The sequence below is a fragment of the Ochotona curzoniae genome, unplaced genomic scaffold (genome assembly GCF_017591425.1).
Source record: "Ochotona curzoniae isolate NIBS_2020 unplaced genomic scaffold, NIBS_Ocur_1.0 contig_2318, whole genome shotgun sequence".
NCBI lineage: Eukaryota > Metazoa > Chordata > Mammalia > Lagomorpha > Ochotonidae > Ochotona > Ochotona curzoniae.
Genome location: NW_024465419.1, coordinates 15,542,931 through 15,603,878, shown reverse-complemented (window position 1 = coordinate 15,603,878; position 60,948 = coordinate 15,542,931). Strand labels below are relative to the sequence as shown.

The window sequence follows — 60,948 nt, the reverse complement described above, 5'->3', positions numbered from 1 at the left end:
TCTGGCTGTTCACTCTGGGGCTCTGTGGCCTCATCCCCTAGGCCCAGGTTCTTGTTTACCCAGCACCCCAAAACCTAGCTGCTTCCACAGCCGCTTGCAGCATCCCCCGCCAGCACTTCTTGATTTCTCACTCCACTTCCGCCCTATGTCCTCTGATGAACTTTGCCATTGCCTTGCCCTTCTAGAAAGTCCTCCCAGTGAGGGCGGGAGCCCCTTCCTGGGGGACACGCTGCTGCATCCCTCTCTAGCTCCTGGGCCTGGCCGACAGCAGTCCCTTAAACCATTTCATCAATGAAGAAAGCAAATGAAATCCACTTGTATTTGCCTTTGAGCGATTAAGGAACAAATGTCCATGCCTCTCCAAACTTCGCATTCAAACTCAAGCTCAAGGCCACAGAATTGAAGAGGTGGGGACTCTGGGAGGGGACGAGATCACAGGAGCGCCACCTCCTGGACAGCATGACTGACTGCGGAAAGACCAGAAAGGCAGAGTAACAGAGGGGTCCATCTCCCACAGCAGCGTGGGCTACTTCAGACCAAAGTTGGGAACCTGGAACTCCATCCTGGTCTCCCATGAATGTGGGGGCAGAGGCCCAAGTGTTTGGTCCATCTTCTGCTGCTTTCTCAGGCATTTAACAGGAGCCGGATTGGAAGTGGAGCAGCTGGGACTCCGTTACTCATATGTGATGCCATGTTGCAGGTGATAGTTTTTTGTTTGTTTTGTTTTTAAGATTTATTTTTATTGGAAAGTCAGATATACAGAGAGGAAGATCTTCTGTCCGATGATTCACTCCCCACTGCAACGGCCAGTGCTGCACTGATCCAAAGCCAGGAGCCTGTATCTTCCTCTAGGTCTCCCAAGTAGGTGCAGGGTCCCGAGGCTTTGGGCCGTCCTTGACGGCTTTCCCAGGCCACAAGCAGAGAGCTGGATGGGAAAGTGGGGTTGCCAGTATATGAATCGGTGCCCATATGGGATCCTGGCATGTTGAAGGTAAGAACTTTAGCTGCTAGGCCACCACACCAGATCCGCAGGTGGAAATTTAACCCAATGAACCACCACACCAGTCACAGAATGTCTAGTTTCATGATTTGAAGGCACTTTTTAAAAAGTTTATTTTTAATGTACAATTTTTAGGGCCACAAGGGAACTTTTCAACACACATATATATACATAGCTTCCACTGACCAAGCAACTTTTGAACATATATGCATGGCTTCAACTGACCAGGCAACTTTCAACACATATGCATGGCTTCAACTGACCAAACCATTGGTCTTTCCAGTTCCTCATGTTTTCTGTGAAGGGACCATCCTTGAAGCAGGGTGAGCTCTTTGCAAACATCCTCGTAGACTTCCCAGCCTCCAAAACACTGAGATGAAACGTCTTATTCAGTTACCTATGTCGAAGTATTTTGCCGTGGTGGCCCAGAACACCTCCGACAGCTGGAAATGCCTCAGCTCCTCCCTCCTAGCCGGAGGACAGTTGAGGCGGACAGAGCTCTCTCGCTGTCCCTGCTCCGGCCCTCCACACCTGGCTACAGCGACTCCCGCCTCCTGAACCTGTGACGCTCTTGGGAGGACACGGTCCTCTCGGCTGACGTAACGTGCTGGCGGTGTCTCAGGTGACGGAACATTCTTTACTGTCATAGCAGAGAAGTGGCACCGTGAGGCCTGTCATTCCGAGGTCAAAGGATAAGGAACGGATTATTTTGAATGTAGAAATCAGGTCTTCAAAAGTTAAAATGTGAGCACTTTCTAGAAATGAAAGGCCACTGAAACATCCTGCTTTCTCAGGAACTACACATCAGTCGCTATCAACAACCCAAGCACGGAGCTGCTGCTCCTAGTTGCACGTGGAAGATTCCCGAGGAGCCCTGTTCCACCTGCAGCTGTGAGCAGTCCGTGGCTTGCTCTGACGTCATGAGCCGCTGCCGCCGCGTGCTCCACAGGCTTCCCGAGCCCCGCGGGGGCCTGGCTTTCCTCCTCACCCAAGGAGCTGTCTTTGGTGACCTATGTGACTCGGGCCCATCTCACCTAAGGTTTGTGCCGCGCAGTATTTTTTGTTTCTTGAACTACTCTTTTTTTTTCCCCCTATTTTAGTTTTTTTCTATTGTTTTGCTTTTTGTTTTGCAGATTTTTGCTTTACCCCCTTTGTGTCAAACAGCTGTCAGATTTATCATTGTTAGTGCGATTATATAGCCTTTTCTGTGGTTTTTAAGTGTCCAGTTTTAAGTGCCACTTGTTTAGAGAAGTAGCTAGAGTTGTGCACTGGTCACGGTGGCAGCTTGTGCCCTGGCTGTCTTATTATGTATCATAATAGTTGCTTAGCTGGAAGTTATGGAGGGAGCCGTTGAAAGAGTAATCAGAAAGCCTGCATCAGGAAGCGAATACTCCAGATGGGTACTACTTCCTTTCTGTTTTGGACCACAGCAGCTTCAAGCTGGTGGACCTTTCCTGGTCCCTGGTGCCTGGGAAGTGAGTGGCTGGGAAATTGATCCTGAGAAACCACTGCAATCCTCCAGTGAATGACAGGTGAAGTGGGAAGTGGCCTGCTCAAGAGCCTGCGTCACGAGAACATCATCCGGTTTCTATTCCTCGTTATGGAATTGGCATGCAAGGGCGCTCTCGGGGACCGCATGCCCCAGCAGGCAGCCTGTAGGGGCAGGCCAGGCCCTCAGCTAGTTAGACGCTGTCTGCAGTACATTACTGCTATGCGAATGCTAAGCTGGTGACCTACTGCTGGACTCCCGCATGACCACCACATTGACCAACTTGACTCAGCTGCTAGCTAGTGAAGGGAAAACGGGGAAGGTTTCCAGGAACCCCAGAATTCTGTGCCACAGAGGACTGTGACACCCTCAAAACTGACATACAGAGCCTGGCGGTGACCCTGTCCATCACAATGGCAGCATTACTGCCTTTCTGTGGGAGAAATCTAGAGGGGTGTGGGCCTATGTCTCACATGGCTGCTACTGCTGCCGGGTCCTGGTAATCCAGCTCAAAGGGTCGAGTGTGCTACATGCTAGACCTGGAGGCCTGGGATGGGCCCAGACCCACCGGTGGTTCAGTACCCGCCAAGAAGAAGCTAAGGAGAACGAGGTCACCCTTGTGGAGCCCCTGGCTTCTCCCCAGAATCCAGAACACAGGAGCGCAGGGCAGGCCTGGGCTTCCTGCTGGCCTGGAGCAACACCACAGTCAAGTCCTTGCTGCCCTGTGTCCCTGTAGCCAGGCTCACCGAACTCTGAACAGAACCACCAGCAGGAGAAGCATGCAACCTGGGTCTCAGCCCTTGGCACAGCCTCGCTGTTCTGTGGAGTGCACCTGTCCACACAGACTGGAGGAAAACCCGGCAGGAAGCTGCCCACCCCACCTCCCATCACTGCAGCCCCGGGACAACCAGGAGCCATAACCAGCAGCCTCCGATGGGAGTCCCCATGCTGGATTCTCTTCCACATGGCCAACTGTAGGAGGGGAGGAGTCCAGGTTCAGCCCAGCAGCCAGGCCAGGCCAAGTGGTTTCCATCATCGCAGCATCAGGGGTAGCAGGGACCACACAGGGCCAGCAGCTGTCCCAGTGGTTGCACCTGAGGAGGCTGGCACCTCAGCCAGCAACCCTGAGGAGAGCCAGGGCTGGCAAGGGGTGGCAGGGGGATGCTGGGCAGCTGCCTATGGGCATGCTGTATCCTACTGCCCTTGGCATCTGCCACAGGAAGGTATCTCCGCCTAGCTCAGGGCAAGGCAAGAGGAGGGGTCTGCAAGGAGCTTTCTGAGGTCCTCATTTTCTTGAGCCTTGTGATTGCTTCTCATGAATAAAAACCGTAGCTGCCTGCGTGGATTGGATCCGTCGGTGCCCTTGGCCAAGTCCAGTTGAGTTGACAAGCACGTGGATCACCTCAAAACGACCAGTGCTGTCCAGTGTCACTGCTGCGGGCGTTCCAGAAAGGTGGGCCTAGAGGAACAGAGAATGGGGTGATGTTTCCCCAGGGCTGGGGGGGAGGGAGAGGCTCCAGGGCGCATGCTGCCCCACACCAGGGAGCAGCTGCTGAGATCACTGGCCCAGCACACAGGTCCCGTGTGCAGCAATGTGGATGGCAGCAGAGTGGAGTGTCCCCTCCTCACGACCTGGCAGTGGAGGTCATGGCCTGCTCCTGCCATGCAAGGGCCCTGGACGCTGGCATCCCAGTGTGTGGGATCACCAGCTGTGGGCCTAAGCAGTTGCAGGTGGGTTCTGGGAAGGAAGTCCACGCTGTGTGCCCAGTATACCAGTCTGAGGCCTGGGGGCAGCAGAGGACAGGAGCAGGCCAAGTTCCTGGGGATTCTGAGCCAGGTCTTCAGGTCACTCTGGCACCTGGCAGCTCCCCAACCTCCCAAAGTCTCAGGGGTGCAAAGCACAAGTAAGCTAAAAAGAGGGCTCACGGAGAGAAGAGAGAGGGGAGGGGAAGAGCAGAGATAAGAGAGGAAGGACGGAGGGGAAAGGAAAGGAGAGAAGAGATCTTCCATCCACTGGTTTATTCCCCAAATGGCAACAGCTAGCACCGAGGTATTCAGCCAGAACCAAGTGTTTGCTGAGTGATGCGGGCCCGCCCCCAGGTAGCAGTGCTAAACGAATGCCCACTACCACCACCTATGGGTTCACCCACTCCTGATGGCTCCCAGGAAGGAATCACCCTTTTACCTCTGGCTTCTGTCACACGGTGTAACGCTCTCAAGGCTCTCCCATGCAGGGCACAGTTCGCACTCCGGCTTCTCTTCCTGACCGAGTACTCTCCCACGGCTCCAAGGGTCCATGTTTGGTTTTCGCGTTCATTCCTTAACAGAGAAACACTCGGTTGTTTCCTTTCCACTTTCTGACCGCGGTGAGCGGTTCCCGCACCAGTCTCTGGTGGCTGCGCGGCTACAGTTCACGTACACACCTAGGAGTGAAACTGTCGGCCACGTCATCCTGGGAGGCCCTGGACGTGGCTGTAAAGGGGGAACTTATTTCAACTCGCTCAAGATTCCCAATGCAGGAACTAAACAGGAACTAAAGTCAACTCAATAATAAGCCAGCAGTGGGTCCCGCCCTCTGCACAGGCACCTGTCTGCATCCGACTCACACACCGAGTTACATCCCGATGTTTGTTGGCACCCTGCAGGCCTCCATGGTCACCCCACTTCTGTGGAGGAAGAGAGGGTTCAGGTCCGGGTATGGAGGCCACCCGGGCACTCAGAGAGGGGCGGCCAGGCTGGGCCGGGCAGGGAGAAGACAGCCACGGTCCCGGGGCTTCAGGCCAGAGAGCTGAGGCCTGACTCCGCTTCCTGGTGCCACACGCGAAAACGCCCATCGGGACAAGAGGACAAGGGGACCAGAGCTTCCTAGCAGAGGCCTGGGCTGAGCAGAGGAAGAGCGGGGCTGGGAAACCGGGAGACAGGCCGGCTGGATGCGGTTATCCTTCGGGCAAGACCTGAAGAGCGGGTGCCCGGTGCGAGGCGGCCGTTTGCGGCCGTTGGGGAAGGCATGCGGTGCAATGAGGCGCGAGGAGCTGCGCGTGGGGGCGACAGGGCAAGTGGCCCTCGCCTCCTCCCGGGCAGCCGACCCACGGCCCAGAGCCCCCAGGACAGAGAGCCACGCAGGGCGCGGCCAGCCGTGGAGCTGCAGGCCCGGCCTCTTCCACGGGAGGTTCAGTCAGGACACCGTGTCCCTCGGGGCCGTCCGCGGTCCAGCAGGCGCAGAGCCTGGGAGGCGGCAGGGTGGCGCCTGGATCGAGTTCTGGGGTCAGGAACCTCCATCGCAGGCTTTGAACCGCCATCCATCCACCCATCCCTCCCTCCCTCCCTCCCTCCCTCCATCCATCCATCCATCCCTTCCTCCGTCACACTGGCAGCGACCACCGCCCGGGGTCGGGGCCACCGGCCTGGGTAGCTCTGACGTGCAGGGTCCGTCACCCCCGGAATTCCTCGTGGACAGTCTCCACACCACGTGTGGGGTAGATCTGGAGAAACACGGGGCCCTGTTCCTCACCCCCTGACTTCTCCGGGCCGACATGCTTAGGGCGCTGTCTTCTAGACTCCGGCTTTCAGACAATCCCCTCTCTAACGCGGACTTTGCAAGTCGATGCTGTGCCAGGCAAGGCACCACTAGTCACCAGTCCTAGAGCCCCAGTGAGGCCTGCACTGTGTCCTGCCCGCTCAGTGTCGTGTCCCCAGGGCCTGGGGTGCAGGGTGTGCTCGGGGCCCACCCGCGCTGCCCGCCAATCTCCTTGTGTTTCTGACCACTCAGAACGGGCACCATCTGCTGGAGTTTAGTTATACGTGCGTGCACACACACACACCCGCAGACTTGGTTACACTGCAACGTGAACATGAGCCCTCTGACATTTCCGCCACGAACTCTGCTTTAATTAATATTTGCAGCGAAATATTCCGGGGCTGGACGCTGCTGGGTGGGTCTGCGGGCGCCGAGGGCGTCCTGGGGGAGCTGGGAGAGCGCGTGGGCTCTGCGGCGGCACCACGGTGCCCTCTGGTGGCCAAGCGCAGCACCTGCAAATCACTGTTTAAGGAAAGGGACGCTTGGCTCTCTAACGGAGCCGGAGACCTGCACCACCTGGATCTGTACTGCTCCGTCTCAGCACCAGCCTACCCAGATAAACACTGAGCTGCGTCGGTGCAAAAGACAACTTCTTGTCACAAACCTGCCCAGGAGGGTCCCTGACACCCAGGAAATGGCAAAATAGCTGAAAGCTGAATGGATATCCTGGATAGTTCTTCTGGCAACACACATACATTCACACTTATACATATGTAATTTCAAGTTCCACACAGTACTGCACACAGTCTATCCCTTTGCTTATGAAACACTCACAAACCATCACCATCAGGGTTGATCACAGATGCCATGTGAGCAGTGCCAAACTGGCCCCAGGAAGGTTTCCAAATTCTAGTCCCTGGGCCAAATGTCTGAGGGCCTGAGGCCCACCACAGCACTGACCTCACCCTCCCCATGGTCGTGGAGGGAGCTGCGAGGAGGCGGAAGGCAGGTCAGGACCAGGTTGCAGCTGCAACCCCACTGAGGCCTGCGGCCTGCAGCTGCCCCAGCCTCCACCTTGCTGCTTGCAGGCCCACGCCTGGTCCCGGGGTACCCTTCTCACTTCTCCTGCAAAGCCCAGCAAGCTCACAAGTTACCATCACCAAGTCCTGGTCCCTTTTCTCTTTTAGTTCCTGAGCCTGGATATCAAAATATCACAAGGGCGATTTCTCTGGTGACGTAAATGGGCCCCCTAAGCCACATGCGTTCATGCCTGAAATCAGGTGGGCGCTGCCCAGGGCTGGGCACCTGAAGCAGCGAGCATGGAGGTGAGTGTTCCCTGTAGCTCCACTGGAACCTAAGGGCAGTGCAGCCCTCCCAGGGCAAACAGCGGGTGCCCAGCAATGACCAAGCCCAGAACACAGGTTCTAGAGGCAGGCAAGTCTCCCTTTAGAAACTGTCTTGCCAGTGTGGTTTTTACTGTGTCCATGTATGACTTCGAGTTCTTTAAAGGAAATGGCAGCTGAGAATGAAGGAGAAAAACCTTAAAGCTCTATCGGCTTCTGATATTTTATTTGCAACATTCTTTGTCTTAAAGTGAGGACAAATAAAAGGTCACATTTGCTTTGTACAAAGCATCACTTTAAAGGTACCATTGATAATGTGCTCACCCACCCAGCCACTAGGACTGTTCTAGAATTTCCTGCTTCAGCATGTGGGGTTTCCTTTACTGAGTACAGAAAAACACAGACAAGCTGGTGAGATGAGCACACAGGCAGCAGACACAACAGCACCCCACCCTGCAGTGGGCATTCACTATCTGGCCGCCCATACCAGTGCCCTTCCCACATCACTGTCTACCTCAGTCAGCTCAGCTCACACAGCACCTAACGGAGGGGACAGGGTTTGCTATAAAGAATTCAGCAGTCAGAGTTCTAAGATTCTATCTGGGTTCTTACTCAAACTATTAGCTTACAAAAAAAAAAAAAAAAAAAAAAAACCAAAAAACCAAAACAACCCAGGAGGCTGGTGTGATGGCTCAATTAGTTAATCCTCCTTCTTGCAGTGCCAGCATTCCATATACATGCCGGTTCATGTTCTGGCTGCTGCACTTCCCATCCAGCTCCCTGCTTGTGGCCTGGGAAAGCAGTGGAGGACGGCCCAAAGCCTTAGGACCCTGCACCCACTTCTGCCTCCTGGCTTCAATTTTGGATGGGCTCAGCTCCAGCTGCGGAGGCCATTTGGCGAGTGAACCAGCAGACGGATCTTTCTCACTGTCTCCTCTCTGCAAATCTTTTCCAATATAAATAAATTTTAAACACACACACATACAAAACAAACAAACCACAAATATCTAAATTAGAGTAAGAGAACAAAAAAGGGAGGGGAGAAGTCCCTGTAATGGTGGCAGTGATGGCCTGGGTCAGGCTGGGGCTGGGAACAAGGAACTCAACCCAGGTCTCTCACAGGGGTAGAAGGAATCAGTCACGTGGTCTATCATGGCTGCCTCCCAGCGTGTGTGTTAGCAGGAGCTAGAGTCAGGACCTTGAGCCCAGGTATGCTGATTTGAGATATGATCACCTTAACACGAAGCTGAATGCCAACCTCAAAACTGGTGACTTTCAGCAAAGGACTTACTTAACTCTCTGGATCTTGAGTCTCCACAAATGCAACTTTGGGATGGCCAGGGCTGCCATCACACACTGCACAGGAAGTTTTGAGGCAGCAGATATCACTAAGTATTTCATGACCCCTTCTTTTTACTTTTATTTTAAACTTAGAATTTTATGGTACAATTCGGTAGAGTCTGGGACTCTTGGGTTATCTGAGTTCTATCCTGGAGCAGAAGGCAAAGCGGCAGCCACAGAAACACCTGCGCCATAGCTCGGTGGCCACATAAGCTGACATCTGCACACACGTCTCACCTGTGGACTCTGATGCTGAGGTATCCATGAGTTCCTGAGCTAAGCACAGCAAGGAAAGTCATGCGGACTCCCCAGGGACACTGAGTCACACCCGCAGGGCCTGGGCTGTAGGGGGTCTCATGTACACATCACAGCGACCCCGTGTGGTGGGATCGAATCCTGTTGCTTCTACAGAGAGACTAGGGACCTGCATTCAGGTCACAGGGCTCCTGGGAGCAGAGCTGGGGCTGGTCCCAACCTGCCTGATGGCACCCCAATAGGAGCTTCAGTGAGAATCCCATGTTCTCAAGCAGATGCTGGGCTTTTAAGCCTGGCACAAATCTTACCTGCTCTCAGCACAACAGAATCAGCAACTAAGTGAAAGCTTGAATGTCACTGGGCATGCAGGTGACACCTCAGTGGCAGAGACTGACTCCATGTGGCAGACACCAACACTCAGAGAGAGAACATTTGCAAAAGACGACAAGAAGCCCAGAATGTTCAGCCATCAAAATGAACAATTTTCACAGCATTCTCTTATCCAAAGGAATACCTGGAATAAAGCCACACTGTACAAGTCTGAGATGCACAATTCTGGCAGGTAACTTGGCAGGGTGTGGTGCAAGTCTAACTTACAGAACAAGTCCACTTCTGCGCCTCCCTTGCAGAAATCCCAACAACAGGAAATGGGGCTCTGCCCAGCAGGGCTTCAGGGCAAACCCTGCCAATAACGAGGCCACCCCGACAGCTGGCAGACCATGGCGTGACACATCAGAGCAGCTGAGACACTCACCCCTCAGAAGACAGGCAAGTGATGGAACGTATGCGGTATGAACCTCGCTTTATTAAAAACACACTCTTCAGCCATGTGTTAGAGAGGGGAAGGCAGAACAGGGAAACCTCCTCTGGGGGTCAGGCTGCAGGGAGGGCCCCCACCTGTCCTACCTTGCATTTGTTAGGCTAACAATTACTTCAGACATAACAATACAAAATTTCAACATAAAAAGCATGGAGGCCACAAACTCATTCACAAATGCCCTTAAAGTAATACATAAACTTCATTCGTCCAAGCTCTTTCAGGACATGAAGTCATTCACATCAAAGGTTAAAGGCTAGCAATGTCTCTACACTGTCAGGCCACGTCACATATGACATGTCACAACCACGGCTTTTGTTATTAGAGGACAATAAAAGAAAACAATAAATGCTGACAAAAGAAATGGCTAACACTACACAGCTTTACTAACTTTATTCAAAATTAGTCCTACTTCTAAGAAGTCCAGTGTTCAAATGTAAATACCCATCATATGTTGAAAAATAATCTTTAAATTTGTGATCTGACCCAAATTTGGCACACATAGATCACATGCCAGTCACACTTCGGCACGCAGCAACCCTGGAAGCAGCATAGCAAGGGAGCTGTGACGTCACTGATGACGTTCTGAGGCTGACTTGCGATCTTCTGAAGTTACACACACAATGCACCTTTGCACAGGTAATTTTATTCTTTCCTGTGGGTGTCAACAGTGCTGACAGATTGGAATTGGAAACATTCAGAAAACACATACCTGAACATGGTCACATTTCTTCACATCACGATTGAATAACTATTAACACTGTGAACAAAATGGTACAAATGTTCACCATTCCCTTGTAAACAAGGCTTCTGTGCACAGTAGGAACAAATGGAATTAATGCATACCATGATATCAGTGATCTTTTTAAATAAACTCCTGCACTTATAAATAAACTCTGATTTTTTCAGTACACATTTACAAACCTGATCCATAAAAAGAAAACAGTATATATATATATATTTTTTTTTTCTTTGAAAAGAAACTCTTGAGATGTGGACCACTAGAGGAGAGTTCACCTAGGCAGGGGCTGAGGCGAGCAGGGCTGGCAGGATTCAAGCACTATGGTCACAGCCTGGCTCTGTGGGCACACACCGGCACGAGGACAGGGTGGCTAGGCTGGAGCTCGGCTTTACTTGAATTCCAGCAGGTTGCAATCAATCTTGTAGTACACATAGGGGTAGTATTCTTGTTGACTCAGGTTTAAGCCTGGAATATCCATTGGAGCCTACGAAAAAAAACCAGAGAAATACTCAGTTCCCCACTTGGAGGACTTGGTTTATCGAGCGTCTACTCTGGGCTAACTTACGGTCCCACACTGATGGGATCCGAACGGGGCAGGGTTACTTCCATGCTGCAACCGAGAGGTTCCCTCACCCAGGACACATGGACAGAGCACGGTGGCCAGATTCCTATCGTAATCACGCTAATCTTCAAGTTTCCTGTGGAAAGTTACTTTTCAGATGTCAGGTCTGGGTACTGAGTGGAATGGATATGAAGCTTACAAAATGCTTCATGAAAGTAAACCAAGTGTACTTCTAAGGATGGCACTTTCTGAGGATACTTCAAATGTTAGTGGAGGCATCGGTGTATGGAACAGGTTAGTCACCTGGCACGCCTGCTTCCTGTGTAAGAACGCCGGCTTCTCTGCTTCCGACCCAGATTCCTGTTCATGCATCTGAGAGCCAGCAGGTGATGGTCCAAGTACTTAGGTCCCACCCACGTGGGAGACCTGGGTGGAGTTCCTGCTCCTGGCTTCAGCCTAGTCCCCACTCTGTTTGGGGCATTTGCAGAGTAAATTACAAGATAGAAGATCTTTCTCTCTCTTTCCTCTCCTTCCGCCCATCCTTTTGTCTTTCAAATACATAAATATTTAATTTTTCCCCTCAGAACAGGCTTTAAAACAGAAAAATGGAATTAAACGACTTTGAAACAATTTTGGTACAAAAAAAAAAAATCCTGAAATCCAAAAATAGTTTTTGCACTAAGAGATTTTTGGGGGAGAAGGGTGACAACAATGCTTTAATTGGCCGATCCTCCACCTGTCAAGTATGAGAATCTTATATTGGTGCCAGTTCTAGTCCCAGCTATTCCACTTCCCATCTAGTTCCCTGCCTGTGGCCTGGGAAATCAACAGAGGATGGGACCCTGAACCTGCATGGGAGACCCAGAAGCAGCTCCTGGCTCCTGGTTTTGGATCAGCTCAGCTCCGGCCATGGAGCTGGTTCACTCACTATTTAGAGAGTGAACCAGTGAATGGAAGATCTTTCTGTCCTTCTCTTTATAAATCTGCCTTTCAAACACATATAAATAAATATTTACAAATTTTTTTTTTCTTTTAGCTTTTCATTTGCAAAGCAGAGTTACAAACAGAAAGAGAGAGATCTTTCAACTACTGGTTCAGTTCCTGAATGGCCAAAACAGTCAATTCTGAACCGATCTTAGGGCATGAAGCCAGGAGCTTCCTCCCAGTCTCCCTCAAGGGCACAGTGCCCTAAGTACTTGAGCCATCTTTTGCTGGCTTACCAGGCTATAAGAAGGGAGCTAGATGAGAAGTGGAACAGCCAGGACTCAAATCAGCACCCATATGGGATGCCAACACCATAGGCAAAAGCTTAGTCTATTATGCCATGGTACCCAGCCCACCATGCATGATTCCTTAAAGTCTAAATATTTTAAAAATTCATTTAAATGAAAGAAAAGAGTCAGGAGAGATAGAGAGGAAAGACAGAGAAAGAAGGAGAAAAAAAAAAAATCTTCCATCTGCTGGTTCACTCCCCAGGTGGCCACACTAGCTAAGGATGAACCATGAAGGGCATAGGAAGCCAAACACTTGGGCCATCTTCCACTGCTTTCCCCAGGTGCATCAACAGGCAGCTGGGTCATGAACTGGCGCCACGTATGAGATGCCAGCCTCACAGGCGGCAGCTTTACCCACTCTACCACAACACTGGCCCCACCATGCATGATTTTTCCATAATACGCATTTCCATGAAGTTTCTGAAGATCCTTACTCTTATCCATGAATTTCAAAATTCTTTTGTGCCAAAATAAACATAGCTTTAAATTCCATTTTCATGAACTTGCTGCAATACCCTCACATACATATTATAATAATTTGGTAGGAAAGTATGTATCATAAAATTATACCTCATTATATAGTCTGCAAACTCATGAAAATGTAGCAAGTCATTTCCTGCATGTTCTTTTGTCAAGAACTATCTGTCTATGGTTCTGACAGTCACATGTGATATTACCATGTTGGAAAGGAATAAAATCAGTAAGACAGCTGAAATAATTTATAGCAGCAATAAAAACTACACACATTCTGCTCACGCCATATTTTACTTTGCATGTCATACCTCTTTAGAAAAATGAGAGTTCCCCTTAAAATGCCCATCCAGATTCCATTAATGTCACTAAAGAGAATTTAAATTAGGTGCTTGCTTTGCAACTTTTAATTTTTGTAAGCAACTAGTGCCCATGGGCAGACAATGTTAATTCGTTGCTTCATTTTCCTAACAGTTAAATAGGAACCTTAAAATACTAATTTAAATAAAAAATGGCTAAGTAGTATGATATATACAATATATATCCCACTCCAATGTCCACTGCCCGGAGAGCCAATCAGTACTCACATCAATGATTGCTGCTGCACTACTGTCCAGATGTTTGTACAGCTCGTGCAGGACTTCCCGTAGTTTCTTCATCGTCTTCTTATTGGGCTGCAGGAGCATTGCCTGGAAGTTCACTGGCAAGCCATACCTTACAAGGAAGCAGACACACAGTAGGCAACACTAATATTCGCCTGCTGCTCTTTAATCATAGTTAATGAAGAGTGTCTCATTTTAATGTTCCCTTTACAAGCCCTACCACCGTGTGTACAGAAACACTGACCGACACACTCAGAGAAACGAACCTCCTCTGGTCCTCACTGCCCACTACAAATTTGTCTTTCAGTTGAGCCAAGTGCTAGGAATTACTTCAAATACTCTACGTGACTACCTCCAGGAATAATATTTATCATACTTTTATGATAATAATCACTGTGAGATCACCCCACAGGCACTCTGAAAATTTGAAGAGAGCATTTTTAGACCCTTTCCTGGGATGAGCAGAATGTACAGAGGATCCCAAGATGACAGATTTTTGCAGTCCTGGAATTTTTCAGGCTACTATGAAATGATTTTAGTAAATCAACCATACACTGTGTACATGAGTAAACTATATTGAAATATCTTCCTTTTAGAAAGCAGCTATGCTCACCACTATACCACCAACACCAACAAAATATCTTCCTTTTGAACAAACACTGGCCAACACTGTGCACCCCACCTGTAACTTACTTAACTACATTAGAAAAGAGCAAGTGACCACAGTGGCCTAGATCCTTCTAGGCTGGCATCAAATGACAAGATCGAGACGCATGTCCCAAGCCATGGCCTTAGTGCTCTCTCCCTCAGACTGACCCTTCGGCTTTTCCAAGTCAGCCTCCTGCTGGCAGCCTGTGCTAGCAGCCAAAAGGTCCAGGGTGCAGAGATCTAATAACGCTGCAGTTCTAAGCTGCTCCATTAACTTTCTTTACCTCAAAACAGACTCGACAAAAACCCTTAGTGCTTTCACATGAATCCACGCAATAAATGCTTCACTGAAATTCACTTTCAGCCACCGCACAAGTGGTCCCTGCAAGAAGACAAAGAAGTAACTCAAATTTGGTCTTGAAAATGACAATTAGATAAACCAAATATTCTAAGAGTCACTATCTATAAGGAATTTAGAACTAAGTCACAGAATTCACTTTAAAAATATTACCAGTATTATTTGCATTATCTTGGAAACTTTCTAAATTGGATTAAAGAGTTATCCACTGGGGCCTGCACTGTGGTGTGGCACATTAATCCTCCACCCACAGTGCTGGCATACCATATGGGTACCAGCTTGAATCCTGGTTGATTCCCTTCCAACTCAGCTTCCTGCTTTTGATCTAAGAAGGCAGCAGAGAATGAGCCAAAGTACTTGGGCCGCTATACCCACATGGGACACCCAGAAGCTCCTGGTTCCTGATTTAGGACCAGCCCAGTCCCAGCTGTTGTGGCCATTTGAGGAATGAATTGATAGATGGAAGGTGTCTCTCTCTCCTTGACTGTGCCTTTCAAATATAAATAAATTAATAATAATAAAGGGTTATCTACTACTCAGTAACCTCAATACACACTAAGATGAATTGAAATGGGCCAGCTCTGTGCCACAGCAGTTTAAGCTACCACTTGCGATGCTGGCATCCCAAACACGCACAGGTTCAACAGCCTGCTAATGTGCTTGGTAAAGGAGCAGAAGCTGGCCCAAGTGTTTGGGTCCCCTCATCACATGTAGGATACCCAGAAGGAGCTCCAGGCTCCTAGTTTCAAACTGGCACAGACCTGGATGTTGTAGCCATTTGAGGAGTGAACCATGGATGCAAGATCTTTCTGTCTTTCTCTCCCTGTAACTCTGCCTCTCAAATAAATAAATCTTTAAAATAGAACTGCATTGACCCAGCCATCCCATTCCTAGGGATTTCCAAAAGAAATTTAACTACATGTGAGAAAGGGATCTGTAATCCTATATTTACAGGGGCACAATCTACAATAGCAAAGACATAGAAACAACCCAGATGCCCATCCAGAGGAGTGGTTAAAGAAATTGTGGTACGTCTACTCCATGGAGTATTATTCAGCCATTAAAAAGAATGAAATTATACAATTTGCAACTTGATGGTCCCAACTAGAGACCATCATGCTCAGTGAAATAAGTCAATCATAAAAAGAGAAATAGCATATATTTTCTCTAATATATGGAATCTATCATGCAAATTGAAAGGTATAATGGTGGAGTAATAAAGACTACCATATCTAGAAGTGAAAACAATGCAACATGCATCTCTGCTTCCAAACAAAAGACGGTATGGTCTGGGGCAGAGTTAATATATTTTTAGGTGTAAGATAACTGTTCATAGATCTAAGCCTGATTAGAAAAAATTCATTGTGATCATTCAAAAGAAAAAAATGATTGAGATGTCTTAAAAAAAGAAGTTCAAAAAAGTTTTCTTTTAAATCAAGGCAAAAATCAAAGCAAAGAAATACTACCTTTTCTTCTGCTAAACACCGGTAAGTTTGAATACTAAAAACACATACACAGTTGGCAATGTGACGTAGCAGGCAGAGCAACCAGCTTCGACACTGGTTTGGGTCTTGGCTGATTCACTTCCAGTCCAGCTCACTGCCAATGGCCTGGCAAAGAAGTGGAAGATGGCCAAGTCCCTGCACCCACAGCAGAGCAATGGATTAAGCTTCTGGCTCCTGGATTTGTCCTGAATCAACCCCAGGCATTGTGGCCATCAGGGAGTGAACCAGGAGATGGGAGGTCTCTGTCTCTCTCTTTAACCCTTTCAGAATAAGAAAATACATCTTGAACATATATCTTACAAATTGCTTTTTCTTGTCAGTAGAAAGCCGGTTCATTTCTTCTTTATCTGCCTTCATCTCCTCTTCATTATACTGAAAGTCACGAACAATGAATCTAAATTGGGGGGGAAAACCCACAATATTATTCATACTGTAAACAGCTGACCTAACAAATTAAACAATAATAACACCAACAGTAGCCTTACTTGTTTTCCCTGGCTTTGTGTCTGAAGTCGTCAACTGCCTTCCGAAACAAGGTGACATTACAAAGGTAGCTGTCCTGGTCCTCTGACAGAACACTGTGGAGAAAAAGAACCAGTCACTGCCAGCTTTGTACTGACTGCTTTCACACTGACGTGGGAGGAAGAGGGGCCAGAGGGGTGACAGCCCTGTTCCAACCAGTTCAGTGCTGTTCATCTCTACTGCCTCAAACCCTGAGGACCCTGAGGGCTTGTCATGATGCTTTCTGACTCTGATGGCTTCACACCTCTTATTAGATGTCCTTCTTACTAAATCACAAAACTAACACTAACTCAAAGACAAGAATCCAACTCTAAGAATTATATCAGTTTCAGTCTTCTCTGTTTCTGGTGTCACCTTGCTAAGCATTGTTTTTTTCCCCAAGTCTAACTAATTCTGGACTCCTCACTCCATTCTTGTAGGCCCCACAGAAGCCTGGCTTGCACTGCCACCAACTTGTCATTGTACACTGACAAACAGGCTGCCTCTAACCAGCCTCTGAATGACATCTGCATCGCTGTGCATCTCGGGATCCACCGCAGGCTCCGGCAGAGCCCAGGGAGGTGGGGACATCTATTCAGACACTGCTTCAGGGACAGCACCACAAAGTCCTTTCCAGAGACAAGTGCCCAGAGAGCCTAACCATCAGGTACATCTGCAGTGCCAATGGCTTGGAAAGAGGAAAACTATAAAGTTCATGTATACCGTGGCCTTTTGGATTTCAAAAATAACCCACAGTTCTGTGTGCACACATGAGAGTACTTCAGAGTTCACAGAAAATGTAGTTCGAAGTTTTTGATACAAAGAAAACTGAAATCCATGCAAGCAAGGGATCTTCCACAAAGCTCCTGGAAACCGCATCTTATGGCAACACTACGCACGGGTGTCAAAACTGCACCAAAACAAATTTACCTGTTAACTGCATTTTATCCTCTAGACACAGACAGGTGATCCTGGGGTAAAGGAATAACACCAAGGGATGATGGTAGGGGCCTTCCCTTAACAATGGGCCGTTCCGGGCCCGGCGCGGTGGCATAGTGGCTAAAGGTCCTCACCTTGCACGCCCGGGATCCCATATGGGCACCGGTTCTAATCCCAGCGGCCCTGCTTCCCTTCCAGCTCCCTGCCTGTGGCCCGGGAAAGCAGTCGAGGACGGCCCAAAGCTTTGGGACCCTGCACCCGCGTGGGAGACCCAGAAGAGGCTCCTGGATTCGGATCGGCATAGCACCGGCCGTTGCGCTCACTTGGGGAGTGAATCATCGGACGGAAGATCTTCCTCTCTGTCTCTCCTCTCTGTATATCTGCCTTTCCAATAAAGAAATAATAAAAATAAATCTTTAAAAAACAAACAAACTAACTAACGAAAAAAACAATGGGCCGTTCCAGGTTAACTCAGCAAAGCATAGTTGTCCTACATAAACTACTTATCTCTTTATGGTGCTGGCTGGGTTGCTACTGCTTTCTTTGACTCATTTTAAACAGCTTGGGTTTTGACTTCAAATGTACAGATGTTTTCATAGAGTGAGGTAGGGCTAGGAACCGAGGCAGTCAGTATGAACATACAGGCCATTCAGAAGACAAGCACTGCTTTGTATTCAATTTCCTGCCTGGTGTTTTCCCCTTAAACTACTGTGTGAGTCTCCACAGATCAAAGTCTCCACAGTGATACTTTTAAGTCCTTCTATCACAGTACATCTGGGCCAACTGAACCAGCCTGGCCATCTGGTATGGGCTCTGCCCACTTTTGGGGGATACTGTGTGGTGGTCCCCCTGTCAGACACAAAATCAAGCCTCCAGTGTTCTACAGGTAAGAAGGTGTGATCTCTCAGGATGCACCCACAGTCTGCAGCTTACCATGTTTGGAGCTGATCTCAAAGGAAGGTACCCCCAAATGGGAAAAACAATTTCATGATGGACAGATTTCTACTTTAATTCTTAACGATGAATATTTATGAAACTCTAATAATATGACCTGGTTTATTGTTTACTCCATCAAGCCTAACGTTAAACTTGGAAACACATGCAGGGAAAGTTGATACACTCATTTCACAAAGACAATCAGAGTTAACCCAGGTCACACTGCAGACTGGTGGCAGAACCAGCCAACAGGACTCAGATCCCCGGGACCAGGACTCCTTCCATTATTCTAAGCTGCCTCTTACATGACAAATGAAATCACTTCATGGGCCTGGCTTTACTAATCCCACCTCTCTCCTCTCTCCTGTGCCTTTGTCCCACAAGGCTGCCTTGTCCTGATACATACACAAAACAGGACCAGCCAGAGCAGGACAAGTATGCTGCATTTGATATTTTTGCAAAGAATGTCTCATGTGGTAACGACAGCATACAAGACATGAAATCATGTTCAAAACGACACAGAACAGTACTAAAAGTGTACAGAATCTAGAGTTAGAAGATTAGAGTCCAGCCCTATCTTTGCCATAGTTATGCAATTATGCATTCTCACTTCCTTATCTTAACCTCCAACTGTTTCACATTGTTATAAAATTAGACAAATGTATGTTAAATCCACGAAAGAAGTTTTTAATAAAAAGTGCTTTTGTTCATTAAGGAACATATAGGCTAGGCAAAATCTGCTCCAAGTGACATCATCCACTGGAGATCAACTGGGTATACCAGGAGCCATTCTGGCCTGCTCCCTTCACATAGTTAAACAAGGAGTCACAAAGTAGAAGAGAAAGCACCACATCAGAGATGCAGGTTCTAGTTCTGATCCTGCCACTGTGAGATGTGAGATTCTGGGCAAACTCTCTCACCTTGCCGGTCTCCACTGTATGTCTAAAAACATAAATGGGCCAAACACACTGGGCCAAGTTCTTTCCAGATCTAAAATGATGACTAGAGTTCATAAAACTCACTTTAAAGCTGAAAGTAATGGTTCTAAAACTGCAAATTGATCACAAAGGAAAGACAGCAACTACAGTTCCTAATCCAACACCCAAACTATGGGATTCTAGGAAATAAATGATTTTACAAAGATCACTACTTACTTGCTAGACCTTGGAACTACCATTTCGGCTAGTGTTTCATACTGCTTAATCCAATCGTTGTGGTTTAACCTGCAGAAAGAGTATGGTAAGCATTGGAAAAGAAAAACATGTCTTAGTCCTGTCATAACCAGGAAGAGAAAAAAATACGTAAGCTAGGACATTGGGTACCATAAGTACCCCCCAGGTTCATATAATTTAAAAAAAATGCAACTAACCCACTAAGAATGAGTTTCAAACCTAATGAGTGCAGCAGAAATACATATCACCAGTTTGGTATTTCCTGTAACTATTGCTAAGGAGACACATCCTAGAAGTTCAGAAAGGAAGTAAAGTACAGCAGAGACTCTAAATTATTTTCAAACTATGTGGCTGGTATATAATAGCATCTTTTTTTTTTTTTTAAGAAAGTACCACTGAAATTACTATAATTTCTATTCAGTGCCCATTATGAAGGGTTGACTAAAACTGTATTTACAGAAAGCAAAAAGCACCAGCAAGATATGAGTAAATGAAGTAACAGTAAATTGTTGCCACAGAACATTGTGTAACAACCTTCTCTAGAGGCCACCAGCTCTGAGGGGTGAAAGGAGACAACTGTGTCTGAGATGTGTCCATTTCACGGTAAAGGACTTTACTCCTATATTTCTAGCCAGTCTGTCTGTGTCTTTTACTTATCTGAGAGGCAGAGTGTATACATCTCCCTATCCCATCTGCTAGTTCACTCTTCAAATTCCTGCAATAGCTGGGACTGGACAAGCAGAAGCCAAGAGCTCAATCTGGGCCTCCCATCTGGCTGTCAGCAACCCAACTGCTTCAACCATTACTGTTACCAAAGTCTGTGGTGGCAAGAAGTTGGACTCTGGTTCAGAACCTGGGCACTCCAATATGAGAGGCAGCATCCGAATAGCCCCTTAATCACCAGACCAACTGACTGCTCCATGTTTGAAAGAATAACGGCTGCAGACACTTGGTCTACTAGCTAAACTATCAGTTAAGATGCCTCTCACTTCAGTGAGTCTGGGTTTTATCCTCAACTCCAGTTGCTGAAACCAGCTTCTTGTTGATAGAAACTGGAAGACAGCAGTGACAGTAGCTGGGGTCCTGCTGCCCAGGCTCGAGTTCTGCACGAGTTCCTGGCTGCCTCAGCTGTTAAGGGCATTTGGAGAATGCATCAGTAGGTGGAAGTGCTCTTACTCACTTTTTTGAATAAACAACAGAGGAAAAAAGGAACTAGTTGTCTGTAGACCATGATAAAGGAAAATTAACTAGGTGAGATGTTTTGGGTATTTTGTTTCAATTATACAGTATAGAAAAAAAACTTTCTGGTTTTAAACTCAATTCTTAAATAAATGCTCAATGAAAAAAAAATCTTTAATGTGGAAAAAAATTTTTTTCCTACATAGTACAAGAGTATTTCAAAAGTTTGTACAGGGGCCAGTGTAATGGTATAGCCAGCTAATTTCCATTTGCAGTGTCAGCATCCCAAATGGGAGCCAGTTCATATCCTGGCTGCTCCACATCTGATCCAGCTCCCTGCTTACGGACTGGAAAAGCAGCAGAGGATGGCTCAAGTTCCTGGACCCCAATACTGATGTATAAGACCCAGAATTAAGCTCCTAAATCCTGACTTCGGATTGGCTCAGCTCTAGCCATTTCAGCCATCTGGGGCATGAAGCCACAAATGGAAGATCTCTCTCTCTCTATGTCTCCTCTCTGTAAATCTACCTTATCTGCCTGTCAAATAATAATAAATATATCTTTTGAAAGAAAGTTCATAGAAAATGTAATTAAAGGATAAAGTTTAATTTTGTATGAAAATTTTGAAATCCATATGAGGGGCTTTCAACAAGGTCACAGGAAGTGTTCATAATGAAAAACTATGTACGAATTTCTAATTTTCTTTTGCCTCAATATAAACTTACCATGTAATTCCATTTTTCCACTAATCCGCATACACATATTCTCTTATCACAATTAACTATAGTCAAACTTCATCAGACAGAAAATTAAATTTTAAAGGAAATTTAAAAGAGCTAACCCACAGGTCAGCAATCTGCGCCCACAGCCTGTTTTTGTAAATAAAGGTGTTTTAAAACATGTTTCTTATTATCTGTACCTGCTTCAGTTGACATACAAGAATTGAGAGTTGTGACAGAGCTTAAACAGTCCCAAAATGCAAGGTGACCATTTTCAGAAAAAAAAAAAGTTAACCCCAGTCTAATCCATTATTTGCTTCTTAAAATTTAACACATCCTAAGCTGTCATAAAGATTTTCCAAAAATGCAAATCCAAAGACCTCCCTATTTTAAAAAACTATAAATCTGTATTTTAAACAGTCTAATGATCTAACATTATTCACTTTTTTATTAAGCCAACTCTACCAAGCTGCTAAATTTGATTTAGAAACTCAACTTATAATTCATGTCTCATTATCAAGTAAAGAACTGAATTTTACTGAATGTTCCATATGAGTAAATGTTTTGACAGAATGAATGACAAGGTTATATTCCTTCCACACTTGGGTTTTGTGAAAATCTTTGAATTTTAGTATTAGATATCACTACATTTTTCTTGTATTTTAGCAAGTAAAACTTGTTGCAATAGACATACTTGGGAACCACGACCAGTAATGTGACGAGATATTCTGAATCAAGAACAAAGTCATCTTTCTTCACAATTTCTGCTAGACTTCTAGTTAGCAAACTTCCTCTGAGGATAAGAAAACAACATCATTAGGCTTACAATATGTTTCTGCAACACACAGAGAAACAGCACTTACTCATACTTGCATGCACTACATACACAGGCCCGAGAGGGAACAGTCTGGGTTAAGACTTTAAATGAAGTCGACATTTACATTCCACCCCTGCAACCAAACAAATGTCCACATGAATCAAAATCTGCTTCTAATGTCTACCCTTGAGTTTGCTGGAATCATTACTACTCACGTTCTCTCCTGATTACATATATACCAACTAGGAAAGGGCTATGTGACAGATAACAATTACAGCCTACTTCACGCTAACTGTAAGATGTCACCTAAGCAGCCTCTTTGGTTCCCCTCTTCTCTTGGGTTATCATTTGATACCAGACAATTTTGGTTAGTTGACCCAAGAACCAAGTCTAAAACCAGTTTTCATTTGCTCTTCCAGTACTAATCGTCCCAAAATGAAAGTATCTTGCCCTGTTTATATCACTGCCAATGTCCAATCAATTTTGCCTCTGAAATTTGATTACATAATGTGAGCAGTTCCATGCTTTTAAAGTTATATGTGTAGCAGTTAGACTATAAGGAGAACAAAAAAAAATAAGGGTGCCCTATTTGGACAAAAATAGAACATGTGAAAAATACAAATTCAGAAAACAGATAATTGAGAGAACAATTATTACATTATAAAAGAGTTCTTTGAAAGAGTTATTTTAAGCAGCATGTTACTCCTAAGCAATTAAACTATGACTTGATTTAAAACAATTATTTTAGACAAATTTTCACTGAAATATAAAACATACAAAGGGATAATTCAGAAGCCAGTACATAAGCATGACTTATGAAGCAAGCATAATTAAGTCACATTTGCTTAGATGAATCTGAATTCTCCAAATATATACTAACGAACTTGTCTCTATGAAGCAAGTACTCTCTTGATTATAAAAACAGCATAAAACAGAACTTACTAAAACATAACAAAATCTCTTTCAGTGCATGCTAATGGGCTTTCCTAGACTTCAATATTAAGATAGCTATGGTTTGCTTACGCATTCTTTCGCTCCAAATTCTGAAGATTTCCTTTCAGGTTATTGTACGCTGATGCTCGCGATTTCAGGTCATTATCAATCTGAGTCACTCCCTTCCAAACAGAAAAAGAACATGAGCAAAACTGCCCCGAGTCTCCCTCTAGTAATGCAATGAAAACAGCTGCACTCCAACTTCTACAGAAAACACCACTAAATTTCTAGTACAATAATAATCTATGATTTTTACAAGCACCATTTTAGTGGACACAAAAAATTACTTTATTAAAATATGATCCGCATATGAATCTCTTCTACTAAAAAGTTTTAGTTCACATAGTTTACTTATTAATATATTATATTTTTAAAAGATTTATTTTTATTTATTTGAAAGGCAGAGTGACAGATAAGGAGACAGAGAAAGAGGTCTTCCATCTGTTGGCACAGTTATACCAGTTCTGGCCCACGTTTAGGCTGGACCAAACCCAAGAACCAGGAGCCAGAAACAAGTTCTGGGTCTCCTACATGGGTGGCAGGGGCCCAAACACTCACAGTATTCTCCACTGCTTTCCCAAAGGCATCAGCGAAAGGTTGGATTGGAAGCAGAGCAGCTAGAGCTCTGAACTGGTGCCCTGAAATGGGATGCAGGCATTGCAGGCAGCAGCTTAAACCACTGCATCATAGCACAGGCCCCTAAATCACTTCTCAAATCATGTGAACTGAATATGGGACACTGAGTTTAAAAATTACTAATTTATGGGCCTGGTGCAGTGGCGCAAGTGGTTAAGGTCCTCGCCTTGAACATCCGGGATCCCATATGGGTGCCGGTTCTATCCCAGCAGCCCCGCTTCCCATCCAGCTCCCTGCCTGTGGCCCGGGAGAGCAGTAGAAGACGGCCCAAAGCTTTGGGACCCTGCACCCGCGTGGGAGACCCGGAAGAGGCTCCTGGCTTCGGATTGGCATAGCATCGGCCATTGCGCTCACTTGGGGAGTGAATCATCGGACGGAAGATCTTCCTCTCTGTCTCTCCTCTCTGTATATCCGCCTTTCCAATAAAGAAATAATAAAAATAAATCTTTAAAAAAATTACTAATTTAAAGACTTAATTTACAAGACTGAAGGATTTATTTCTAAAAGGAACTAAATCATGTAAAACATTTAAAGGATTTATGTATTTATTTGAAAAAGTTACAGCAAGAGAAGGAAAGAGAGAGAAAGAACTTCCATCTGACGGATTGCTCCCTGCAAACAGCCACAATGACCAGGGCTGGGCCAAGCCAAAGTCAGGAGCCAGGAGTTTCTTCTCCCACATGGTATCGAAGGTTTAAGGACTTGGGCCATCTTTTGCCACTTTCCCAGGGACATTAGCAGGGAGCCAGATGGGAAGTGGGGAGCAGGCACTCAAATCAGAGCTCACATGGGATGCCAGTGCCACGGGCATTGCTTCCCTCACTGTGCCACAGTGCCAGCCCCATTAGTTAGATACAAACTCCTATTACTATACAATATGTATTTCAATCAAATTAAAATTGCAGTGGAACTTATTTGCAGAAGTGGTTTCAACATGGCTCCATTATTACCAGCTGTGCCACAGCAGGATAAGCCACGTGAACTCTCTAAGCTCCTTATCCAACACTAGTGTCAGAAAGCAGGAGACTAAATGCTTTATAAGGAACAGGAGAAAATAAGGCTGAGTCACAATGAAAGCACCACTTTATTAGCAAACTACTCATTTTCTTTATAGATATAGCTAAAATCTCTGATAATCTATTCATTTGCAGTTAACTATATTTATAGCATATCATACAACTTAAGTAACTAAAACCAGTAAAATTCTGTTTAATAATTTAAAACACACTTCTTTGTAAGTGCCAGGGAGATCACTGAGAATGTTTCAATTTATCCAGGCCTACCTTGGAGAAATAGCAAGGCTGGTTCTAGACCACCATAATAAAGTCAGTGTCACAACTGGATAAGTTACATGAATTTTTTTGATTTCCCAAAGTACATAAAAGTTATGTTGACACCATGCTTTAGTCTAATAAATGCAAAGCAGTGTATGTCTTAGAAAGCATCTACCTTATTTAAAAAATATTGTATTGCTTGAAAATACTGCTAAGCCTTCAACAAGCTGCTGTCTTTTGGCTAGTGGAGGGTCTTGCCTACATGCTATGGCTGCATGCTGACCAGGGCAGCATTTGCTGCAGGCTGGGGTGACTTTTCCAACTGCCATGTGTACTGCCTCTTCCCCCCATGACCTATCTCTGCAGCACACAGTGCTGCTTGGTAGCATTTCACGCACAGTGGAACTTCTTCAAAATTGGAGTCCGTCCTCCCAAACCCTGTCACTGCTCTCAACTGGATTTAGGGAATGCAGTTGAAATCCTCTGTGGCCCTTTCCGCAGTGTTCCCAGCTTCATCTCCAGAAACCATTTTCTCAGCTCATCCCTGGAAAGTGACTGCTCACCCACCAAAGCCTTGGTCCTGAGACTGCAGCAATGCAGTGAGCCCTTCAGACCACACTTCCAGCATTAGTTCATTGCAAACATTTCCTCTGCAGCTTCCTCACCTGCTTCTGCCCTCACAGAATGAAGAGAGCCAGGGCTTCGCTCTGGATCAGGCTTTCGCTTAAGGGAACGCTGTACTTTGTCTGATCTTTTGTCCAGGTCACTAAACATTGCCCATATAAGCAAAAAGGCTATTTTTTTCTATCATCTGCATGTTTATTGCAGCAGGATTTTTAATTTCCCTCAATAATTTTTCCTTTGCATTCACAACTTGCCAAACTGGCCCAAACAGCCTGGCCGTGGGCCTTTCTCACCTCTGACAAGTTTTCCTCATTAGGCTTCATCACTTTTAGCTGTGACTTACAGCAACACACAAGCTTGAATACTTAGGTGCCAGTCATCTTAGGGTTATGCTGGCTTTTTTTTTTTTTTAAGATTTATTCATTTATTTGTAAGGCAGAATAAGAGAGAGAAAGACAGGGAGAGAAATATTCCATCCACTGGTACTGGCTCACATCCCAATACCTGCAACAGCCAGGGTTGGGCCAGGCTGAAACAAGGAGCCCAGAATTGCATCCTGTGTGCGTGCAGGGACCCAAGTACTCAAGCCATCACCCGCTGCTTTCCTAGGTGCATGGCAGGAATCTGGATCTGAAGTGTGGTAGCCAGGACTCAAACCAGCAATCTGATATGGGATGCAGGTCTCCCAAGTGGCAGCTTAACTCAGTATGCCACACACCTGCCATCACTCCAGGGCTACCAACTGGCCTAGTTTCAGTACTTTTGTGTCTCAGGGATTAGGATGGCCTGAGGAAGAGGAGGGAGGCAGGAACAGCCAGCAGATAAAAGAGAATACCTACAACATTTATGAAAATTAAATCAATAGCCTTCTGAAATGGGCAAGATTTGTGGCACCCCCAAAATACAGTGTTAACATCAAAGATCACTAATCACCAAAACAGACATAACAATGGAAGAGTGTGAGATGCTATGAGACGCAGACACACACAGTGTTGGATAAATGGCTGACACAGGGTTGCCAGAAATCTTTGATCTGTACAAAACACAATGTCTGCAATATACACTGAAAGTGTCCGATCACCTCTTTGCAGTTTCTGCTGAGACCTTTCTATTCTCTTTCAGGCCTGTGCACTTCTCAATAAAAAAGGAGTGCAGCACTTACAGCGTTCTGGGCTCAGCTTCAGGGTCATTTATTCCTTAAACACTACATGAAACCATGCGGTACATGCAAATGAGAATTTTTCGGGGCATTGGCTCAACACTAACAGAAGGGATCAGAGAACTATACAAGTTGAATGCCTGAGCAAGTACTGCACATAACCAGATACAAATGGCCATGATTATCTACCCGAATGACTCACACACTTTTAATCGATTCCAATCTCCCATGCTACATGGCCTCAGTTACCCTGAAAATTTTGCACAGATATTACAGAATTTTTAATTCTTTACTTTTCATGACACAGTTCCTTAACCTCAGGGATTTTCCTTTTCATAGTCTCCAAATATTACAGAATTTTAAAGTTCCTTTACCATTTAAACATCACTGAAGTAGTATTTAGGTTAACCATGCTAACAAGTAAACTACACTAAGAAAATCTACAGATAAAAGTGCCAAACTTTTAAACATCTTTTAACATCTAAACATATGTTTTAACATCTAAAGTTGTAGTAAGAATAACTGCTATTTATATCTGTGACACATAAATTTTCCCTTGTCAAAAACCTACAAACTATCTCACAGCTAAGTTATAAAATAGGCAAAGCCACCATAAAGTAATATGTCCCATCTCAATTTTTCATCTTACCTTGGCAATTATTTCAGAAATATTTTTCAGGGACTGCTTGATTGGATATTTGGCCATATCCCATTGGAACCTCGTTATATAGGTAACCAAGTCAACTGAAATGAGAAAATAAATTAATCACTAAAGAGAAGCATTAAAATATTTGTTTTTTCCATACATTTTAGCATTAAAATATATTTTACATACAATTTATATATTGGAATATAATATATTCCAAGAAACAGCTTAGCCTATTGCACATCTACCCCCATGTGATTACTGTGTCCACAAATGTACAGTCCAGCAATCTTCAAAGTACAGACCCTTTCCCTTTCAAATGGATGGAATAAAAAATGGGGGACAGCCAAATAGATGCTTAACACTAAGTTTAGTGATCAAAACCACTTATCCCTCAAGTCCAGTGGGATTAAGATCAGAACAAAATACAGTAATGCTTACTGACAAAAGCAAGTCATTACAAATTACTTTTCTCTCTTCAGTTTCTCCTGACAATATTCCAATGCGTTCACACTATCAATGAAATTTCCAACAGCAATTTTAGATGCAATGCCCCCCGACTGCCATTCACTGACATCTGCCATAGATCACTGGCCATACCAGATCATGAAATCTCTGGCACGCCAATAAAGACATCAGAAAAATAGCATATCCACCTTCCATCCTATACCAAAACACAAATGATAAATGAACAGCGAGAGTGAACAATTAGTTCAGACTCCCCATATTAGTAAAAAGCAAAAATAAATTCCTACATTTTTAACTGACTAATAAGCATCTACTATTCGCTAGAAGAAACAAGACTAGAAGAACACTGGATTTAAGATACAGAAACTTTATTATGGTCTATAATAGAGCATGCAGTAAAACAAAATGGTTACTTCCTATTATAGTCACTAAACATGGATGCCCTAATTTAGAATGAAGCAAATCCTAAAGTGGCATTTCATAAGTAAACCAAAAATCCAAGTGTAAATGACAACAATGAGGTCAACATTATAAAGCCATTACTACACAAAGCAAACTCTACCTAAGTATTAGTTTCTAGGCACAGAAGCAAAGTCAATAGACTGCTTTATAAGCACTAAGAAAATTCATATTCAAATTTGAATGGAGGGGAAAATATAAAAAAAAATTTTAATTAATAATTTCTACTCTAAGATTTTAGTACTTGGATGTCACTAAATACAGAAACGTGTAAAGAGGACAACAATTATAGAACAGGAACAGTGGTGGGATACATAACTGCGAAACTTATTTGTAAATGTGAGTTGGTAAACACGACCCAGAAAAAGTTAAAGTAAATTTCTATGAATTCTGCTATCTTACACATGACTATATTTTGGGAAGAGGCACAGTGGCACAGGCCACCTGTGACCATAGCATCCCACCTGTGACCATAGCAATGGTTCAAGTCTTTTTTTTTTTTTTTAAAGATTCATTTTATCTTTTATCGGAAAGGCGGATATACAGAGAGGAGAGACAGAGAGGAAGATCTTCCGTCCGATGATTCACTCCCCAAGTGAGCACAACGGCCGATGCCATGCCAATCCGAATCCAGGAGCCTCTTCTGGGTCTCCCACGCGGGTGCAGGGTCCCAAAGCTTTGGGCCGTCCTCGACTGCTTTCCCGGGCCACAGGCAGGGAGCTGGATGGGAAGCAGGGCCGCTGGGACCAGAACCGGTGTCCACATGGGATCCCGGGCGTGCAAGGTGAGGACCTTAATCACTTGCGCCACTGCGCCGGGCCCCGGTTCAAGTTTTGACTCCTCCACTTCCAATGCGAATGCACCAGGGAAAACAGCAGAAGATGGTCAATGTGTTTGGACCCTGTAGCCCTGGGGAGACCAAAATGGAGTTCCAGTTTCAGTTCCAGTTCAGCTTGGCCCAGCCAAATCTATTGTGGCCATTTAGGAAGTGAATCAGTGATAAAAGATCTCTCTCTGCGTGTGTTTGTGTGTATGTGTGCCTTTCAAAAAACACATCTTTGAAGAAAAATTTTAAAGATTGTGCTCCGGGGACAGGATATAACTGGCAATTAGCAGCAACTTCAGTAATAATAATTGCATTTCATTGACTTCCTGTTGTATTTAATAACATTATTTATAGGTTGTTTTCACATTCTTTCTCAGTTTTTGTAGTAAAGTTACTTCATTAAGGTTCATTATCAATTATGAAAATATAAGCTTACCTCCATTGGCCAACAGATTCTCCTGAACTTTATCTTTACTATCCTCTAATACGTCAGCCATGTATTGGGCCACCTTCTTCACGACTCTGGGGAGGGAAAAGGAAAACTCAACCATTTCCAGCAAAAAGACCCAAATCCCAGGTTACACAATTACCACCTATACATAGAGTTGGCTGCATAGATTACCATTAAGTTATTCATACAATATAGAACAAATGGATTCTACTTATTTACGATTTAAGGATAAAGCAGATTAAGATTTTGCTTCATGCGTAAATCAACTAAATTACGTAGGGTTTTAAGCAGACTACGTGCAGTGCGCTTGTCAGTGTGACAAAAATGGTGGAGATAAGTAGTGAGAAACAGTCTGTAAACAGCCATATATCACACACCGAGAAGAAAGTGGACGACGGAACTGATTGCAAGGGCCACGGACAAAGGAAGAAGCCGGGGATGACATTCCTACTGCGTGCCAGCCACTGTGTTCTCCCATAGGACAAAAGGGATCCAACAGGAAACAGAATGTAAACAAAACTAACCAAGGAGGATGAGCTCCTGTATTATTTATTCATAAACTATTTATCAAACATCAGCTCTGTGTCAGGAACTTTGCTATAAAAGAAAACCAGAAGTGCCAAAACTATCAGGGCACCTTGGTAAGACCTCGTCAATCCCTTCATTTTGTAAGTGAAGACATGGAGGCACAGATAAGTGCCTTATCCACAGTTGCCAGTTCCGCTGACAGCAGAGCTATGAACAGAAACATGGGGTCTTCACTTCAGAGCCCAGGGTTCTTCGGCCCATACCGTGTCGCCACAAGGCCTTGGGTAGGAGTCAAGGTTACACAAGACAAACTTACCACTTTCACATTGCTTCAAATCTAACTGGAGAGACAAAAATACACAAATGACTAAATATGAAGCAGCATGAGTGAGGACTAACTGTGACTACCAAGTCACAGAGAAGCAGAAAGGAGAAAGGCAGCACTTCTAGCTACCAGGATCAATAAGGAACAAGAGCCAGGATCCATTAGCAGGGCAAAGAAGGGCTGGAATGGCTTTGATCATATGTGCATGTATCTTTCACCAAGCACAGTCTAGGTCAAGATAAACCAAAGTGGAAAGCAATGGACATTCAGAGAATGGTAAGCCAGGACTAACCAGAGTAGCATACTGAGAAGCAGGAGGACTGATGTCAGATTCCAGACAGGGATATAATATGGTAGAGATAGGCTTGCGAGAACAAATATTCTAACTACTATGCTCAACAGCCGGGAAGCAAAACTAGAGGACAAATTAAGAAACTCCTGAAACATTTTAAAAACACGGGGAGAAAAGGAGACAGATCAGCTATATTTGAATATCAATCCTACACTGAGTAATCTCAAACCTGAGGAAATGAACTATTACAGAAACAACGATGCATCCAAAGTCTTCAATGTGTAACATGGGGTTTGTACACATTCTTGGCTGGTCTCCCCATACATCTCTCCAAGAATATCTATATAAGGTACACATAGCCACTTCTCTTCCAATAATTACTGAGAAGGTACAAACGATAGTAACTCCACATACCAAACTATGGAGACTTCAAAAGGTGGAACATTTAAAGTATTAAGTGACCACCTATCAATCCTACCAAGGACTAGCAACCAGATGGTTTTCCAGTATCCCTCAGGAAGGTTGAAGATGACGGAACAGCAGCACAGCATGCAACAGAGCTGAGGAACTGCACTGGGAACCTGCAGTCCTACTGACCAGCCTACTGGCATTTGCCCTAAATATTTTTCATATTCCTTCAAAAAAGTGAGTAATTTTAAAGTTGTATTAGGCCATCCCACTGATGATTTCAAGACAGCCCAAAAGCAGCAAGAAAGCAGCACCCTTCTCAGTCTCTGGTTGTCACCACTTGAAACTGGAAGCAGGGCAGACAGGACCTCAGGAAGACCATCAGCTTAGGCAAGGCAACTCAAAGAAGTTTCCTCAGATTCCTCTCTTAGTTAAAAACCTACTATCAAGAAACCATAGACCATTCTTTCCATCAGCTAGTTCTCTGAGTTCATCATCCATAATTATTTTTGCTATTTTTATAATTCATAATTACTTTTTTCTGTATGAATGTACAGAATGCTAATCCTACAAGGAACGATGCTTTTTCTTTCACTCTATTCTTCCAATCCAGTGGGCAAGTATCTCGCCTCATGTGCTTTTTAGTGTTTCCTGAATAACGCTGTAGAACGGCCCGAGGTGGCATTCCTATCTCCACGAGGACTACCTGTGCATCTACACAACTGTTTCCTTCCCTAGGACATGTTGTTCTTGAGAAGATGCCTCTCTCTCCCTGCAACCTTGTTGCAGCCTCTACAAGTTCACAGAAGCACAAAATGAAGAGGTAAGCTAATTCTGGTGCAAAAAAAAAAAAAAAATTGGAAATCCATAGTTTTTTCATTAACATATATTTTTCATGAACTTTATGAAGACTTTTAGGCATGGGTTTCAAGTAATTTTCACACCAAAATAAACGTCTTTCGATTCCACTGTCCGTGGATTTGTTGAGGCTTGCTCGTGGTCACTCTGTAGAGGTTCTATCAATTCAGAAAAGCCTAACAGCACAACTGGGAAAACTTCCTATGTAGATTTCAAGAAAGCTTCTCTCTAATCAAGCCTATTCACTCAAAGCTTCAATCAAAGGCACATTTGTGAGATTCCCCCAAATTCTGCATTTTACACATTTTACTTATTTACATAAGCAACATAAATTTAAAATCTCTGTATTCTGAGTCAAAAGGACTGCAGACTGGCTCTGTCAATGCAGAAAGTTATCAAGGATGTTATAGTCATTTTCAGCTATAATATGCACTGTAACTATTTCAAAAGTGATTTTAAAAAACACAGTTCAGAAAAAACGTTTAGAATCACTGAATTTTGAAGACAAAATATCGCCATATTCAAATAAAAGGACTAACTTCTCACGTTCACAGATCAAAGACATTATTGTTAGGTAACAATACTCCTCAAATTGATTCACAGATTCACTAAAATTCCCAGTGATGGGACCAACACTGTGGTGCAGTGTGTTAACACACTGTCTATAGTGCCAGCATCTCATATGGGCACCAATTCAAGTCCCAGCTGCTCTACTTCTAATCCAGCTACATACTAATGGACCTGGGAAGGCAAGAGAGGACTTTCCAAGTGCTTGGACCCTGACATCCATGTAAGAGGAGACTCAGAAAAACCTCCTGGCCCCTGACTTCAGCCTGGTCTACTCCCAAGCACTGTGGCCACTTGGGGAGATAACACATGGAAGATTTTTCACTCCTTCTCTACTTTTACCTTTTAAATGAATAAATATTCTTTTACTTTTTAAAGATTTATTTATTTTTATAGGAAAGGCAGATTTACAGAGAGAGAAAGAGACCAAGAAAGAGATCTTCCATCCACTGGTTCATTCCCCAAATGGCCAGAATGGCAGGAGATGGGCTGAGAGCCTGGAGTTTCTGCTGGGCCTCCCTCTTGGGTGCAGGGGTCCAAGACCTTGGGCTGTCCTCTGTTGTTTTCTCGGACACAATAACAGAGAGCTGGACTGGAAGTGGAGCATTCAGGATTCGAACTGGTACCCATGTAGGATGCCAGCACCGCAGGAAAGGTTTACCTTACAAAGCACAGTGCTAGCCTCATAAAAGAAATCTTAAAACAAAAACAAAAACAACCCAGCTGCCTTTTTGCAAAAACTTAACAATATGATCCCAAAATTCATATGGGATATAATGGCATAAAACATTTCAAAAAGAAAAAGTTGGGCCCGGCGCAGTGGCACAGTGGTTAAAGTCCTCGCCTTGCACACCCGGGATCCCATATGCAGCCCCGCTTCCCTTCCAGCTCCCTGCCTGTGGCCCAGGAAAGCAGTCGAGGACAGCCCAAAGCTTTGGGACCCTGCACCCACGTGGGAGACCCAGAAGAGGCTCCTGGCTTCGGATTGGCATGGCATTGGCCGTTGTGCTCACTTGGGGAGTGAATCATTGGACGGAAGATCTTCCTCTCTGTCTCTCCTCTCTGTATATCCGCCTTTCCAATAAAAAAATAATAAAAATAAATCTTAAAAAAAGCACAACTTTCTAAAAAAAAAGAAAAATAAAGTTGAAAGGTTTACCAATTTCCAATTTCAAAACTTAATACAAAGGTGCAATACTGTAGATAATGTAATAATAATGTCATAGCAACAGAAATACTAATCAAAGAAAGAGAGATCAGAGTTCAGGATGAAATCTTCATATTTATGTTTAAAGGCTTTTCAGCAAGGTGATAAGACAATTTAAAGGGGAAAGAGTAGTCTTCAGCAAATGATGCTAAAACAACTGGTTATTCACATACAAAAGACCCCAATTTCACACCACAGATAAAACTCAAAATGGATCAATGTGCTTAATGTAAAAGGCTAATGAAAATTTGAAACATACAATGAAACACTGACATAAAACTTTGTGACCCTAGATTAGACAATTATTTCTTAGATACAATTCCAAAATGGGTTTGGGGGGGGGGGGAAAGACTAGACTTTACAAAAAATAAAAAATTTTGTGCTTCACAGGACATTACCAAAAAATAATGAAAATAACCCACAGAATGGGGAGAAACATTTGCAAATATCTAACATGAACTTACATCTAGAATATGTACAAAACTCTGAGAATGCAATAAAAAGCCAAGCCAGTTAAAAATCAGTCTCCCTGCCACAAAGTAGACTCCTAGCTTCTGGCTCCTGCCTGGCCCAGACCTGGTCGTTGTTATTTAGGGAGTGAACCAGCAGATGGAAGATCTCTAACTCTGCCTTTCAAATAAATATTTTTTAAAAATCAAGAGCATGACTAAAGGACTAGCAAAGCTGCCTGAATCAGCCAACAGTTCCTCTCTTTGCTTCTTTAACTAGGTGCAGTTAAAAGGCCCTTCTCTGGGCGTTTGCCAGCCTTTTTGCCATCTGCTATAAGAGAAGATTGCATTTGCCGGAAAATTTTATGCAGAGGATGACAATGACAGACTGCGACTGGGATAAGAGAAATACTTCAAATTTAGACACAGAAATGAAACTTGACCAATCACCTCCTTGTATGAACCTTGGCAATCCAGTGTTTTCATGTTTGGCTACCTCACTATCAAAATCCCACATGATTCTGTACAAAACCAATCCAAGTGATATGGTGAATTTTTGTATCTATGCCGCAGTTTTTGCCCTGCAATTATACTCCAAAGGAACAAGCATTTTCAAGCCATATCAGAGCAACTGGATTTTATCAAAACAACAGTCTAAATATTACACCTGACACACTCTGTGAAAATACATTCCTTTTAAGAGGAAATGCTTTGAAGAAAAGTGAGTTTTAAATCTAAGACAAAGAGACTTAGAAAATAAAATTATCAGAATCAATTTTTTAAATGCCTTTAAGAAATAAAATATGTCAAAAATTGAAAAACAAAAAACAAACAAACAAAAAAACACAAGAACACAAGATGCTGAGCAGCATCTGATGCAGTGGGTTGAATTGCTTCTTGTAAAGCCAGCATCCCATATTGCAGCAACCCCAGTTCAGCTTCTGATTCCTGCTAATGTGCTCAGGAAGAGAGCAGGTGACAATCCAAGTGCTTGGGCCCCTGTTACAGGTGGGATAGTGGGGAGCAAGAGGGACCAGTATAAAGTTACCAGCTCCTAGCTCCAGCCCGACCCAGCCCTAGCTGTTAACAGCCATTTGGGAAGTAAGTCAATGGATGGAATCAATCTCTCCTCTCCCTCTCTGATGCTCTTTCAACTAAGCAAATAAATCTTGAAATCACCACCCGAAGGACAATTACTTAAAGCCCTGTAGAATGGCTATAACCAAAAAGACGAACCGTAACAAGCACTAGCAAGGATGTGAAGAAATAAGGATTCTTACACACTACAAACCGATGGTGGGAACATAAAATGGAGCACCCACCTTTGGGAAGAGCCTGGCAGCCATTCCTCAGAAAGCTAACCAGTTACCGATGGCCCAGCAATCCCATTCCTATATGTGCACTCATTCGAGATGAAAACATAGAAGCACAAGAAAACTTACTGTGGATGAAAGTTCATAGCAGCATTATTCACACAAGCCAAAAAGTGAAAACAACCTCTAACTGTCCATCAACTGATGAACCAATGAGATACTTTTATACATTTGAATATTATCTGGCAAGAAAGAGAAATGAAATATTGACAAAGCTACAGCAAAGATTAACTTTGAAAATATTACACTAAACCAAAGAAACCAGTTGCAAAAAGACCATGTGTTGTGTTCTGCCTACATGAAATGTCCACAATAGGCCAATCTATAGTGACAGAGAGTAGGTAGCAGATGGTGGGGGACAGGGAATGACAACTAAAGGGAATAGAAATGGTATTTTTGACAGCAGTGATAAAAAAAAGTTTCTAAAATTGTAGCAAAGGTTGTATACCTCTGTGACTGTACTAAAAACCACAGAATTGCACACTTTAAAAAGGCAGAATGAAACAGAAAGAGAGACAGGGAGAGAAAAAAAAATCTTTCTCTTACTAGTTCAATCCCCAAACAGCCACAACAGCCTAGTCTGGGGCAGCTAAAACCCAGAGACCAGAATTTGCCATCTGGGTCCCCTAGCTGGATTATAAGAGACCATACACGTGGAACACCTACTAACTTCCCTGGCACATCAGCAGGAAGTTGGATCAGGAGCAAAACAGAACTTGAACCAGCATTTTGATACGGGAAGATGGTATTGCATGCGGCAGCTTTAACTCACTGTGCCACAACACAAGCCCTGAATTTCTAATTTTAAATAGGTGAATTGTATGATACTGTATCAAGAATAATATTTTAAAATCATGCTCACAGGCACATATTATTGAATATAAATGATCTCATCATAAAGAAAATAAGTCATCATTTACTACAACCATTTCAACAAGCAGAGAACATGTAAGATAACAGCCCAATATCCAGGTAGCCCAAGGTGTCTCTCATTACGCTCTACTCCATGCATACATTACCCTTCTACAAATGCATCCAGTTTAGCCAATTCATCTGACAAGCCAACCAAGACATCCAATGTGCCGACCTAGAAGGAAAACGTGGCATATCAGTATTTCTCATTGTTTTTTTGCTTGTAAGATGATATAACATGATGATTTAAAGGGCCCACAAAACATACACACACACATCCACAAGATAACCCACTAATGCTTAGGCAAAAGCCCCAGGGGAGACATGAAGACACCCCCAAGGCAGGCCTGTGCTTGCACTGCGCCTAGGAACAGCCAGTCATCTCCAGTTCTGCTTTACATCCTGGGCAATCAGAGCAGGAGGTTCACGCCCAAGCATCAAAGCGTCTGTAATCGAGTTTGTAGACAAAACCACCTGTGTGCTAATAAGCATGTTTTGGATGACATGTCCTGTCTTGTCTCAGAGGACTCCCTAACTCCAAAAATAGTAAGAACCAATACTTGTGGAACATTATGGCTAGTGGTGCATTAAGCCTGTGATTATAAATAGAAGTTAATGTTACTGCAAAAATTAAAAAGAAAAAAGCACAAAAGGAAGGAAAGAAGGATTCAGGGAAGGAATTACACCTGAGAAATCTGTTCTGTATCTTGATAAAAAAAAATGTCTTAAAATGAACCAGAAATTTAAGCATTTCTTAAATGAATGTTATCTATGGCTGACTCAGTTAATCAGCAAAACATAAGTATCAATTCTTTTTCATTCTTGCCAAAGTTGGGTCAACTGATAACTGGTAGTCTGCCTCACTCTGAAACTGCTAGATTACAGGTTTTTTTTTTTTTTTTAGTTAGAGCTTAATCAGAATAAATTACTCACATTTGCAAAGTATAATTAAAGAGATTGTTAAGGGTTTAAAATGTTAGCCAGCATAATATGAATTTCTTAACAAAAGCTTAAAAGAATACATAGCAGTTTTCCTCTTCAAAAAATTATATTTGTGAACATATGAAATATTTTTTTACATTTCTTATATAGTTTAGAAAAGCACAAATGATCTACCAAATGACCCAGCCATCTCCTTGGAATTTAACCAAACAAAATGAAATTAACATACGAGAGAGTAATATATGTTCACATGCTTTATTGCAGCTCATTTCACAGTAGCTAAGACATGGAATCAACCCAGGTGTTCAACAACAGAAGAGAAAGTTAAGAAAATGTGGTATATGTGTGTGTGTGAGACAGACACCATAGAACACCACTCAGCCATAAAAAAAAAGAGAGAATAAATATCTTGTCTTTTGCAATAAACGGATGCAACTGGAAACCATTAAGCATAGTGATATAAGCTAGTCCTAAAAAGACAAATATATTTTCCTTGGTCTTTGGTAACTAATACAGAGTACAAAAAATAGATCATCTAATCTATGAGTGGAACTGATATTCTGAGATTTGATTACTGTTTACAGCCTTTGTTCATGCTCTTAAGGAATAACAGGCTTTTCTTTCTTCTATTTGCCATGTGTTGACATCTTTCCTTATTGGAGTGTAAGAATTTAAAAAAGAAAGAGGAAGGAGGATGGGTGGGGAATGTGGACAGCAGGGAGGACAGTATGAAAAGTATCATCATATTTCTAAACCTGTGTTGTAGAATTTCTTCACTTTATACAAATAATATAAGTTTTTAAAAAAGCACAAATGAAAAATGAGAATTAATTTTGGTAGCCTAGTCCTAAAATCTCAAAGAGCAAGAGACATTTTAAACTATGCCAAGGACTGGCTACAAGAGGGCTTTCTTCTGAAGCAAACTGGGTATCACCCCATTTCTACCCAGAGTCGGATCTGGTCCTCCTCTCCCACACACTTCCTGCACAGCGCAGCTTCACCTTTAAGTCAGGAATGTTGAACTTGGAAGTGACAGCAAGATTATTGTTCTTTGTAGTGGCCGCATGCAGTTTTTCCCATGTTTGTTGACAGGTTTTCTCCCCAGGAGCTGATATAAGCCAGAACTCAGTCATGTTTGTTACTAGGAATGTCTTCTGAAATCCAGAAACTCTGAAATGTAAAACAAAACAAGACTACACTTAACACCATTTGTTTCCAAGGCCCTTCAGAGTCACAGCAAAAGAAGAACAAAGTAGGAACATGTTTGAAACCTAATCTGTAACATCAGCCTAGGATCCCAAGCAAAGTCAAACTTACCTGGAAGTGTATCCATCTAAATGGTAAAAAGTGATGTATCTATGATAGTAATAAGAAGTGATGCCCAAAACCTAATATATGAAGTTTCCTTTCTCTTCCTAAAAGGGAATTACTCAAAAAGAGTTTCTGTTAACCAAGAAAGTTGCAGTCACAAATTTACAGGTTTTTCTCAAACATTTAAAACATATAGCCAAAGTAGGAAATCACACACACAATCCCTTTCATCCTGGAGAATTTTATTAAATCAATATACCTGAACATATAAATCTGTCGCCCTGGCTTAGCACATTCTACAATGTAATCAAATAACTAGTAAATTCTACTTAATCTTAGGGAAATTGCAATCTAGAGAAAAGTTCTTAGTCCCTGATGCATCTGTAACTGCCATTAACTGGTTACAAAAAAAAAAAGAAAATCTTGCCAACATGCCTGGTCATTTTTAGTATAAGAGATGGAAACAGACAGCTCCCATCTGGTAGTTCACTCCCTAAATACCAACCACATGTGAGGCTAGCTGGGGTCAGAGTCAGGACACGGACACATAATCTAGACTTCACATAGGCCTTGATTGGCCATCACCACTGAAGCTACCATCACTGCCTCTCAGGGTCCGCCATTACTAGAAAACTGGAGTTAGAAAACAGAGCTGGGACCCAAACCCAAGCTCTCAGATGTGGGATGTGCGTGGCTTACCGTGGCTTACCGTCAGGCTGAGCCTGCTGACTGCTTGGCTAGCTACAACACCAGACTTTTGAGCAAGAGCATTTCAAACATCACTAGGTCTGAGTAAGAAACAAACTGTGAAGTTCCCTTTCCAAGGAGCTGCATTAACTATAAATTTTATCCTTTCTCTCCTCCTCCTCCTCCTCCTCTCTACCCATGGGGGCGGGGGTGGGAGGGAAGTATAGAGACAAATCTACTCAGGAAGTAGGAAAACACCCAAACACAAAATCACTCCTAGAAGTGGGAAGCTTACAGGGTCTTTGTTTTCTGCTTTAATTGGCCTTCACGAGAAACTTGGTGTACTTTATACCAGCACTGCTCATTCACCCTCTCTGAAACTGGGAGACAGAACAGAACTCATAAAGAACAAAATCAGATAATAAATGAGAAAGGACTTTTTAAAAAGGTTTTATTCACTTGAAAGGCAGAGCTACAGAAAGAGGGAGAGACAAAGAGAAATCTTCCATCTGCTGGTTTGCTCCACAAATGGCCACAACCACCAGGGCTGGGCCAGGACAAAGCCAGGAGCTTCTGGGTCCCCAGGTTGTGTGGCAATGGGCCATCTTCTGCTGTTTTCACAGGCACATTACCACGGAGTTGGATGGGAAGTAGAGCAGCAGGGAGTTGTACTGGCACCCATATAGAACGCCAGTGTCACAGGCAGCAGCTTTACTCACTATACCACAATACCAGCAAAGAAAGGATTTTGTAATTTAAATTCTTACAGTTCCATAATCATAGCTGACAGTTAACTACTTCAGTAGCCCATTTTACCTAAAGAAATCCTATCTACTCATCATGACATTATTGAAAATTAACCTAACACAGAAGTCCTCTTCTACATACTTTTTCTAACTACTGTTTTCAGAGTATCTACCAGTTACTGCTCTAAATGTTTTATAATCAATGAATCTTGTCAATATTCTTTAAGAAAAACATTCTCCTTCACTTACAGATAAGAAACTGAAAACTCATTGAAGTTAAAACTAGTTTAAATACAAGATGGTGGTACTACATATGAGTATCTCAAAAAAATGTACTCTAAGATGCTTTTCCAACATTACTAATGAAGTGGCACCTTCATTAGCTCTTAGTGATGGAGAGTAACACTGCCTCAAGTGCAGGTACTATACTTCCCAGACAACCAACAATCTAAACATGGGTTTGCTCGTGATCACTGACCTAGACAGAGTGCTCAGTCTGGTCAGGTAACAGTACTGCTAACCTGGCGACCCCATGGATGTCATCCAAAGATAACCTTTGATTAAAAAAAAAAAAGCAAAAACAATATTCTCATCAGTCTACCTTAGAAACTTCAAATGCTGGGGTAAGCATTTGGCACAGCAGTTAGGCCATGGTTTGGGATGCCCACATCCTACATCAGAGTGGATGGTTTCAGTCCCAGCTATTCCGCTTTCAATCCAGCTTCCTGCTGGTATGCACCCTAGGAGAAAGTGGATGAGGACTCAAGCACTTGAGTCTCCCACATAGGAGACCTGGATTGAGTCCCAGGCTTCTGGCTGCAGTGTGGCCCATTCCTAGCTGTTGTAGGCATCTGCACATGGATAGAAGACCTCTCTTCTCTGTTTCCCTGTGTCTCCACTTTCCAAATAAAAATAAAAATAAAAAATTTTAAAGAAACTTCAAATGTTACACTTTAAGGTTATACCACATCATCCTACCTATACTTTTTTTAAAAAATGATTTTTATTGAAAAGTCAGATACACAGAGGAAAGGACAGAAAAAAAGGTCTTCCATCCACTGGTTCACTCCCAAAATGGCCGTAATGGAAAATGTTGCACTGATCCAAAGCCAAGAGTCAGGAGCTTCTTCCAGGTCTCCCATGCAGGTGCAGGGAGACTATCTACTACGGCTTTCCCAAGCCACAGGCAGGGAGTTGGATGGGAAGTGGAGCAGCCAGGATTAGAACGGTTGCCCATATGGGATCCTGGTGCATTCAAGGCAAGGACTTTGGTCACTAGGCTACCGTGCCAGGCCCCTACCCCCTTTTCCAACCTGATTTTTCACTCATTTTTAGAGTTACCTGTGGTGATCCATGTACAGGTCATTTATTTTCAATACTGCATGCTATTCTATTACATGAATAAACTGTATGATCCACTTTCCTTCTGGTAAGTTCTTGTCCCCGGCCCTTTTTCTTCCCCCAGCTATAAACAATCGCAGTAAGTACAGTCTGCTTTTGTGGAAGTTTCTTAGGACAGACAGGAGTAAAAGAGCTGAATTAGAGAATGGGATCATGTGGTAGAATGTCTTGCAGAAGCTGTGGTTTAGGTAATGCCCCCTGCCATACCTCCACACAATGTGCCTTTGTTATTCTTTCCACCAAAAGGTATGGCCTTGCAACCTGCTGTGACCACAAAAACACATAAAGGTACATTATGCAAGTTCAGAGCCCAGATCTCAAGAGGCCTTGTCCATTTCTGTGGCTTGCCCTCACTTTATGATGTAAAGAAGCCAGTCTAGACAAAAGAAGAGGCTATGCAAGAGGAAACAGACATCCAAGGAAGGCTGCTTGGGACCTTCCTGCCCACCACCTCCAAGCTGCATCGGTAATTCTGCAAGACCTTGGCAACTCGGAGAACAAGAGCTAAGAGATCACAGCTCTAAACTACTAAGTTTTTGGATGGTTTGTTCCACAGCAGGAGATAACTGGCAGGCAGCTGTCCATTCTACGTCCAGGTTGGCACTGTGGCAGGCAGCAGGCTGTGTCCCTGCCTACTGTGCCCACATCCCATTCCAGAGTGCTGGTTCAAGCTGCAGCTCCCCCACTCCAATCCAGCTTCCCCGCATCTGTCTAGCAAGTAGCAGACGTTCAGGGGCTCGGGAGCTCTGGGCTCCTGGTTCCAGTGTGGTCCAACCCTGGCTGTTGCAGGCATTTGGAGAGTAAGCCAGTGGAGAGAACACCCCTCTGCCTCAGTCTCTGTCACCCTGCCTTCCATGCAGATGAAAACAAATTTAGAAATCAATATTATGAGTTTCTATTTCCACAATTTAAAAAACACATAATGGCCTATACTGTTCACAGTCACATGCTTGCAGAAAGTACAACAGGCAAGGACAGAGGCACTTTAGCTGTGTATATAAGATTTTATTTCTTTCAAATAAAAATCTATTTCTCAAATATGAGAAAATGTTAACACCTATGAAATCTAAGTAGCAGTATATGAATGTCTGTCAATTGAAGCATTTAAACATATTCTGTATATCTGGAGTATCACAAAACTAAGTATTATTTTAAAAACAGTGTAAAGTTAAAAAATTAGCCTACTTAGAAAATTCATTAAAAAATTAGTAACATTTTTGAAGTACAATATGGAATAAATTAGTTACCAAGTTAACTCATCATGTATACTTTTTTTTTCCTCCTGGTAGAAATGTTGCCATGTTTTAGTATCGTCTTATGATCAAATATAAAATAGTGAATGTAAGCTTCCTTGCTGTTTGGATTTTTAATAAAATACTTTTGGGTCAATACACCCAGCAGTTTAACTGCACACTGATGCAAAGGGAGGAGCTCCAGCTACAGTTATACCTATCTCAGGAAGCTTTTTTGTCATTTCCAGACACAAGCAGGAGAGCTGTCTCTGCCTCTTGCACGAGTCACTTCATCTAGCTGCTCCAAGGCCTGCTCCCCTCGCTCTTCCCTTGGGCCACTTGGCCTTGACTATTTCCCCCATCTCTGCCTTCCTCTTCTAATACTCCAGTACTGACTAAATCTAGTTCTGTTAGCCTGCACAGTGATTACAAGAGTACCTTCCTATTTAAAACGCTTGAAGAATACAATAGCTTCTTTCAACTTTTTAGTAACCCAGCTCTAAATGGTGTTAGCTTTATGGGAAATTGAGGTTTTATTTGTATATTATTTTCTACAAGTGGTTCTGATTCAATCTATTTGAGGACATATTTTATATTTCCTATCCCCTAAAAACAGCAGGTAAACAAGTCAATTCTTCCTGAGCACTGGGTTATCTAAACTGCAGCTTCTGCAAAGACTGTACCACCACAAGCTTTTACAGTAGATGTCACTATCACACTTTCTAGAACCCCAGAAATGCTTTTTCATCTAACACGTTTCCAAAGGATCTCAAGACATGAAAAAAAAATTTCTCATCTATAAATAACACCTGTCCTTTTTACTTCACTGAACTTTTACCAGAATCAAAGGAAACAAGGTAATGATCAAGTCTAAACAGAACTACAGTCCAGAAATATTAAGGAAAATTCTAGAAAATTCTCCAATTCTAGCTCTCAAGTGGAGCTGAACCTTTTGTATTTCTAGGGCTTTATTCCTGAGGATGAGGAAAAGATGCCATTTGTGTTTTGTACTTTGCCGCACACTTCTGAGCCACTATCTCGCAATTATTAATTTGTAGGACAACTGGTGGCATAGGGAGTAATGCTCAAAGAGGCTAGTACCATGAGGTATTGTTCATCCACAAGGATATGCTCTGAGACATGCATCATTAGAATATTTCATCATGCAAACAGTTAGCATGCACTTGCATAAACTAAGATGGTTATGATAACTCTAGATGACATAATCTCACAGGACCACCACTGGATACGTGGCCTACTGTTGAAAGGCCTTACATGGTACCTGACCACAACTCACCCAAGTGAATCTACAAATGGAAGAGTTATTTCTCTCCCTCTCTGTTGCTCTTTCAAATAAAGGGTTTTTTTTTTTTTTTTTTTTTGGAAAAGGAGAAATTTGCGAAATGTAATTTAGCACTATTGATCAAAATGTGCATATCCTTCAACCTAGCTAAGCCTACATTTAAAAAGCAAACTGGAATATATGTAGGTACAAACATTAAGCTATAAAAAAAAAACCTGTAAATGATTACCTTTTGTGAGTAAATTTTAAAGTTTTTGTTCTTTCTGTATATTCGTATAGAAAAAAAACTGAATATTTGCTTTGCTCAAGACTGCAGTTTTATTTACTGCATAAAGTATAGAATACAACAGATTTAAAATTCCTTATGTATAGGGCCCAGAGCGGCAGCCTAATGGCTAAATCCTCACCCTGCATCCATCAGGATCCCATATGGGTGCCAGTTTACATCCCGGTTGCTCCACTTCCCATCCAGCTCCCTGCTTGTGACCTGGGAAAGCAGCAGCAGATGGTCCACATGCTTGGGACCGATGTAGGAGACCCAGAGGATGCTCCTGGCTTTGGACTGGCTCAGTTCCAGTGGTGGTGGCCACTTGGGGAGTGAGCCAGAGGATGGAAAATCATTCTCTCTGTGTCTCTTTCTCTGTAAATTTGCCTTTTCAATTAAAAAAAAATACTTAAAAAAATAAAAACATAACCTACATCTCCTTTAAAAAAAAATAGAAAGTAAAGCAAATGCAGGGGTTGGGCAGGATTTCTTCATGCAGAGGCAAAGATGGGAAAAATTCTGGCAAAAAAAAAAAGAATGAGGGAAACAGGAATCAAAGTTTTAAATTCTGCTATCTTGTCTGACCGCAGTAAGTATACTGTCTTCCTTTAAAAGCAGTAAATTCCTTTTCATAATGGAAGCAAGGAAGAAAAACTAAACCTGATGACTAGAGTGCTGAAGCTCCTGATTGCATTAACTACATTCTAATCCCACAGTCTGAGTCTGTGGGTTACTTCCTACCACAATTACTTTGATTATAAAATTAAAACAGTAAAGCAGGAACTGTCACCACAACACAGACGCTGGAGTGACAGCCTGGGCAGGAGACATGCCAGCACTACCTCTGTGCAGGAAGGTAAGCGCCTGGCCCAGGAGAGGGGCAACTAGAGAGAGCAGCTGAGCACCCCAACCTTAGCTCATAGGTAACCTCAACCTTAGTTGATGCCAACACCGCACTCTCTGAAACGCACCCATCTCTCCCCAGAAATCAGATATGCCTGGAAGGTGGTCCATGAATAAAAGCTTCCTCTTCAGCTATTGGAAATGCAGTCAGCCTTCCACATGCACCAGTCCCCCAGGTGAAAAGTCAACCAACCACCATTGGGAAATACTCAGGGGAAAAAAAAATGTGTCTATGCCATACAGACACATTTTCTTTTTTTTTTTTTTAAAGGTTTATTTTTATTATTTTTTTTATTGGAAAGGCGGATATACAGAGAGGAGAGACAGAGAAGAAGATCTTCCGTCCGATGATTCACTCCCCAAGTGAGCGCAACGGCCAATGCTATGCCGATCCGAAGCCAGGAGCCTCTTCCGGGTCTCCCACGCGGGTGCAGGTTCCCAAAGCTTTGGGCTGACCTCGACTGCTTTCCCGGGCCACAGGCAGGGAGCTGGAAGGGAAGCGGGGCTGCCGGTATTAGAACCGGCGCCCATATGGTATCCCGGGCGTGCAAGGCGAGGACTTTTAACCACTTGCGCCACCACCGGGCCCCAGACACATTTTCTCATCATTACTTCCTAAACAACACTTTGTAACTACTTACTCATCATTTACATTGTAATAAATTATAAGTAATCTGGAAAGGATTTAACGTACTCAAAAAGACATGCATAAATTACTTGCAAATATTATGTAATTTTGTATGAGGGACTTGACCTTCACAGATTTCGGTATCCCCACAGAATCCAGAACCAATGCCTCTCAGATCCTGAAGGATGACTGTATTGAGTTTACTAAGCAGCGCATTCTCACAAGCATGAGGAAAGGCATGCCTGAGACATCAGGGAAATACCACCCAGCTTCCGAATGTGCACATCAGCTTGTAACACAGCTGACTGGTATGCAGCACACACCACAGCTCGTTCATTTTTAAAAAGCGCCACATCCTAACCTACATAGCACCAGTGCCATACCAAAAAAAAAATGCCACATCCTAGGCTAAACAGTACTAGCCAAACAAATAAAAATAAGAATGCTTTCCTTTAGAGCGTACAAGTTTTATCCTTCCAAACAGAAGCAGCTGCATTGGGACTGTGGAGGGGTTTACTCACAACATAAGTTATTTAAAGGTTTCCAGCAACTAAAAGACAGATTTTATCTTTCAGGGAATATTTTTTTTTGATTCACATAGAATGAGACATTCAAATTGTTAGAACATGTAACCTTATGAAATAAATATTAACTTTAATGCATTTTATTTTCAACTGACCTATAGATGCTCTATAATCCTATTAAAGATTCCCTGAATTTCATGCCATCAGTATGAGTACGAAAGACAATTTTACCATTAATAGATGCATTTTTCTGTAAACTATCATCTTTTCATTCCATAGCTGACTAGAAATAAATCTGAAAAAACAATGCCCTGTTTTCACATATATGATTAGCATGAAACTGGCTCCTAGCTAGCTAAGTTGGGGAGATAACAAACTCAAAATAATGTTGGGAAATTTCTAGAAAATGCTGGTAAAGTTGCCTGCCCTGGCACACACAGCTAGGAAGACATTATAGCATACCTACTACTGATCACAACCACAGCCTCCTGAGCTCCCTAAAATTCCATCTCTTCACAGGCAACTCAGCAATGACCCAGAGAACAAACAATTCCTTCCATGTCAGGGGATTCCCTGAAACAACACTCAAGGCTCCCTAACCACTGCTTCTCTTTTCTTTGGGGGATGGTCATTTATAACAGTGACTGAATCACAACAGCATATAACTCAAACATGGTGGGTACGTTTATCAAGTCAATGACTTCTCCCCACTTGTGACTCTGTAAGCTTAAGACTGTAATTACCAGTAACAAACACAGTACAGGCCTGGCACAGTAGCCTAGTGGCTAAACTCCTCGCCTTGCATGCACCTGGATCTCATATGTGTGCTGGTTCATATTCTGGCAGCCTGCTTTCTATCCAGCTCCCTGCTTGTGGCCTGGGAAAGCAATCAAAGTTGACCCAAAGACTTGGGACTCAACACCCATGTGGGAGACCTGGAAGAAGCTCCTGGCCTCAGATCAGCTCAGCTCCAGCCGCTGTGGCTGCTTGGGGAGTGGATCGTCCCCTCTCTCTCCTCCTCTCTGTATATCTCACTTTCCAATAAAAAATAAATAAATCTTAACAAAAAAAAGCACTGTACATGTACCACGTGCACATCAACCTATTAAGCAATTGTATGCTTAATCCCTTCAAAGTAGATGTTATCATGTGACTGCCTCACTTGCAGACATTGAAAGAATGAATAAAATAACTTGCCCAAGGACACACAATTATTAACTACATTTTAATGAAACTAAAAGGAATCTATTTTGAGTTATCCATGCAATTTTTGCACAAGTTTCTTAAAGAAATACATAGTTTCTAGGTAGGCGTTCATTTTAGCAATTAAGACACCCATACCCTACCATCAGGGTGTCTGGGCTGGACATCTGGCTCCAGTGTCTGACTCCAGCTTCCTGCTAGCACAGACCCTGGGAAGTAGCAGTGATGGTATAAAAGCTGGGTTCTTGCCACCCACGTGAGAAACAGAAATTGAGCTTCTGGAGCTTGGCTTTGCCCTGGCTAAGCTTTGGTCCTCACAGGATTTTGAGAGTGAACCAGAAGATGTGAACTCATTCCCCTGCCTCTCAAATAAAGAAAACTTAAAAGAGAAAAATACCTAGTTTTGGTAGTGTTATAACAGTTACATTAAAACTTCAAAAAGGCAGGCCTGGCACGGTAGCCTACCTGCTAAAGTCCTTGCCTTGACATGCTGGGATCCCATATAGGTGCCAGTTCTAATCCCTGGAAGAAGCTCCTGGCTCCTGGCTTTGGTTCAGAGCAGCTCTGGCCATTGTGGCCACTTAGGGAGTGAATCATCAGATGGAAGATCCTCCTCTCTGTATATCTGACTTTCCAATAAAAATAAGTAAATCTTAAAAAAAAAAAAAAACTTCAAAAAGGAGCATTAAGTTAGTAAACTTGATGATACGTTAGTTAAAAAAAATACTTTGAATCTCTGTGTCCTGCAGTACCTGTCCAACAAATAAAGGATGGCACCACCCGCATGCTCTGCAATCACACAGCACCTCCCCACCAGGAGCTGGATGGAAATACACAGAGCACTTGCACACTGTTCCCACGTGGGGAACATTAATCACCATCTAGTGGATGGGAAGCTAAATGAGGGCTGATCCTATCCAAAACACCAAGAGCACCCACGCAAAAAAAAAAAAAAAAAGAGAGAGAAACTAGAGGTCAGCATCCATGGCATAGCATGCAAAGCGTCAGCCTGCAGCACTGGCATCTCACAGGGGTGCTGGTTCATGTCCCAGCTGCTCCATTTCTGATACAGCTCCCTGTGTATGGCCTGGGAAAGCAGTGGAGGATGGCCCAAGTCCTTGGGACCATTCACCCAAGGGGGAGACCAAGAAGAAAATACTGGCTTCAGATTGGCTCCACTCTGGCCATTGTGGTCATTTAGGGAATGAACCAGTAACAGGATCTATCTTTCCTTCTCTCTCTGTAACTCTGCCTTTCAAATAAAAATAAATAAATCGGGCCTGGTGGCGTGGCCTAGTGGCTAAAGTCCTCGCCTTGAACGCGCTGGGATCCCATATGGGCTCCTGTTCTAATCCCGGCAGCTCCACTTCCCATCCAGCTCCCTGCCTGTGGCCTGGGAAAGCGGTCGAGGACGGCCCAAAGCCTTGGGACCCTGCACCCACATAGGATACCCAGAAGAAGTTCCTGGATCCTGGCTTCAGATAGGCATAGCATCAGCCATTGCGCTCACTTGGGGAGTGAATCATCGGACAGATCTTCCTCTCTGTCTGTCCTCCTCTATGTATATCTAACTTTCCTATAAATAAATAAATCTTTAAAATAAATAAATCTTCTTTAAAAAGAAACTATAGGCTGGTTCAAAAAGATGATGAAATTAACCTATTAGGAGACTGATGTGATAGCCTAGTGGCTAAATCCTGCCCTTGCATCTGCTAGGATCCCATACAGTAACCAGTTCACATCCCAGCTGCTCTATTTCCTATCCAGCTCTCTACCAGGCGAGAAGAAAAATAAAAAATAAATAAATAAAGCTGCAGGCAGCAGCTTTACTATGACATCACAGTGCTTATAAATCTTATTTTAAAAAGAAGAATATAGTTTGAAAATTCTAGTTTCAAGGATCACTTATGTCAATTGAAAATGTTAGACTGCCCTAATTCACTGACCATCTTTCCAAGGGCATCATGCTAATGGTGGTGCTAATAAGGTCTTAAAAACATTCACAAAATGGAAATCTAAGATGAAATTATAACTAAATACACACTTTCACATCCAAAGGGCATGCAGATAAATCAAAATATACAAAAGGACAAATTTAACTAGGAAGTATTTGGCTACACCCACCAGTACTCCCAAGCAGAAAGAAGTTTTGAAAAACTGCACTGGGACTTGTGGGCTTGGAGGAGATCTTCTATGCAGGTTTATTCTGTCATTGCTTTGTAGCCAGTGAAATTACTACACATGTGTTGGAAAGAACACAGAATCAGATTTTCAAAGCCTCAAGGTTTCTTTTTAGGTAGCAAAAATGAAGGTAGTAAATGAGATTCCTAAGACTAATGCCCTAAAAATAAAAATGAGCATTTCCTGCTCAGCTTTAAAAACAGAGTTACATTAACCAGGTAGCTCTCAGGCCCTAAGCTCTGTTTCCCTAGCATTCACCAAGGCATAGCAGAAGGGAAAAGGATGCATGTAGTCTAGGGCACAAGCCCAAGGCGCCGTCTTCAACACCAGGGCAGACCTGCTCCTAGCCTCCCTGCTGTGGCTGACAACCTGAGGCTTGCCACTCACCTCTTAGTCTTACCTCCTTCAACTCAGCTGCAAGCTGAATGGCTGCACACAGGCTCAAACAGTTCCTGATCAGACCCCTTAGAGCTGGCCTAAGAGAAAAATTTCACTCCAAGTGCTAAATCAAAGAGCATACAACATACTAACGAGGCCAGCAGCAGGAATACATCAGCAGTCAGAAGACCACGGGTCACACCAGGTATTTCACCTGTTTTTAGTCCCTGGGGTTTAGAGAGGTTCCTATCTACACACCTAATAGTGTTCTCATCTTGAATCTTTCCAAGACCCAGAAGAACAAAGACAGACAGGGCAGGAACTTCCACAAACCCCTAGCTCCGCTAAGATGAGCCCAATCAGACTTTCTCTGTCATTCTTCAGTGCATACAGGAGGTTATATAACTTTTAACTCTACAATGTTCCCCTCACCTAGTCTTCCCCTCATTGACTTTGGCCACCTTTCTCACACTCCACAAGATGATCTCAATGCCACAGTTGGATTCATCCCACTGCCTATACTCTTCACTGGCTTCCCTCTGATTTTAGAGGGAAAAAAAACTGACCAGCTTTCCTGATCAGATTTCTCACACTGTACCCTCCCTGTTAGAGCCACACCAGCCCTCCCACAACTTCTCAAAAGTGTTATTCCTCCGCACACCTCAGGGCCCTGGCATACACTGCGCCGTGAGCCTGGGCTGCTCCTCTCACTCACGCCTTTACTTCGTCCTTTCTGCCCCCTTTTGAGGTCTTGGGTCAAAACTCGGCAAAGCATTCTAAAATTAGCCATGATCCTGGTAAACTCTTTCACACCACTGGCTCTTGACAGCACATTTTACACTTGTATGAGATTCATCAAAAATCCATCCTGCCAGGGGCTAGCACTGTGGGTAAGGTGGTTAAGCTGCCATCTATCCTATACAATGTAATGCCAGCATCTTGCATCCTGGCAGCGGTTCAAGTCCTGAGGGCTCCTGTTAATATGGCTGGAAAAGTAGAAGATGGTCCAAGCTGCTTGGGCCTCTGCCACCCACATGGGAGACCTGGAGTTCCAACCTCCTGGCCTCCACTGGCCCCATGCACAGACGTTATCTTCTGTCTCTCCCTGTCACCTTTCCAAAAAATGAACTTTTTTCAAATAAGTAACATTTAAAAATCAGTCCCTCAGCATAACTATTGTACACTCTGGAAAGAAGACTGTGTTTTCTAAGCTCTAGCCTCAGCACAGGAAACACACAGCACTCATTCAACATCCATTAGTTGAATGAATATGTAAATAATGTTAGTCAAATGTTCTCTTGACCCAGCCCCTTACTACACTTTCCACTTTTCCACAAAGAAATCTACCACACCGGAACTTCTGATTCCCTCAGATACATTACTTCTCTCTACTTTGATTCTCCCTTCAAACCCTGTGGGATCTCCCTGACTAGAAAAAGTCCCTCTCAACCAAGAAAACACACACACCTGCTAAACTCCCACCGGCTTGCCCAGATCTTTCCCAGTTCTCTTTCCTCCAGGACAGCTAGCCAGCTGCCCGAAGCAGGAGTCCATACACCTGGCCCCGCAGCACACCCCCAAAGCACTTGGCATGTTCTTGGATAATTATATAGGAAAAAAAAAAAAAACCCACACATCCTTTAATGGCTGGGTGTGTGACTTCTCTCCCCAACACTGGTGTGTGAACTCCTAAAGGCTCCAGGCTGAGCAGCCCCACTCCTCCAAGGCCTAGCAGCACCAAGTCCCGAGTGCTTCCTAAATCCCTTCCGCCTTAACACACTACGTCTTCCTTTGAAAAGAAGCCCAGCTTCCTCTTTGTCCTGTGTTTCTCAGGTATTCCATTTGCCTATGACACTCAGCAAGTTTCCTTTTGGGATTTTTTTTTCTTTTTATGGGCTTCCCTTCCCCCACTGCAATCAAATTTCAAAAATGGTTTGAGTTCGCTGGCTCTGTGTCCTTGCCCCTATCAGGATCGTGTGCCCTCTGGAGGGTCCCCTGCGTGCAGTAAGGGGGGGGGGGACGTTCTTACGCCCTTTAACCTCCACGCCACGGTGTACACCTCCTGAAGGCTCCTCCGTGTGACCTACTACATACCATCCCAAGTCTTCGCCTGGGTATTCTGTCACCTGTCGCCGCCTTCAACCAGGTGGCACGGATTTGCTGTGACGCTCACAAGAGAACGGTCCCGGACGCCCTGGGTCTCTCTCTTTTTTTAAGCTCTGTCCTCTTTACCCCACCCCCTCCTCCTTAGAAACGAAAGCCAGGCCCCAGGCGCTGAGAAAGCGGACATATCCAACCAGACAGCTCCAGCCCCACCGCCCAGGCCTCGGCCCCTGCGCCCACCCCCATCCCTCCCCGGCGGCGACCGCAGCGCAAGCTCCGGCCCGGCCAGTGCTCGCCATCCGGAACAGCCATCGCTCACTGACCCAAGGCAGGTGTCAACCGAGGAAGTGGCAGCAGGTAGGTACAGGTACGGAGGCAGGCAGCCTGGCAGACGTTAACGGATCAGCGCTCCATCCCTCCCCGACCTAAGCTCCGGCCTCACGGCTTCCTCGACCCCAGCGCCCACACAGCAAGTCACGTGCCGGCCGGAGCAGTCAGCTGACCTGGCGCGCTTGGTGCGCCACTGCGCAGCCGCAGTCCCCGCCGCCGCCGCCGGGCCTGGGGCATGGGCGGGACCAGGCGCCTGCGGAGAGCCGGGGCCCCGGGAGTCTGGCGACCAGTTCCCGGCTGGATCCGGTTTCCAGCTGCTCGCAGGGTCGCCTGCCGAGTCTCGGCCGCCACTTGGGAACGTCACCGCAGCCATCCTTAACATTTTCCAAGAGAAGGTTTTTGCGGGTCAGAATTTCTGTTCAGTCCCCCATCTTGGGCTCCTTCGCATTGGGAATTTTCCTCAAACAGCCTCGCTGAGTAACATGCTTAGTAGTTCACGTCCCCTAATTCACATTTTCCTTGCCGTCTGCTTAGCTTCATTCCATAAATGTGCATAGTCCATTTGCCCTGCACCCACCGTGGTGCTGCTTTTGTTTGTGGGGTTTTGTTTGGTTTTGTTTTTGAGAATGACCTGCTGAAGCGAATCCTTCTCTCCAGGATAGCATGATGCTGGCCCAGGGGGAGCCTGTGGCCTCACAGACAGATGAACCTGCATCCACACATGGGACACAGGCATGGAAGCGGGAAGTGTGGCCTTTCTGAAAAGCAGGTAGCGGCTGCGCTGCTGAACCTTGCGTGTGCTTGGGAAGGTGTGTGTGTGTTGGCGGGGCGGTCCTCCAGTTTCCAACATCAAATTTGGGAAATAGCAGAGATTTGAGATTTTTCTACTTTTGTCCTTTTGGGCTAACAGGAAATTGCAAAGCGCCCTGGTGTGAAATCCCAGCTGTGTGACCCTGTGCTTGGAAGGGTCAGATTCTTCACCGGCAAAGTAGTGGTAATCACGCAGATAGAGGTGCTACCATGATTTAATCAAGTGTGCCTTTAGCACAGAGCTGGGCATTTTATCACGATGCCCAGGAAGCGACTGCTGCTGTTACTGTACATTATAAGGACCGAGGTCTTCTGACCTGTCCTGTCTTTCGAATGCTGCAATTCCTTGTGGAAGTTCATCAGATAATCTGTTAAGCTTCAGAATTAGAATGGACAAGAAGTACCAGTCAACTAAACCATCATGCACCTGATGAGCTTCAGGGGGTCTGGGTGAATTTTCAGGCAATCCCAATAACCAGCTGTGCGGGACAGCTGTAGAAACGTGTCAGAAATTTCAGAGGCTTTCTCTGGCATCCCAGAATGAACCTTCAGGCAAGACCCATTAACCTGCAACAGCTGTTGAGGACCTAAAATGCAGCCAGTGTGGCTCAGGGCCTGGATTCTGAAATGTGTTTCACTGTCATTAAACTTTTTTTCTTTTTTAATTGGAAAGACAGATTTACCGAGAGGAGAGACAGAAAGAAAGATCATCCATCCACTAATTTACTCCCCAAATGGTTGCAGTGGCTGGAGCTGAACCTAAACCAAAGCCAGGAGCCTCTTCCAGGTCTCCCTTGTATGCAAGGTCCCAAGACTTTGGGTCATCCTCTGCTGCTTTCCTAGGCCACAAACAGGGAATTGGATGGGAAGTGGAGCACCTGGGATACAAACTGGCACTCATTTGGGATCCCTGTGTCTGCAAGGGAAGAATTAGCCAACTTAGCCATTGTGCCAGACCTCACTTTCATTGAAGTTTAAACAAGCATACAGACTACTGACAAAGCAAATTTTTAAAGATTTTTTTTATTGGAAAGTCAGATTTACAGAGAGAGAATTTACAGAGATGTACAGAAAAAGGAGAGACAGAGAGAAAAATCTATGTTGGTTCACTCCCTAAGTAGCTGCCACAGCCAAAGCTGAGCTGATCCAAAGCCAGGAGTTTCTTCCTGGTCTCTGATGTGGGCGCAGGGCCTCAGTGCTTTGAGCCGTTCTTCACTGCTTTCCCAGGCCACAAGCAGGAAGCTGGAAGAGAAGTAGAGCAGCGGGATAAAAACCAGTGCCCATATGGGCTCCCAGCAGGTGCAAGGCAAGGATTTAGCCACTAGGCTACCACACCAGGCCCTGATGGAACAATTTTAAGATGTGCATTCGAAACTTCGTGGATTCTCCATGTGTTAAGAGCAACTACTTCCAGGCCCTGTGAGGTAGCCTAGCAGCTAAAGTCCTCGCCTTGAACGTGCTGGAATCCCACATGGGTGCCGGTTCTAATCCCGGCAGCCCCACTTCCCATTCAGCTTCCTGCTTGTTATCTGAGAAAGTAGTTGAGGACGGCCCAAAGCCTTGGGACCCAGCACCGATGTGGGAGACCTGGAGGAAGTTTCCAGCTCCTGGCTTCAGATGGGCTCTGCACCGGCCATTGTGGTCACTTGGGTAGTGAATCATCAGACGGAAGATCTTCTTCTCTATCTCTCCTCCTCTCCATATATCTGACTTTGCAATAAACAAACAAATAAATAAATCTTTTTTTTTAATCAAAAAGATACATTTATTTTGGTGCAAAAACAGTTTTGACATCTAAGCCCTCAAAGGGGTTTTCAGAAAGGTTATAGAAAAAAGGGAGTATGAAAAAAAATATGGATTTCAAAATTATTTTTACACTAACAAAAGCTTAACTTTTAATTATAATTTTCAGTGAACTTTTTTATTTATCATTTTGCTTTAATTTTCTTTTTTTATAATTTTATTTTATTTTTTTAATAAAATTTATTTTGACATTCTTTACATAGTTAATTAGGGTAAGAAGGTTCAAGGGGTACAAGAAAGTGGATAATACTAGTATGTTTTCCATATTGTTTCCTTCATGTTTAAAGGGGGGTATTAAGGGAGAAGGCCCACCCAATTTCCCACCCTCCCCAGGTCCTGGATGTAGGGCATGCTCTGAGGTTCTTGCTCAAGTGGTTTTGATATTGCAACAGTTATGAATCGCTGTCAATCTTGCCACTCCAAGCACTATGAGGTCTTTGAAAAATCCACTGATTGACATAGTCCATCATAGCTGAGATGGTTGGTTGACTGTTCTGTCTTCTCTCTTTTCTTCGCTAGGGTTCTGAGTCCAGCATTTAGAATAGGAAGATCTCCAAAGAAACTTCTTGTGTGTGCTAACAAGTACAGGGCCTGGCACCGTCCATCGCTCCAATCAGCTGGTGGTTGCAATTGCTGCGTTGGTTCTGTTTTCACTCCCGACTTCCACTGGAACCAATGGGTGTTGTAATCCAGCCTGGTTCTGCCCAGCGCAGAGCATCTACTTCCAACTATCTTTCTTTACTTCCGAGGATACATGTAGGGTGCTGTGTTCGATAGATGCTCACTCCAATTGGTATTACACCTAACATATCTTTTGTAGCAACCTAACAGATGTGTTTAATGCAAGGGGGCTTGAAAATGTTCACGGGAAACAACATCTTACCATTTAATTCTGTCTTTATATTCTCTTCATACAAGTTGGGGCATGAAGCTTCATAGTTGTTCCTAATTGTAAGAAAATGTATTTTCACAAAGAAAAAGGCAGTTCACTTTCTATACTGTGTGAATGAGCCTACTAGGTGTGTAAGTATGTACGAGGCATGCCATGCCTTCAGCTCTTTCCCAATCATGTAAATAATACTATCTGAGGGGGCCATTTAACCTAATGATAAAGCTGTTCACATCCCACATGGAGTGCCTGTTGGATTCCCACTCCAGGCCCTTAACTCCAGCTTCCCACGAATGCACACCGAGGAAGGTTCAAGGATTTGTGCTCCTGTCAACCTGTGAGAGACCTGTGTTGAGTTGCTGGCTCCTGGCTTCAGTCCAGCTCCAACTATTGTGGGTACTTGGGGAGTAAACCAACAGATAGGAATACTTGTGCATTCTCTCTCTGCCTCTCCTTCTCCATCCCTCCCTTCCTCCTTTGCTGTGCAACAAATTAATTTTTAGACTTCAAGATACAAATAAATACTACCTGTCTAGAACTAGCTACTATGCTTAAAGTACCCATGACATACATAGAGAATTTTTCCTTGGTTTTATTTTTTTATTGGAAAGTCAGATTTACAGAGAGAAGGAGAGACAGAGAGAAAGATCTTCCATTGCCTGGCTCACTCCCCAAGTAGCCGCAGTAGGTGGAGCTGAGCCAATCCAAAGCCAAGAGCTTCTTACAGGTGTCCCAAGACTTTGGACCATTCTCTACTGCCCTCCCAGGCCTCCATCAGGGAGCTGGAAGGGAAGTGGAGCAGCCAGGACATGAACCGATGCTCATATAGGATCCCAGCCACTAGGCTATCCTTTCCCTTTTCCTTTTTAAAAGAAAAATTAATTTAATTCTCCTTTATTAAAATTCTGAGTGTATCTATGTATAATCTATATAATCTGAGCTATCTATAGTTCTGTCCTCCAACCATTTCCATGTCTGATCACTTCTAGTACCGAGTCCTGTTATAACAGCCCATATAAGTATAAAGCTGAGCAAAAGTGGAGTGCCATCTTTAAAAACTAAATAGCCACTTGGGCAATGCATTATTAAGAACAGAACCTAGATAGTCTTTAAATACTGCATGGAAAGTCCTCATTGTGCATTATAGAAAGGATGGACACATGTCAGTTATTACAGAAATGAAATAGGACCATTTTTAAAAAGCAATCATTTTTATTGGAAAGGTAGATCAGATTTATATAGAGAAAAACAGAGAAAGATCTTCCATTAGCTGATTCACTCCCCAAATGGCCACAACAGCTAGAGCTGAGCCAATCCAGAGCCAGGAGCTTCTTCCAGGTCACCCATGTGGCTGCAGGGTCCAAAGGCTTTAGGCCATTCTCTGCTGCTTTCCCAAGCTTTGTGCAGGGAGCTAGATGGGAAGTGGAGCAGCTGGGACATGAACAGGTAGCACTTTCAAGGTAAAGATTTAGCTATTTAGCTGTTGTGTTGAGAGTGTACCCCAAAATCAGATAAAATTTTAACAAACTATTTAAACTATTTTCTTAAGGAGACTTCTTCCATTGCCAGGTATTTTGAATAGCTTCCTGATCAGTCACCTGGGAGTGAATGCAATTGGCTTCCACTTTGGAAAGAACCAGCTTTTCCTATAGTTGCTTGTATTTTTGGCTTTAATGTGTATTACAGAACTAGGTCAATTTGGAATCTTAGGATTGCTTTTTCTGCTTTATCCCCTAAAAGTTTATTAGAAAGATTGAATGACAGGATGGTTAGGAGAGCAAGACAGATTATCTTTCATCCATTGTTTCACTGCTCAAATACCTGCAACAGCCAAGGACTGTGTTAGTACAAAACTGGGAGTCAGTGATGATATCAGGTCTCCCACGTAGGTGGTAGGGACCCAAGGACTTGAGCCTTCATCTTTTCCTTCCCAAGCATTTCTTCAGGAATGCTGAATCAGAAGCCTCATAGCTGGGCCTTAAACCAGGAATTGTGATATGAGGTGCAACCCCAAGCTGGGACCACCTGCTGTATCACTGTGCCAGCACTATTTTTCCTGGTTTTTGAGAGATCATAAACCTCTTGATTTGGGTATTGTGAATTTTGAGTCTTTCCCATTCTGGTTTGAATTCTGTGCACTTTGGTCTGAAAATATCTCATTTGGATTTTTTCACTATACCTTGTTTTTCAGCTTCCTCCTCATTAAAATCCTCTTTGTCTTCATCATCATCATTTGCATCTTGAGCAGCAGCAACTTTTACTTTGTTCTGTGCAGGCACCACTACGTCCAAGGCCAGGATGCTTTCCAGATTTACCTAAGAGTGTCACATCTTCCTCTCCATCTTGTGCGCCTAAGGCAAACTGTTGGCTGTACCCACAATTTCAAAGTTGCCAGTGCTCCTTTTGTTGGACTGCCTTCAAGTTCATTACCTCTGCATTAACAGTGTGCAATTCCTCTTTTGCACCTGTTGCTGAGCTGACCATGCTTAAATAACATGTTATTAAAGTGATACTCTGAAATTGGTAGTCTTTGTTGACCTTGAGTTGCCAACGAAAAAAGATCATTCTAGGGTCTCATGAGAGTCTTGTCCACATACATCCAGTCCTCTGGGGTGGTGGGATATGCTTTTTGTTACAGAGGAGAAGGGCAGTGATGAAGAACTACATTCCAAAGAAACGCCTCATAGGCAGAATTCCTTAACTAGTAACAATGTTAAACAAAGTCCTGAGCCCACCATGGTGGCCTAGTGGCTAAAGTCCTCACCTTGAATGCGCCAGGATCCCATATGGATGCCAGTTCTAATCACAGCAGCCCCACTTCCCATGCTGCTCCCTGCTTGTGGCCTGGGAAAGCAGTCAAGGACGTCCAAAGCCTTGGGACCCTGCACTCATGTGGGAGACCCGGGAGAAGTTCCTAACTCCTGATCGACAGAGCACCAGCCATTGCAGTCACTTTTGGGCAGTGAATCAACGGACAGAAGATATTCCTCTCTGTCTCTCCTCCTCTCTATATATATCTGACTCCAATAAAAATAAATAACTCTTTGTTTTGTTTTGTTTTTTAAAGTCCTGCTGGTATTCCCCTTAGGAAAAGAAGTTCCCAAGTTTGGGAAAATACCTAAACTAATCAGGTGAAAGATGATCTGAGAGCTTAGGTGAATGGAGACTAAAAGATCATTAAACCCATCTCTAGTGGAAAGGAATAAAAGTTGAAGAATAGAGAGGTTAGAGGAAGGAATAGAGAAGTGAAAAAAGATCAGAAAGATGAAAGCAACGCGACAAGGCTCTTGTGAAAACAGGAGTGTTTAGAACTCCACATAAGAATGTTTCAGTTGTTGTGATATAAGTCCCTTGTCATCTGCCCACACTAAAGACTATGCTTGAAGGCCTCATGTGACCTATTTTTTTGGTAGCGATTTATAATATCCAGATTACATTATACCAGATATTGAGGAGAACAATACTAAAAGACAATGGGGCAAAAAGTACTAACAACTAAGAAAGGAAGAAATATCAGGAACATGTGTTTGACCCAGTGGTGCTCACATCCCATGTTGAGTGCCTAGGTTCAAGCTGGCTTCACTTTTGATCCCAGCTTCTTGTTAGTATACATCCTGGGAGACAGCAGTGATGGTTCCAGCAGCTGGGTCTCTGCCACATACAAGGAAGGCCTGCATTGAGTGTCTGGCTCCTGGCTTTGACCTACCCTGCCCCTAGCTATCATTGGCATCTGAAGAGTAAGACCACAGGGAAGGAGCTCTCTCTTTCTCCAGCCTCCTCTTGTTCCTTCCTCTCTCATACTTTCTGTGTTTCAAATAAATTAGATTTTTAAAATGTAAAACAAGTTAAATGTTCATTCCATTTGATAATCAATGAAGTAGAAGTAAAATTAAAGAAAAAAACATTTTCATTCCTCCATTATTGTTTGTTTTCACCATCAGTGACATTTATTTAAGATTTAGTTGAAGGAGCTGGCACCGTGGCATAGTGGGTTAGGCTTCTGCCTGTTTCAGTTATCCCATATGGGTTCCTATTCAAGTCCTAGCTGATCCTCTTCTGATCCAGCTCCCTGCTAATGTGCCTTAGAGGGCAACAGAGCATGGCCCACATCCTTGGGTCCCCAAACCCACATGGGAGACACAGAGGAGGCTCCTGGCTCTTGCCTTTGAACCAGCCTAGCTCTGATAGTTACCACTATTTGGGGAGTGAACCAGCAGATGAACAATCTCTCCTTGTCTCTCTATACATCTGCCATTCAAATAAAAAGAAAACCTTTTTAAAAGCTAAATATTTATATATATATATATATATATATATATTTAGTTGAAGAATTAATCCTCAGAGATGGTTAAATGTTGAGAGAATAGTGTGAGGTTTCTGTCCTGAATGTTGAGAAGTTAATGCTTAGGGCCAATAAGCAGAATATGTTCAACCTGTGATTTGCAGCCACAGGCCATGTCTGGCCATGTCTGGAGACACTGGTTGTCTGCCTGGGGCAGGGCAGGGGACTGTTGCTGCTGTTATCTACGAACAGAGGCCAGGAATGCTGCCTAACACCCTGTGCCACTCAGAATTATCTGATCCAAAATCTCTATGGTGGTGGAGGACCCCATAATATTGTCTAATTATCAAATTCTTGATTGCCATACAGGGAGTAATGCCTTCAG

General features: G+C 43.8%; 1 protein-coding gene across 1 annotated transcript; it reads right to left on the bottom strand.

Moving 5' to 3' along the window:
• Window positions 1-10,140: 10,140 nt before the first annotated feature.
• ATP6V1C1 (ATPase H+ transporting V1 subunit C1) lies at window positions 10,141-52,932 on the bottom strand. Its single transcript, XM_040972677.1, has 13 exons — window positions 52,773-52,932; window positions 38,586-38,754; window positions 36,750-36,817; window positions 29,709-29,794; window positions 27,523-27,617; window positions 23,211-23,302; window positions 22,065-22,163; window positions 19,455-19,523; window positions 16,410-16,502; window positions 16,225-16,318; window positions 14,346-14,443; window positions 13,399-13,525; window positions 10,141-10,988 (listed from the first exon to the last, which is right to left on the bottom strand). The coding sequence occupies exons 2-13, from the start codon at window positions 38,715-38,717 to the stop codon at window positions 10,893-10,895; spliced, it is 1,149 nt and encodes a 382-aa protein (XP_040828611.1). The 5' UTR covers window positions 38,718-38,754; window positions 52,773-52,932; the 3' UTR covers window positions 10,141-10,892.
• Between the last annotated feature and the right edge of the window lie 8,016 nt (window positions 52,933-60,948).

Coding starts and splice junctions, on each gene's coding strand:
- ATP6V1C1 (XM_040972677.1), bottom strand. CDS start 38,717: ATGACTGAGTTCTGGCTTATATCAGCTCCTGGGGAGAAAACCTGTCAA. Junction 16,503..19,454: donor GTAGTTCCAAGGTCTAGCAA/GTAAGTAGTGAT, acceptor TTTTCTCCACAG/TGTTCTGTCAGAGGACCAGG. Junction 13,526..14,345: donor TTTGTCGAGTCTGTTTTGAG/GTAAAGAAAGTT, acceptor CTTCCTTGTAAG/GTATGGCTTGCCAGTGAACT.